General features: G+C 33.2%; 2 protein-coding genes across 2 annotated transcripts; both read left to right on the top strand.

Moving 5' to 3' along the window:
• Window positions 1–42,280: 42,280 nt before the first annotated feature.
• LOC131632973 (equilibrative nucleotide transporter 3-like) lies at window positions 42,281–44,774 on the top strand. The gene is made up of 9 exons (XM_058903681.1): window positions 42,281–42,591; window positions 42,678–42,782; window positions 42,906–43,061; window positions 43,142–43,285; window positions 43,376–43,481; window positions 43,593–43,753; window positions 43,858–44,018; window positions 44,165–44,423; window positions 44,515–44,774. Exons 1-9 carry the CDS (start codon window positions 42,559–42,561, stop codon window positions 44,620–44,622), a joined length of 1,233 nt encoding a protein of 410 aa, XP_058759664.1. The 5' UTR covers window positions 42,281–42,558; the 3' UTR covers window positions 44,623–44,774.
• A 19,075-nt stretch (window positions 44,775–63,849) lies between these two features.
• On the top strand, window positions 63,850–66,297 carry LOC131632966 (equilibrative nucleotide transporter 3-like). The gene is made up of 9 exons (XM_058903674.1): window positions 63,850–64,025; window positions 64,104–64,208; window positions 64,496–64,651; window positions 64,741–64,884; window positions 64,970–65,075; window positions 65,213–65,385; window positions 65,464–65,624; window positions 65,717–65,975; window positions 66,065–66,297. Exons 1-9 carry the CDS (start codon window positions 63,993–63,995, stop codon window positions 66,170–66,172), a joined length of 1,245 nt encoding a protein of 414 aa, XP_058759657.1. The 5' UTR covers window positions 63,850–63,992; the 3' UTR covers window positions 66,173–66,297.
• Window positions 66,298–72,089: the final 5,792 nt, after the last annotated feature.

Genomic DNA, 72,089 nt, shown 5'->3' with positions numbered 1-72,089 from the left:
CCTAAGCAATAAAGGCCAAAGCTAGGGTTTGGATTTTCTCAAGGTTAAATCAAATTCTAAGATCTCAAATGAACTCCATGGCCTCTCCTATGCCTCACAGGACCCTCATACCAAATTTCAAGCCTTGATTCACAGGATTGCTCATTCAATTACTCAAATGATGAACAATCGATTAGTTTGAACTAAAAGTCAACTATAGTCAGAACACGGTCAAAACTCCTGATTTTTGGGAAAAATCAACATGTTTATGTTACATTCATCATTTGATCAAAATTTCATAAAGATTCATCAGGAAAAAGGTCCAAAACCATCAAAAGAGGAAGTTACTAAATTAGGGTTTTAAGGTGAAAGTCAACTGAACTTTGACTGATCCTAACTCTCACATGGGTCATCAAAAATTGCCCAACCAAAGCCTATTCACAAGGAAATTTCATTATCTACAACTTTGATGTTGGGTTCAAAGTCAAGAAATGCACCAGTTGAAAGATACAGGCGAATACATTATAGGTCCTTTTGAAAGTCAACAAAACGACATTTTTTCTCAAAGGATGGTAAATGAACATGGTAAACTCATTGAAGGTGAAACCAAAAGGGTCTTTTAGAAGACTCTTTAAACTTTCTAAAATGTACAAAAACACCTCCATATGATAAAAAATGAGGGAGATATGATTGGTGCAAGTTGGTCGATTTTCAAGAAAAACATGAAAACCTAAATGGCAAAAATCAAACTTTTTAAGTAATGGGCCATGTGTTTTGGATTAGCCACATGATTTTGAGACCATTCAAGGCCCAAGGACCATTTGATAAGTATTTTTTGATTTTTATTACATTTATTTTGATTTTATTTATTTAAAATCAATGTAAATCAAATAAAATCAAAATAAATCAAAATAAATCAAAATCAAATCATATAAAAAGTTTCCATTCATAAAATCATGTCCAAATACACCCAACCAAGACAAATTACACGTTAAAAAAGTTGTGGAAAATAGATTTGGATCAAAATAAGAATGTTTTCATGTATAATTAAGGACAAATGTTTTCAAATCAATTGGCTTGCTTTCTCTCCAATTTTGTTTGACCTATTTCGTCCCATATATAAACATAAGAATGCAGCCTCACTCAAACATAAAACCCTAGCCTCAAATAGCTCTTACTCAATGTTCAAAAATCTCAAGAAAGCTTGAAAATTCGTATCCATAGTTGCAACCTCTTTCAAGATCAAAAAACCATCCAATCATCCTCCTAAGGTAAGTTAGAGTGAGTATGGGTTGATGCATGACCCCGTGATACGTATATAATCATATCTCATTCATCATATTTGTACATGTTTTTTTGTTCTTTTAGTTTACCACATATATTATTGTTTTACCATGATATAACGACTTGAATGAGATCCTGGCATAATTTAGAGATGATTCAAGCCCCTAAAACGAAGTTCTAACGCATGGAATGCAAGCCACCATGGTTAGGGCATGGAAGGTGATGTTGTTCGTTTCCATAGTTACAAGCATTTGTTGGCGAAACTAACGCCATAAATGAACTCAGGGCATGATTTTCTATAGGTATGGGCAGCCTTGGTTCTTGTTGGTTTTGATTTCGCAGGTTTTTAGATCGTCACCATGAAAGAAGAAGAAACGGCGGAAAAATCCGCAGGAAATTCCATGGCAGTTTCCGCAACAAAATCCGCAGGGCTGGAGGTAGGAGACGATGACATGGACGTTTGATTCGTTGACTGCACGCGTGTCGCCTTGTAATTCGTCGGTCAAATTCTTCTTCCTCATCCGCGCGTGTGTTAACCTCTGATTGGCTGGTCAAACCAGAATGTTCCATCTCTCTCCACGCGATTGGCTGCCCACGAGTTCGATGACTCACTCATTTATTGCGTGACTAATCCTATTTGTTTATTTGTAGTGAGTATATTAACAAAGAAAGCGCAGGGGATGATTGGCTGGAGGCTATGGATCCCGTGATCCTATAAACCAGGGTTCGATCCCTGGTGTTGTTTTTTTTAAATTTTTTTATTCTTTTCACTTTCTTCACACACTTCACCAAATTATGATTTATAATTAAACATTATTTAATTAATTAACCACTAATCACAAATTAACTCATTATTTTAGGATTAGTCAATTTTCTAACTTATATTTATTTTACATCTAAATTCATAACTTGATAAAAACACAAAAAAGATTTTTTAAGTTTAACTTAAATTCAACTTTAATTATTCATTTAATTTGGCAATAACCTTAATCGATTTATTTATTAGACCTGTATAATTAGTAAATCATTAACTTTTATTTTCTTCTAGTCATGATTAATTTAATTAGGTTTAGATTTATAATAAAAATTTAAAATTAATAATTAATTTAGATCTAGTGATATTTCACTCATTTTCTCACGATTTTCTCCTCCCATCTCAAATCCCTTGTATGACGCGTGTTTGTTCAATTTATCGATCTTATTTTGTTATTAGAATGTATATAGGTCAAATGTAAAATTATAGTGGACCTTTTTACGTTTCTGCACCTTTAAATTCCTGTATTTTTAATTATTATTTTGCTTAGATGTATGATAATTAAGGCGTGTATGGCAAGATAATTTAATCAAACGCTAGCTAACCTAAATACAAGATTAAATACCAGAATCCAACACACTTGCACGCACTCACCCTTAGGGTACGCCCCTCTTGGTTGCCTTCAATTATAAGGTCGTGTCCCTCGAAATGTAGAGGTACCCATTAGTAAAGGTCCCTCGATATAAAATCGTCACTAAGTCCCTTCGATGACCCTCGATTGTTGCCAACGAAAAGTGACGATCGTCCCTTCGAAATTGCTAAAGGTACCTCTACTTGTTGCCTTCAAACGAACTCGATGACCCTTCGATGATCCTCACGTCCAATATAAACAAGGATTTCTTACTTCTATATAGTATGGATAATCCTGGGAATTGTAAAAAATTACAGAAAAAGACCAATTAGTTAGGGTAGTGCTCTTAACCAGCCTAGCTCAATAAAGAATATCTTTTCAATACTATTTCGAAAAAAAACTAAGGCTACGCATTTACGCTAAAGTCCTTATGCCTCTTTTTAACTCAAACAAACATGAGCTAAGAAAGTTAAGAGCCCGTAGATAACTACGGATGAAAAGGGTGCTTGCACCTTCCCTTTTCATAATTTACCCCCCGAGCCCGTTTTCCTTTTTAAAAAAAGGTATTTTTCTGTACTTTTTACCTTTCCTAACGTTGGACAAAATAAAAGTCGGTGGTGACTCATGCTCACCGCAACATTGTTGCTTATTTCAACTAAAGTCAGTTCACCGAGTTACAGTATTGATAGACCCTTTCGCCCTGAAAGGCTAAAAGAACAAATTTCAAAACTTAGGGTAGTTGCTATTAATTGCTTGCTCTAAATTCAAAATCTTTTTCCACTCTTTTCAAAATCAAATTAAAAAGACTATGCTTATTTACAAGCTAAAGTTCTTCTTTGAAATCTTATTCAAAATCTTTTCAAACATTTTGAAAATAAGTGACCTAAGCAATTAAGAGCCCATAGATAACCATGGATACAAAGGGTGCCTTACACCTTCCCTTTGTATAACTTACCCCCCGAACTCAAAATCTCTTTCAAAGGTTCTTTCCTGTTCTTTTAGCCTTTCTAATTGAATAAAATAAAAGTCGATGGCGACTCTTGCTACCCGCAACATTTTCTTTAAAAGTCATTTCACCGTATTATAGAGATATTCATGGAAATTGGAAGATTATGGACCTTGATTGTAGCAGAAGCTACTGCTAGATTGTAACAGCAATAAGATGTGATTGAAGGCCCAAATCCAGTTGGGTATAGGTTATAAATAGAAGGGGTTGTAACCTAGATAATAAGCCAGCCCAAAAGAGAAAAGATGTAATCATTAGGGCTAGGTTAAGTGAACCTCTCAGGTTGTGGGAAGGTCACCGTAATCCTTGAAGCCTGTAGACAAGAGGAAGACGTATTGTTCTTGGAGGAAGATTTGAAATAACTCCAAGTTATTATTCATAGCCAAGACACTTGGCTAAGGATTGTCATGGAAGTGTGTCTTCCAAACTGTTTGTCTGTGTGATCGGAATGTTGGGTATTAAGTCGTTGTTGTAGCTCCTAGGACTGGAGCACTGTACAACATCACTGCGGTGTTAGGAAGTGGGATGGGGATATTCCATATCTAGAGAGGATCTAGGTAGAAGGGTCATTGAGTAGGGATTAATTGAAGGGTTGTAAACGGGGATAGTTTAGCTCTAAATTAATACTAATGATAGTGGACTTCATTCCTGGCTTGGTATGCCCCCATAGTAGGTGTGTTTGTCACCGAACTGGGTCAACAATTACTGATGTCATTTATCTTTCAGTTTGGTATAAATTTATGTATATACCTTGCTAATGTTTCTTAGAAAAACAAATGCCTCGACATCTTTCAAGACATCTGGGTCTATGATCGCGACTTTACGTGTCTATTAGTCGGGATAACTGCAAGTGCACAGTCGTGTCGTGTAGTTTTAAAAGATATTGAATCCACATAGACTATAAATCGATCTACCGTTATCTAAGGTTACTATGTAAAGCTAAGGCTAAGAATATTTTAGCTTGTTTCTAAAAGGGAAGATTAAAAATCTTAAATCTAGGTAATATAATAATAAGCGGATATCAGTATGTAGTTCGTCTAACTTAGGTGATCTGAAGTTCCATTGGCCAGATTCTAATTAAATAAAAAATCTTTACTAACTATGTTATTTAAAAGTCTTCCTTTCAAACTCTCGCTCTATTGATTCAGACTACGATCCTAACTCATAATGTATGCTCTTTCCATCCCACCTGATTTAGAAACGCTTTTTGAAAACATCATAATTAATAAAATGCTCGCTTCATGAAGACATTACCTACTTAAATCTCCCAGTCTCAAACTCTCGCTCTGTTGACTCGGATCACGCTAGTGTTCCCTAACGTACGCTTCGCTGTCCCGCGTCGGGTTTAAAAACACTTTTTGAAAATAAATAAATTCTAATTAGTTTTAATACGCTTTCGCCATCCTTAAAACTAATGTTCTATGTCTACTATCCAGTTAAAGATCTCAAACTCTCGCTCTGTTGATCTTAACCTTTATCTGTTCTAAAATCTCAAACTCTCGCTCTATTGATTTTAGAACTTTAGCAAATTAATTTAGACACAAAACCAGAAACGAGTGATTTTTAATAAAACATAATTAAGCCAATTTATTTCGGATCCCTACGGTTAAATTACTTTACATATTGACATCTAAATAAATTAGCCAGACATACTTATGAAATTAAACATGCATAAATAATAATAGTTCATATATTTAAGCATATTCATCAGCATATAATAATTAATCATGCAATCAAAAAATAAATACTATAAATAAGAAACCTGGATAATAATAAAGACTGAAATTAAACTCTGAATCTTCAAGTACTCGAACAATCATTCTTAAAAGGGAAAACAAAACAAGGAAATAAAATTCTCCGGTCTAACGTAAGATTAGACCGGTTAAAAGTAGACAACAATTTCCGGTGTAGAAATTGTTGTGTGAAAAATAAAGAAAGCTTAAAACTAATATACAAAAGTAGAAGAACAAAATAAATTGCAATTGTTCGGTAAAAATGCCAACCCTTTTCCATTCGTGTGTACGTTGTATTTATAGTGGTCATAATGCAGTTTCCACTTCCAATCTTCTCGGAAGTAGTGGTCATGAAGTTCCTAAAATGTAGCAAACGATTTGAAGAAGTCTTTTGAGACGTAGGTCTTTAATTTGATTAATTCTTAGGACGTGGCCATCAATGTAGGAGACGGGCGTCTCGTACGTGGGAGTGAGAATTTAGAGATTTGAGATGTGGGTCTCAATTGTAGTGGGCTGGCCCACTTTGTTTACAACATCCAAGGACGAGCGTCTCCACTCATTCTTTGTAATTGAACTTGCCTGTCGATCGTCACAAGGCCCAACAAGCTTCTTGCCGTTCGTCATGCATACTCCTCCTATATTCTCTACTTGCTGTCTGTCAAAGCTGGAGGTATGGTGCTTACCGGTCGTCAAGGGTCTTGGCTCTAATGGGCCACGTGCTCACTTCGTAGTGGGCTGGGCAGCTTCTATTTGGCTCTTTTCTTTTGGCCTTTTTGCTACTTTTATACCCCCATTTATTCATTTCCTCACAAAGTCTTCAAATAAATACATACTTGCAAAATGAACAAATACCAGCGTAATACCAATATAAAATAATTCAATTGAAATAAGAGAATAATTGATGTAAATCAAGCTAAAAATACGATACATTTAAGTGTTATCAAATTCCCCCATACTTGAACTTTGCTTGTCCTCAAGCAAATACTTAGTGCGAGAGGATCCACAATCCCGCCTTTAGATATTTTGAGATGATTCTATGCCACACCTTTTTTGGGAGGAGCTACTATGATCATCTTGTGACTGCTGAGGAGATTCTGTTTTTTTATTATACTAGTCAGTCACATCCCATCACGAGTGGGGTTTTTCAGATAAAGAGCCTCGATATGGCTGCAAGATCCACTGAGGGATATAGGCATGCAGGTGGGAATGTGACACGGATCGCATCCGCCATAGGTCTGGACAACCAGTTACTTCAGTTTACCCCATATTGTGGTAGTACTCGGATTGATATAGATTTTTGCTTGGACCGTGGACTTATGTGATGAGCTTCATTCCATCCATATCAATACAGACTTCTTATTGACGATCAGGATGTCTACTATTTTACTCTACCTGATCCACAGATGACTTGCGTCTCCAACCAAGCAAATTGGAATTATTCTTTGGAGGGTTGGGGCGAGACTTTGGTGGGCATAGCTGATTTGCCAGTACCTGAGTATACTCCGGAGGCAGAGGACCCCAGGTACAGAGGATCCAGTTACAAAAGACCCAGTACATGAGTACACCCTTGGACCTGAGGCTGAGCACACTACCGTTTATACTAATAATTTTGCCTTACAGGAACCGGATTTGCGAGCACAGATGGCAGTTATGCGAGCAGATATGGATACACTCTGTCAGGAGGTGACTGACCTCACTTTACAGGTTGAGTTAGATGGTGCCACTTATGCTGGTGAGATTGATGATTTGACTCACGAGGTTGCTGACCTTCGACGTCAGCTTGCTGATATACGAGGTCCCGAGCATCCACCCGGTTGGTGATTTGGCTTCCCATCGATCGAGACCTCCTCCGTTGTTACTACTATTTTGCTGTTGATTTATTTTCCAGACTCGTCTTTATTTTTCCGTCTATTATATATTTCTTTCAGACTTACCATATTCATTATCTCTTTCTTTTCTTTCTTTTTTCTAACCTTTTATTTTCTAATATTTTCTTTTTCCTTTTTGTGTATGCATTTATGTTTACCGAAAATATAATATATATATATATATATATATATATATATATATATATATATATATATATATATATATATATATATATATATATATATATATATAACAAAAACAAAAATCTACATGAAAAATACTAGGTACACACCCAAGTAACCCAAATGGGGACAAAAGCATCAAGACAACAATTTATTTTAAACTCTTTGTAAATGAATAATGTTTTGAAATTTTTGTTCATATTGATTTGTACGAGGATCAAGACGGTAATTTATTTTGAATTGTTCATTTGAACTTCTTGTTCATGATTTCAACTGCTTATTTCCTCCCCCTAATATTGGGAAAATTAATTTATCAAGTAATAATCAGCCCACTGGGCTGCAATCAAGTATTTGATTATTTTCTCAAATTATATCCTCAAAATTGAGATTCATATTAATTATATTTTTCCAATATTCTTTCATGACTCATCTTAATGTATTATATTGAAGCAATTGAAATATACACAACACATCCAAATGTTCACTTAGATGAGAAATATTAGAAAAAATTAGGGAGGACTAAGGTATAGTATCTTGTTGGCTTAATGCAAATAAATATCTTAATATTATACTTTGGGTGTTTCAAATATATAATTTAGAATTGATGATCTCATAAGTATCAACCATATAATTAACTTTAGACGTCTAAAGATTGGATCTTCGGGTCTATTTTCTTTTTATGAACATATATTACATGATATTCAATATCAATTTTAATAATATATGTGATACTTAAACAAGAATTTCTAAAAAAATCCAGAAAACAAGTTCTTAGTCAAATTAGTTAAGAAAATAATTTCACAAGCTTCTGGTTGTGAGTAGAGACATATGCATGATATTTTAGTCGATGCAACAGTTAATGTCATAAAACTGCAATTTCTCAAATTTTTATTTTCTTTTAGAAACACACAAAAATTTAATGGATGGAAGAAACTTATGGTTCTTCAATATAAATTATTTGCATCATATTATATCCGAGGTGACCCAATCGGTTTTACCAACGACACATTTAAGTGTAATTTCTAAACTACTGGTTTACAATGATATGTGCTTAAATTGTACTAATATAAGTGTAGTACAAGCCCGAGGGAGAAGCCGGTAGCTTTTCTATTAAAAATTTTATGTCCAAATTCATTTGTGTAATACAAAGATATTCAATACCTCCAGTATAATTCATGTGAATTATCTATGACGAAAATATTTGGCAAGACATACAGAGAACACACAAAAAGGAAATGCAAAGGATTAAAGTTCATTCGAATCTAGACTCTATCAAAATATGAGCTTACTTTCCTGTGCCTTTAAGATGTACTAACAAATGTCATCTATACACTATACTTGTAAAAAGAAAAGAATAATATAATTAAGATTTTATGAGAAATCTAAGCACAATTATAACAAATTTAAAATATGTAGAAACTTTAGACTATTGATATATTCTTTAATAGATTGCAATGTTTTAATTCTCTTGTTAAAATATCAATATTTAGAAATAATGTGAATAAAGAAATTGTATCCGCAAACATTGATCATCCGCGTCTCGGGAGCGTATCCTCACCGAGTGTGTCAACACCGAGTTCCAGGCAGGCAAGGTTCGCTTCCCGAAGTCGATGCTTGCTAGGACGAACATGGATAAGTCGAAATATTGTAGGTTCCACAAGGGCCACGGGCACAACACGGAAGATTGTATCCATTTGAAGGTTGCAATTGAAATACTGATCATGGAAGGGCATCTCAAGCAATATGCTAAAAAGCAAGAGACTTCCAAAGAGACGAAGGCAGTGGCCGAAGAAAAACCAGCCGAAGATACCTCTACTCTCCAGAGTGTGACCGACCAGAAGATTTCTAAATCCAGGACTGGGCCGGCGCCTCGACATTTTTCTCCTCGCATAACCCGTGGGAGCCATCCCCTTCTGCGATGGTGATATCCGGGGGAGGATTCAGCAAAATGACTGTGGGTTCCGTCAAACAAAAGTTTGAAGAGCTCATATCAGCTAGTTCGGGCAAGACAACCACGCTCGACCTATCTAGGGGAAGTTCCACGTTGATAGCATTCTACAAAGAAGAGCTCCCCGAGGGAACCCCTAACGCCACAATCTCGCTGCTCATTCGCGCCCGAATGGCCAACTTTGATGTCCGGCGCATCCTGATCGATCAAGGCAGCTCCATCGACGTCATGTACTCCTAGTTGTTCTCCACCCTGCAACTAGACGAAAGCCATCTTAACCCGTACATGGGATCAGACCTGCAGGGATTCAACGACACCGTTACAAAGCCGGGGGGCTTCGTGGAACTAATCGTGTCATTCAGAGCGGTCGAAACGGCCAGAGTCGTAAAGGTTCAATTACTCGTTATTGATTTCCCATCCATTTACCACTGTATCCTAGGACAACCAACTCTGGCTAAATTGATAGTTGTTCCCTCCACCGTCCATCTCAAAATGAAGTACCACACGACCAAAGATCAAGTAGCTACCCTACATGGGGATATAGAAGCTCCCCGGAGGTGTTTCTAAGTATCCACCAAAGGCCTCAACTCCATAAAGGTCGCTGCTTGTCTAGAGGCCAAGACGTCACTGCCCGTCAGTTTCGAAGCACCTAAACTACTTCCGCGCATCGACACCGTCGACCTGGATAGCTGCTTCTGCAGGGAATCCAAAGAGAAAGCGGAAGAGAAGAAGCCCCCAACAATCAAATCAGAGGACCCCTTGCGTCCCATCCCGGACGGAGACTTTGAGCTAGTATACCTCGGAGACGATTGGACCAAAGGAGTAAATATCGGAGTTGACCTGCATGAATTGGCCATGAAACAACTGAAGGCATGCATGCGGGAGAACTCCGACCTATTTTCTTGGAGCACCGCAGAGATGCACGGTCTCGAGCTGAAAATAGCATGTCACCATCTGACGATCAACCTGGCCTACAAAGCCATCTCCCAGAGGAGGAGAAAACAGTCCCCAGAGAAGACAGTCGCGACCGAGTTAGCTATTAGGGACCTCTTAGAGGAGAATTTTATTTCGGAGGCCAAGTATACTACTTGGCTGTCTAATGTTGAATTTTTCAGAAAGAATAATGGAAAATGGCGCATGTGTATTGACTACACCAATGTCAATAGGGTTTGTCCCAAAGATGCATATCCACATATGAACATAGACAAATTAGTAGATAATGCCGATTTTAAATTACTATCATTCATGGACACATATTTGGCATACCCAGTTCACCGACAAAAACTTCCAAAAATTCGTCACAAGGCTAGAAACAAAACAACACGTTGCGTCCGTCGAACACCCCCAAACAAACGGACAGGCGGAGGCCGTGAACAAAGTCATTCGGAGAGGCCTTGAAATAAGACTTGACGAGATCAAAAGAAGACGGGTCGAAGAACTCCACAACGTTCTATGGGCCTACCAAACCATTCCACATTCGACGACCGGGGAGACCCATTTTCGGCTAACATATGGAACCGAGGCCGTGATACCAATCGAAGTATAAGAGCCCACCATATGAACTGAAGAGCCTCTGAACGAGGAAATGAACGGCGAGACCCTTAGAGAGAAGCTCGACCTAGTCGAAGAAGTCCGGTTAGTCGCTGCTCTCCATGAGGCATCAATAAAAAAATAGCCCTAAGATATGACGTGAAATTCATCAAACGGGAGTTCGAGATAAGCAGTTTGGTACTCTGGAGAAATCACAAAGATTTTCGCGAGGGCAAGCTTGCCGCAAACTAGGAGGGCTCCTATCACATCCGGGCAAAAACCGGAAATGGGGCATATTACTTGGAAAACTTACAGGGAGAAGAACTTGCTCGACCATGGAACGTTGAAAAGCTTAAACAGTATTACAACTAAGAGCCGAACATACCCCAATTGGGAGCACTCGAAATCACAGGTGTGGCCTAGGTACAAGCCTAGCACCTTATGTTGAAACGAAACGACAAGGGCCTGCTCTTTTAATCGGGCAGACACTTGGTCCTTCGGGGGGCACATACACCGAGCATCCCTGTCGTAACAGTACCCCGATAGTAAAACGCCCTGCTCGTGAAGGGGCCGTTCATGCCGTGAGACTCGGACCCCAAAATAATGAGGCCTGAGATTCACCCCAGCTGGGCACTTGACCCCGGTATTTAGCCAAGTTCCCCACACTTGACGACCGCATAATTAACCGAGAAAAATCCCTACCCAGAGTGCACAAGAATCACATAAAAAACAAATAGCGGAAATAAATTTTTATTCATTTATCAAACGGAGTACAGAAAAGCACGAACACAAGAAAACTACATCAGACTTATTGGTTATAGCGTAGGAACTCCTCCGAATTGATGTACTGAAGATAATCTTCGTCCCACTCAGAGTCGGAGTCATGCTCCTGTGTAGCACCCTCTTTCTTCGAAGACTTCGACTAGGTCGTCATGGCATGGCACCCGTTTGATTGAGGAGCAGCTTCAAGAGGACCTCCCTTCTTCTTCGCTGGAGGAGGAGGCTGAGGCACCTTGGAAACTTCCTTGCCTTCATAACGATCCATTGCGGTAAGTGAAACGAGAGTGAGAAGCAAGAAACCCCTATGCCTTACTTTTATAGAAAAAAAGGAGAGGGAAACTAACATAGGAAGTATCGAAAGTACATTTAATGCCTAAAGAAACATGGGGAACAACATACACGCATCTCCATACATCGAACGGATAAAAATCACATAGGAAACAACACATGTTGTTAACTACTGTCTCAAACTAACTCAATACACCCTCCTCAGATAAATAGTGAAAAACCAAAATAAACGGACAAGCGCGTCTAACAAGCAAAATCTTAAAGCAAATTATCAACTGGACTCAAACATTCTTCAATCATTTGAAAGAATCTGTTTTAATCTCCATAAGACTAAAGAAGTCTTTCATACCCTATGGGATAATCCTTTCTGAACTAATCTCCAAGGCTAGTCTTGTTGAATTCTTTCAAAGAATCAAAGTTGGTCCAAACTCTGTCCTTTTTGATGAAAGTTGTGATACTTTAGAGGATCAGTTATTCTCTCAAATTTTCTTGTAATCTTCTTCTTTAATTTAATGAATATTTATTTGTATATTTTCTCTCTGATCTCTTTTACCTACTCAAAGTTAAAATAAATTAAATTTGTCTTAAACTTTTTGATTATGACAAAAAAGGGGAGAAATATTATTGATGTTATTTTGATGAAATCCCTATAATTGTGCTTGCATAAATAAAATGGATATAAAGATATAATTAAGAACTTCTAAAGTTTAGAAGGTTCAAGTAATCAAGCTTTGATAAAGGACTTCAAATTTTGTGAAAATTTCTGTTAATCAAACTCCGATAAAAGAAATCCTACAGATGAGAATGTTATGAGAGATCGAGGGTTGATAAAAAAACTTCAAGCATTGTGAAGGGTCTAATAGATCAAGCTATAATAATGAACCTATCTGATAAATAGAATTTTCTTAAGAAGAAATAATTTCTGATAAGCTAACTCTAATAAATCGCTTCCACTTGCTTAAATCAGAATTTCTAGTCTTTGGTAATCAAGCTAAGAAAACCCTATTTTTTTTGGTAAAATCTTAAGTTTTAGATTCAGGGGTAGATTGTTTAACTCAGGAGGAGTTTTCTAAATAATGCTCAGCTATTATTTCATTCTAAACTGTAAGTCTTTGAGTAAGGGGGAGCTTATGCTAAACAAGAGAAGTTTTCTACCCTATCTTTAAATTTGATTATAATATTACCTTGTAAAATTGTTACTTCAAAATACATGGTTTTTTCATCATCAAGATTCTTTTTTGCACTTTATTTCTAAGTTTTGGTTTTGGTTTTGCACTTTATCTCTAAGTTTTGATGATAACAACATGTATATTTTTTATGTAAACAATTTTGTTTCTAATGTTTTCTTGAGTGTGCATATCAGAAGCTCTAAGTGATTCATAACGGTTATCTATAGAATTATCAGATATGCTGTCGTCAGAAAGACTATTCACATCTATGTCAGAAGAAACATCAGTAGTTCTATGGAATGTTGAACATTAATCAGAATGAGATCTCATGTGTACTTCTCAACAAGCTGCTGCTTTAGAAGTCTCAAGTGTCTCCAAGAGAAATTGCTCTACAATAATTTGTTGCTTCGGGTCATAAAACAAAGTCTACATTAGATACAACATGTTGCTTCAAAGACCAGATGTCAAGATATGTTCGGCAGAAGAGCTGTTGCTCGTTACCTTGAAGACATGGTCAATATTAGTTGATACAGATCATAAATACGGATTAGTTGGTAGGACTCTTATTCAAATATCAGCACGTGTTTCTTAGATATGCTTGTAACGGTCGGAAATTATTACTTTTCCTTTTCTTTTCGGAAATGGCACGCACAACCCTTCACGCGAAATTTGGAAGGAGGAAGGAAGCCTTGGGGGGATGTTTCCTAGTTACACGAACTTTTAATTTATCCTAACAGAGAGGAAGGGGAGAAATATCTCAATCTACCCTAAGTGTCTAGGTGTGGGGATTTCACCTAATAGAGTTTTCTGGGATCCGGGAGGTTGGTTATACAGAGAGAAGGTATTAGCACCCTAAGTATTTGTAGTACTCTACGGGAATCTTCTACTATTGTGTTTGAATTTGTTTTGTTTATTGCTTGATTATTGGAGAAGTTTTTCCTTTATGTTAGGAGAGGGAATGAATTGAAGAATGAAAGGTGAACCGAATGTTTTTGATGTTTTGTTTGCTTGCAAAGATTCCTTGTGAATCTCATGCCTACATATTCCTAATGGAAGTCAGAGCTTTTGTAGTTCGGGAAACTAATAGGGAAATGGATTGAATTTGATGTGCCTTGTTCAAAGCTCAAGGTTGAAGCCGAATGATCTCTGTTTATAGAAAAGAGACAAGTCGTTATCTTTACAGAGAGATATCTCTACTATTCCACCACAAGCATTTGAAGTGACAGAAAAGGAGGTTCATTTCATAAGATATGAGACCTTACTTGGATGAAGCAAGTATGCCAGTCACAGTATCTTGAATGAAAGAACAATTTTCAACCAGTTTAAAGAGAGATGATAGTCTGGACGTGAAGTCAACAAAGCAATGCATCTTGTGTCAATCTAAGTGGGAAAATGTTTTGAAGGTTATTGATAATGTTTTTATGTTTGAATGTGGTAAAATAGGAGAAATGTCTCTTTTGTAGAGATGAATCATGTTTATCTTTTGTATAGGAGATCTTAATTTGATTGGCTTGTACAAGGCCCAAGCTTGAGGCTTAATTGACAGTTTGAAACTAACTTTGGGGGAGATGACTCCACTGGGAGAATGGTTTTGAATGAAGGTTTTATGTGTTTTGTACGAAGCCTAGAATTGAGGCTGACTCTATTAAGGTTTTATCTGTTGAGTTTTTAATTGAAGAGGTTTTGTAAGTATTCTGTACTAAGCCCATAATTAAGGATAACTCAAAGGGGAATTGATGAAAATCCATGATTGAGGAATGTATTTGAAAGATTGTATGATGATCTGTGTCTTGTACAAAGCCCAAGATTGAGGCAGGCCTTTTGAGGAGTTTTGAAAGACTGTAATTTTATATGACAGTTGTTTTGGTGTCTTGTACAAAGCCCAAGATTGAGGCTAATCCTATTGAGGGATATTGTTTTTCTGTTGGGGAGAAATCCAGGGGTTTGACTCCTTTCACTGTTTGAGGATAATATTTTTTGTGTCTTGTACAAAGCCCAAGATTGAGGCTAAACTCTGCTTGTTGAGACAGGTTTTCTGGAGACTATGAATGACTCTATTTGCTGCCTTGTACAAAGCCCAAGGTTGTGGCTGACTTAGTGAGGAAACAGATTTTTGGAGACTATTGATGAATCTATTTTCTGCTTGGTATAAAGCCCAAGGTTGTGGCTGAAATATTGGGGAAAGATTGAAAGGTTTTGAATCTGTTGATAGAGGAAAGGATGTTTATCTGCCGTGTACAAAGCCCAAGGTTGTGGATGACTCTTGCTGAGGATGACTCCAGGGTTTGACACAGCTGGGGAAACAAACTCATGGATTTAAATTCTCTTGACTCTTTTGAGGAAAAGATGGGTGACAGAGATAGTCCATGTCTCTCATTTCTAAAGGTTGAATGAACTAGGGATGACTGGGGTATTGAGGGTTAAGACTTTCCATGTCTTTTACTCTATAGAAGGAAGGATCTCAATACAGAGATTGAGTGAACACTTGAATGATTGTGATTGTGTATTTGAAGGATTTGGATTCTCATAGGAGTAAAGGTGACTAAAGACCTATCCTATGCTTTTAGGAAGAATGAGGGTCCTTGTGGACCTCCGTTTTTCGGGCCATACCTCTGAGCGGGAGAGATACGTGAACTGACTCTTTTTTATCGCTTATGCTTTCGCATTTTTGAAAATTCACAGAGTCGCCACCGACCTTTTATTTTATCCAATTAAGGAAAGGTTTATAAAAGAAACAGAAAAAAAGACCTTTAAGAAATTCTGGGTAAGGGGGTAGGTTATACAAAGGGAAGGTGTTAGCACCCTTTGTATCCATGGTTATCCATGGGCTCTTAAGTTTGCTTAGCTCACTTGTTTTTCGATCACTTTTCAATTGCTTTAGAATGCTCATATGTGGTTTCAAATACCTTTGTAAATTGAATTTGTAATGATCCTTGTGCGGATGTATACAAAATGTTTGTTTATCTTTCGAAAGATGTTTTGAAAGGAACGTTAACTTTGTAATGATCCGTGTTTGGATGTATACAAAATATTGTCTTTTTGGAAAGTTTTGTTTTGAAAAACAACAGTGTATGAGAATTTGTTTGTTTTAATTTGAGCAAGCAAACTAGGAGGTCTACCCTGAGTTGTAAGGTCTTTATCCTATTTCCTTTAAAAATCTATCCTTTCACCGGATACAAACAAAAGGTTCGATTTTGAACTCGAAACAGTAGAATTTTGACATTGATTTTGAAAAGAATGAGAAGGGATTACCTTAAGAGGTGCAAGTGTGATTGTGATTGGATTCAGATATTTTATCTTTGAAGTTAGTGATCTAACGGTTCAATTTTATCTTTGACATACACGCAGTTTATATTTGCTGGAAATTAAAATGCGGAAATGTAAAGTGCGGAAAGTAAATCTACGCTATTACATCGATTGTGCAGGAAATGTAAACTAGCCTATTTACATGAATTTGACATCCTATACATTTATCTAGGAATTTAAATTGCAAGAAAAATAAAAGGCATGTTTTTTAGATTTTTTATGATTGATTTTAATTATAATTAATGCATGATTAATTAAATTAAAATGAAGAAAAAAGATGAAAATAGATTTAAACCTAGAAACTAAGTTTAAAATATGTACAAAATATTTGTCAATTAATTTTAAAACAAAACTAATTTTTTTGGAATTTTTGAAATTGATTTGAAATTTACTTAAGTTAATTAATACATAATTATACAAATAATACAAATAATTAAAACTTAAAGGGAAAATTATTCAAAATATGTACAAAATTAGTTTATAATATATAAACAATATTTAATATAAAGAACAATTTTTTTTATGATTTTTTGATTGGTTAAAATAATTAAAAAGCAAATATATAAATATATACTAATTAATTATGCAAAATATTGAAATTATGAAGAAAAATAAAATATTTTTATATCATAAAATAAAATATTATTTTAGAAGTCTAAAAATATTTTTTGTGTATTTTTTGGATTTTTAAAACTATTTTTAATTAATTTTGCAAAGAAATTAAAATAGAAATAGAAAATATAAAAGGATACGATCAGGTGTGGAAATTAAGTGATGTCCATGGTGTGGATCACTTGTCTGGTGCGTTGGATTGAGGATTAGTGGAGATCAAGGGCTCATATTGCAAGACACATGGTGCACGTGGTTAGAGGAGTAGCATGAGATCATGCTGACTTTGAGAGTCCAGCGTGGGGTCCACATGCAGCTGACTGGCGAATGAGAGGGGAGGAAAGTGCCACGCGTGTGGTCAACTTTTCAACCTCACTATTCATCATCTACTTCCTTTTACCTGCGGAATTTCTTGCAGATTTACCTGCGGATTTTCCTGCGGATTTTGCTTTCAATTCTTTTACCTTTTGGATGACCTACAAAACGAAAATAAAAAAGAACAAGGGCCACCCAGATCACCTAAATGGACCCTTCTGAACATGATAGTGTCGTTAGTTTTTTCATTTGGAGCCTCTATCATGGAAAACGAAAGGTTTACATCTTTGAAGCTAAAAAATGGTAGAGCTTCAAAACCACGTTAGAACTTGCATGTAATCACTCAAATCTACTCTATGTCATGCCATGAGTCCGTTCAAATGATTAGTTCGTATTATAGTTAAGCATGCATATGAAAACGAAAGCTACATGGTTATGAACATGAAGATGATCGGGAGCATGTTTAAGGTTGTTTCAATCACATGTTATGAGTCAATCCTTACCTATGATGTTATACAAGAGTAATAGGATGATTATTTTGTATTGATAGTGGCTGGAAATATGAAAACGAAAATTACATATATTTGATATTTTTTTGAGAATTTTATGTAGATGATGGCTATGCTCTTGCTATAATTTCGTGTGTCTTGGCCCCCCTTTGTTGTGAAGTATGATAAGCTATTTATAGGCCAAGAGTGCTTAGAATGGAAGCTAAGAAGCCTTAATTGTCTTTGTTGAAAGTTTGATTTTCAAGCTTAAAATTTAAGCAACCCTTGCTTAATTTTTCCACACTCTTGCCATAGACTTTCCTTGCACCTTCCTTGCTGCATAATTGAAGATTCCTTGGTGGCTTAAGCTTAGAAAATAAGCTATGCTTTATCCTACCATTTTTCCTTTTTATTTAATCTTAAAATAAGATAAAATTAAGCCAAAAATGGATAAAAATGTTATGGGCTTGGTCTTGGTCGTGGGAGACCCATAATAACATGGCAAACATGTTTGAACCATGAAAACTTGGCCCCAGTTGGAAAAAATGCATTTTTGAGCAATGTTGGTTTTATGCATTTTCCAAAATTTAGCCAACTTCAACAAGGTGTAAATCCCTCAATTTTTGTCATATGAAGGAGTTCTTGCACTTTTTGGAAACCTCAAAGAGTCCTCTAACCAATGTCTTTGGTCTCATGTCAAAATGATTTTTGATGCTCCTTGTGTGTCCTTTTGAAAAAAGTGTCTTTTTGTTGACTTTGAAAATGACCTGTAATGTCTTTGGTCATATTTTTCAAATGGTGAATGCAATGACCATGGGATCAATTGCATTTGAAAGATAATTGAATTTCCTTCAAAATGAGCTTTGGTTTGAATTTTTTGGATGAAGAATGAGAGAGTTATGACCAGTCAAAGTTGAGTTGACTTTTCAGGCAAAAACCCTAATTTTGAATCTTAGGGTTTTGTTGATTTTTGATCTTTCCTTGATGAATTATGATCATCCAATGATCAAATGATGAATCCTTAGATAAAATATGGACTTTGACAAAAAATTTCATTTTTGACTGTCTGTTGACTTTTTGGTCAAACGGGTCGTCTGTTGACTGTTTGAGCTGCTGACGGTGCGTCCGAGTGAATTGAAGTTTGAAAATTTGTATGATGGTACTTTGAGATATATGGATGTGCATGAAATCCATTTGAGGTCTCAAAAACTTGTTTCTCCTGTAAAAACAAGAAAATCCTAGTCAGGGACTGTTTGTGTAGGAGACAGTTAAGCGTACCTGATTTTTGTGCAGTGTTGAGTCTCTCCTAATCGCGTGATATTCAGAAGACTTCTAGAACAAAAATCTTGGAAATTTGAATTGTAAAAGATTGATTTGATTGATGGTACAAAACACTGAGAATTGTACTGCCAGCAGTTTGGCTGTCAACTGACTGTTCAGGTATTGACGTAGCAGTTAGAGTGAAAAATAAACAGTCAAAGTTAATTTTCTTTTTTGTTGTTTTTGTTTTTGTTTTATGTAAAAAATGAAAGTTTATTTACATGACTTGTTAAAAAACACAGACATAATAAATAACTAATATTTACTGTATGCGGGCAAAATTACCGATAATAACCCTGTTACCAGTACAGTCTGAGTTTCCTGATTCTGCGCCTGCAAAAGATTTAACTCTGTACCAATTGTGTCAGTACTATTTATCTGTAAATAAATAAATAAATAGCATGTGTGAAATAATGAACAGTACTTGGCGTTTGTGTAAGAATAAATTCAACTGCAAGCCAAAATACTGTATAAGAAAAATTCTAAAAACTAAGTATTTCACATGTCAGGATATTTATTGAAATAAAAATCCATGATTATATGAGACTCTTAATTTTTAGATTGGAGTTTTCTTGAAAAAAGATGCGGGCAAATTTTGGGGTATAACAGTTGCCCCTATTCAATCTTCTTAAACCTGAAGAGATTGTCTGAAATCTGAAGGTAGAAGATGATTGAATATTTAGATGCCCTGAAAATTTGCACTTACCTTGATCAGGAGAGATGTTGGAAGTTGCATTTGAATGTCGTCTGCGAAATGTTGTTGGCAGATTGAAACATTACCTGAGATGGGCTTTCAGATGCCACCTGGAAAATGTGTTGAGGGTTTGTTCGTCAGAATGAATCCATTGATTATATCTTGATGAAGGATTTGAAAGTCTTTGTGTTGACTGTTTCGGAACCGTCCAAGGTTACCGCTTTAAGTCTAGGAGGATGATTGCTACGGAACTTGTCCAAAGTTTTTTCTTCTTTAGATTCTGAAAGTTGATCATTATGGAATCGTCTGAGGTATCAGCTTTAGATCTTCAATGTTAGATCTTTCTTGAACCGTCTGAGGTATCGACTTTAGATCTTCAATGTTAGATCGTTCTGGAACCGTCTGAGGTATCAACTTTAGATCTGCAATGTTAGATCGTTCTGGAACCGTCTGAGGTATCAACTTTAGATCTTCGATGTTAGATCGTTCTTGAACCATCTGAGGTATCGACTTTAGATCTTCAATGTTAGATCGTTCTGGAACCGTCTGAGGTATCAACTTAGATCTGTGATGTTAGATCGTTCTGGAACCGTCTGAGGTATCAACTTTAGATCTTCGATGCTTGTTTTTGAGTTGATAAGTGATCAGAATGAATCTTTGGCTTGATTATATCTGAGAGAACCGTTCATGGAATTCAGGTGAACACTGCATGTGATTGAGAATATCTTTGTTAAAGATATCCGTCTGCCTGAAAAATCAAGTTAGTGATATGCAATGTTTATGATGCATGTAATGTGAGCTACAGGAGAAATAGGCATGTTATGTTGTGTATGAATATGCGTATGAATATGCGCATGATGCATGATGTATGATGTATGATGTGTGATGTATGATGTATGAATATAAATGTGTGATATATGAATATATGAATGTGTGATGTATGAATATGAATGTGTGATGTCAAGCTTCTATTTGGGAAAATAAATTTCCATCAGTCATCTGGATATGACTATTTTGTGATTATTGATGATCTTTTGTCTTGTTTGAGTACCCTCGACTGGGGAAATTCTTTGAGAACCATGGTACTCTGTTGAAGGATCTTTGACTATCACTTGGGAATGGAAGGTAGCTGGAAGTTCTGATGCCCTTTCAAATGGGAATGAGGAAGATGCATAATCCTCCGATGCACTATCTGACCAAGTCCGGGTGCGGGGATCACATCTTTTGAAGATAGTAATCTGGAACAACCCTGCTGGGGGATAAGACTTCTTTTGAAGAGAAAATCTTTTTGAGGAATTTGCTGAGGAATGTGTTTCTCTTGGGGATTTTCTTCTGATGGAATGATGTCTAGATAATTGGGACATTACCTGAATGCTATTCCTGTTTTTCCTGGTAAACATCAATCATATTCAAATGCACATGTTCATTCAGAATTATCATTGGGACGTTTACGTATTTAAAACAGAAAAAGTGAAAATAGTGATTTTTGAGCCTAAGCTGTATTGATTTTTGAAAAAGAGCCATGATAGGCTGATTAGCACAGGGAGACAATAATCCTAGAAGTAGGAAATTGTCATAAAGTTTTGGAAAATATTTATAAAGATAAATAGCTATGTGAAAACAATCCAGTCAAGTTTCAACTCTGCTATTGCCAATCTGTCTTCGAGCATCTCATCCCTCACTTGTTGGAAGAAAGTGATTGGACTGATCGGTGTTTTTGAGGTATTGAATCTTGATGGTGAGTAGGCAGCTGAACGGAACATAGTTGTATGCTTCATTCCCTAACTTTTGCCTAGGCTGCCCTTTCAGGTTTTCAGCCTACCGGGATAGTATTTGTTTAGTCTCTAATTTTTGCCTGGACCGCCCTTTCGGGTTTTCAATCCACCGAGACGCTCATTTTTTTGCCTAAGTTACCCTTTCAGGTTTTCAACTTAGCGAGCTGTTTTTTTTCTTTTTAAGCGAAGTATTTTTTGACTACGTCAGCATTCACAGGGTGTGGGAAATCCTCACCATCCATGGTGGTAAGCAACATGGCGCCGCCGGAGAATATTTTCTTGATTATGAATGGTCCCTCGTAGGTGGGAGTCCATTTGCCTCTGGGATCACCTTGTGGTAAGATGATGCGTTTGACAACCAAGCCACCAGTTTGGTATGCTTGACTTTTGACTTTTTTGTTGAAGGCTTTGATCATACGCTTTTGGTATAGCTGACCATGACAAATAGCGGCGAGCCTTTTCTCATCAATCAAGTTTATCTGGTCCAACCGTGTTTGAATCCAATCGTCTTCGTCTAGATTGGCTTCTTTCATAATCCTTAGGGAAGGAATCTGAATTTCAATTGGAAGAACTGCCTCCATACCATAGACTAAGGAGAATGGAGTTGCCCCTGTTGAAGTACGCGCAGATGTGCGATAACCATGAAGAGCAAAAGGCAACATCTCATGCCAGTCTTTGTAGGTTACTGTCATTTTTTGTATGATTTTCTTGATGTTCTTGTTGGCAGCTTCCACCGCGCCGTTCATCTTTGGTCGATATGGAGAAGAATTATGATGTTTGATCTTGAACTGTGTGCAAAGTTCAGTAATCATTCTGTTGTTTAGATTTGTGCCATTGTCCGTGATAATCCGTTCAGGGATACCGTACCGACAAATGAGATTGTATTTGATGAACCGGGCCACCACATTCTTGGTGACAGAAGCAAATGAAGCTGCTTCTACCCACTTTGTGAAGTAGTCAATAGCGACCAGGATAAAGCGATGTCCGTTGGAGGCAGTAGGTTTGATTTCTCCAATCATATTAATACCCCACATTGCAAAAGGCCAAGGAGCCGTCAGGACGCTTAATGGAACTGGAGGTACATGTACTTTGTCAGCGTATATCTGGCATTTGTGACATGTTCGGGAGTGATGATGGCAGTCTGTTTCCATGGTAGACCAGTAATAACCTGCTCGAGGGTCATCGAAGGTCATCGAGGGTCCTTGTTATAGGATAAGAGAAAGCTATGTTGGCTTGCCTAATTTGGATCTAAGAAAAAGGGGTAAAAGGTTTCACCGAGAATAATTCCTCTCGAGTGGATATGCCCTATTGTTGATCTAAGGGTTTTTCAAGATGTTTCACCGGGAATAATTCATCTTGTGGAAAGAATCTATGTTATTCTATTCAAGAGAGGCTTTACCGGGAAGTAATCCTCAATCCTAAGTCATATTCCTATAATATATATACATGTTTATCTGTCCTAAGGTTTTTCTCTGACGAAGATTTAAACAATATATATTTATAGTTTTATATTTGACAGGTATTTAAAGCAGTAAATGAAAGCTATAAACACTTACCAGGGTGAAGAAGAGGCCCAGGATGTATGTACAATTCCTTATTGAACAATTGAATTTCTTATTGAAAGGAAAAGAAATGGTGTTGGGTCTTATAACTCAAGGAGAAAGCCCATTGAAATATTTTCTATATGAACAAAAAGTGTTAGGTCTTATACTATAATATAGGCCCATTGAAAGGTGTATGAAGAAAAATGTGTTGGGTCTTATACTAATAGAAGCCCATGAATATGAGATGAGAAAAAGCGTTGGGGCTTATACTCAAGGAGAAACCCATTTGAATTGATTTGAAAACAGATGAAAAGTTGATTTGAAAACAGTTGAAAGATTTAACTGAAAATAGATTGAAAGATTGAATTGAAAGTAGATTGAAAGATTGAAATGAAAGTAGATCGAAAGATTGAATTGAAAGTAGATCGAAAGATTGAATTGAAAATGGATGAGAAGTTTGATTGAAAAGACTGTTTGAAGTTTGATTGAAAACAATTTAAGAGTTTGAAAAGAAAAGAATTGAAGTTTGGGGGTTTATACCTCATAAGAGGGGCCTAAAGGTCTAAGAGCAGGTTCACCGGGAATAATTCCCCTCTTAGTACCAGAGTTTTGTTTTGAAAAACGGATGAAAATAGAAGAAGAGAAGGCTTAGATATTATACCTCAAAAGAGGGGCCCAAATGGTCTAGGAGCAGTTTCACCGGGAATAATGCCCCTCCTAGTACTAGAGATTTAAAATAGATGAGAGAGTTTTGTACAGAAGACAATGTTTTAAAACAGGCAAGTATGTACAAAAACAAAAAGGGTTATATGAATATTTTATTGTTTCTAAAAAATAGTCGAAAGAATGATAATTTTTGAAATTGTAAGGTTTTGTTGAATTGAACTGAAGTTGAACTGAACTGAAGGAAGAAATGAAGAAAGGGGGTTGGGACTTACACTCTATTAGAGGCCCATGTGAATATTTGAAAATGAACTGTATGTCTTTGAAAATTGAAAATGAAAAGGGTTGGGTCTTACACTCTATTAGAGGCCCAAAAATATGAAAAGATTGATCTTTGATTTGAAGGATGTAAGGTTTTGTTGATTGAAAACCCTAATTGTCTGTTTAATCCGGATTTGAAGAAAACAGTTTTTTTTAATGGTAAAACAAACAAGTTAAGGTAAAATGTCTACACTTAATTAAAGCCTAAAATATTAGGGTTTGTTTCACAAAAAAATATTTTCAAAAAGATTAGTTTTTTGAAAATCAAAGGAAAAACATATTTTAAAGCATTTGAAAATACTTAAACCTAATGAAAATATATCAAATAAATATTATTTTTGTGATTTTTTTGGACATTCATAAAATAGGTATGTTAAATGAATAGTGTGTGAAAAATCAAGTGAAAATGATTAAATTTGATAGGTGAATTAATTTAGTAAATTTGTGAAGAAAAAGGGTGAAAAATAGTGGCAAAAAATAAGGTTAGGTTTCATAAGGGCTTAAACCCACGCCCTTTTGGTTAACAATGCAAAAGATAGCCAATTGAGCCACGCGCGTGGCTTATTAACCAAACACTTCCAATTGATTATATTTTAAAATTCCCCAGGAAATTCAAATTGCACGCCACCATCTTCATCTTCAACCTTAAGCTCATAAATTTTTGAATTTCTAATTCTCTTATTTCTCAACCAAATTGAATGATCCAAACATGGTTTTAACTTAGTTTTTAAAAAGGAGCGGGATGGTACCCTCAGAATTAAAAATAAACAGGATGAACACTGAGAACCGTAATTCTTAAAAATAAAATTAAATGATGATGTTGATGAATAAATGAATGATGATTGAGTGCTTTTGATCCTCTAAAGATGCAGAACAAACTGGTATCGAGCTTTGATGAAATATGTACAAGAATAAGAGAGTTAGAGTTTGAAAACCTACCTCTGAAACTGAAGGTCGATGGCTATGGTGGATGACTTCCAACAATGATTTGATGATTGCAAAAGCTTCCTGGTACCTTAGTGATGCTAAAGGGGTCTTTAATTCACCTTGAATCACCCTGAATTGATCTGCTCGACTCCACTTACTCAAGATTCAAGTGAAAACGGAAGATGTTGATTTTGATGCTACAGATGTGTTGCACGCATTTGGATAGCTTCTTTACAACTCGACTCCCTCTGAATGTTTCAACTCGACTCCACTTGTTTAAGCTTCAAGTTGAAAGTGACCATGGTGCTCCAGCTGCTACAGAGCTCCAATGAAGGCCTGGATTAATTCCACTCAGCCTCCTTGAGATGTTAGAATACTCACTTTCAATGATTAAGCTCTGGTTTGAAGAATTTCCTTCTTCACTCCATGAACTTTTGAAAAACGAGTAAAAGAGAGAGATTTTGGAGAAAGCAAGTAATGAAGTTGCTTTGGTTTGATTTGAACTGAAAATGAGGCTTCTATTTATAGGCAAGGGATATGAGTTCTTGAAGGAGTGAGGTGAGCTTGATGAGGTCACTTGGAGAGTAGCTTAGGCATGAAGAAAATGAGAAATATCCAAAATGCAATGATGGAATTTTTTATTCCATTTATCAAGCCCCTAGCCATTGATATCTTATGATCTTAGGGAACATTTCTCATGCATAGAAGCCTTCCAATTGGTCTTGAGAAGATTCCTTTGGTGAATCACCACTTGGCCATAAATTCTCATTTGTAATCATTGCATAATCACATGTTTTTTATTTTTTGAATATTCTCCAATCTTGATGCAATGATGAATTGATTCCATATCATCTCTTCTAATATAATTGGAGTTTATATGCACCAATTAGTATAGGCACTTTCACAAAAATGACCCAATCGAAAGTTGGTCATGCCTTGAAATCCATCTTTAGATGCCTTACCTTGATCATGCATAACTTCTTGCTCAAATTGAATTAAGAGATGATGCAAGACTTTTTGGAAAGCTTAGATGATGTAATTCAATCCATTTGTTTTGTGTTTCCTTAAAATGATTTGGAAAGTAAGTGAAAATTGGCCATGAAGTTTGAGAAAAATAAGGTTTTAACACTTTAAGTGTTTTGCAGGAACTTTGGGACCCTATATCTCTCAAATGATTGACCTTTTGAAGAAATTTTATTTGTGACAAAGTTATTTATTGGATCAAAATCTACAACTTTCGCGTTTAAAGTTTTCTTCAGTTTGTACTTGAAATTTGAAGTTTGGACAAAAACACTTAAAAGTATTTAAAATTTCCAACTTTGAATTTTTGATTCTTGATTGATTATCTTGAATTTCTTTGATCAAATTACTCCAATAATCAAACGTTGATGATTTTGATTCTTAAAAATCCATAGTTAACCAAAATTCTTAAAAGTCAAAGGTAACCTCCAACAATTGAATTTTTCCAAATGAACTGTGCTCTTAGAGATTTCAAATGAATCAAGCTCTCCTCCTCAAATGAATGCTATGAGTGGATTAAATTGTTGTATTTTATACCCTTGAATCATGTTTTGAGCCATGGAGCCATGTCCTGGTCAAAAGTCAACCTTCTAGGTGAATTAGGTCAAAAACCCTAACTGTGGACAAGATGAAATCAGTTGTTAAACTGGAATTGAAGTGTATCTTCCCTTGGATATTTATGTAGGAATCATTTGAAGATGTTTGAGCTCTTTGGATCATATTTTGAAACTTTATGAGTCTTCCCAAATGAAAACCCTGATTTCAGTCCCTAATAGGCTCAAAACCCTAAACTGGAGACTTTGATGAACTTGAAGCTTGATGCCTTGATATTTGAATATCATAGTTGAATGAATGAAACATCTTGAGCCATATGATTGTGTTGAGGATCATTTTCATCTTTGGTTGACCCATTTCCTGAATCTCCTGACTTTGAAACCCTGATTTGAGTACTTGATGAACAAGTGGCTGTTCTAGGTATCTATTTTGAGTTTGATGAAATAGTTGAGATGTGACATCTCAGGGGGGTAAAAAATTAGGGTATGACAATGCTCTTGCACTATTATTTGAATACATTGTTTTATTTTGAAAGACTCTAATATTATTGCTTGTATTGTTCGTGTTGTCCCATTCTTAAATAAGTTATCTTTTTAGATTAAAATTTGATATAGGAAGTCATGCGTTGTACTTTAGAAAGGCTACTGTCATTATTTCTAAAAGACAAAGTTCTGTTCCAATTAGTTATGATGTTCTCATGCTATCATAACAAGGTAGTTCCCGAACTACTCATCAGATATATCATCAGAAGAACAACGAAAAGAAAGTGATCTCTTCCAAGCTTACTACTTTAAAATCAAAAGTACATCATTTGAAGATAATATCGAGAAAATTTCTTAAGGAAATTCAATACAACAGTCTACTCAATGACTCACACTTATCAAGACATTCGTACTATTAAAAAGCTATCTTCAACTCCATCATGTCAAAGTTGCAAGCCACAGGATAAGGAAGTAACTTCTTCTATTGTCCAACATCTACACTTCTATCCATTGGAAAGTAACTATTGGCTTTAAAAAAAATACTCTTCTATCCTTGCAAAATCTCTTTCTTTGAAGACTATAAAAGAAGATTAAGACTTCTGAAGAAAATCAGTTGGAAGGTGAACAACCAAAGCTGCTGAATGCCAACAGCCAAGGCCGCTGATTTCCACTGTAATAGCAAAAGCCAAAGCTGCTGCTAGTTGCAAATACAAAAGCCAAAGATGTTGTTTGTCGCAAATGCTAAAGCTGCAAAGCTACTACAAATGCGAAGAAGCCAAAGCTCATACAATTAAAGCAAAGCAAAAGCTATTGCAACAATATGAAGCTGAAGCTAAAGAGGACAAAGCAAGAAGAGAAAGAAGATTACTACAAGATGCAACTCAACAAAAAATTAAATACATCTTTGTAGAATATTTTATAAGCAAGGAGTTATTGCTTATATCTTTCTCAACACTTTTGTGTTGTATTTGCACTTAAATATTTGTGTAATTTTCTTTTAAAAGCAATCTTGTAAACATAAATGTTAATCAATTTCTATTAATTGTTCCTTGAGTGACTAGTCTTAGTATGTATATTCAAGAAGATGGTGGCAATTTGTCATCATGGGAAATCTTCTTTAAGGGGCCAGTTGGATCAAAATTATTAAAGGAGTTGTTAATCGTTATATCTCTTAGTTGTTAATCGTTATATCTCTTAGGGGACCAGTTGGGTTAGAATTCTTAAGGGATCACTAACAGAATCGATCAATGTTTGGCCCATGCAATTGTAATGATTTATATGATTAGTGGATTAAGCCATTTTCTAAGGAAAAATCACCTTGGCGGGTGGATAGGACTAACCTTTTCTAAGGGGAACCTGGATAACTTAATGTGTCATGGAAAAGTTTGAAAACCCAATTCAACCCCCCCTCTTTCTTGTGTCTTTCTCTACCTTCAACAACAAGTATGCTTGGAACATCATCTACTGCTATATTTTTGCATTCTAAGATGCTTTTGATGTGAAAATTTAAAAGTTATAAGATAAAGCTTCAACATTAAAATGGGTTTTTGATAAAATTTTTCTTGATGTGATGCAGTACCAAAGAGGTACAACATCATGATAAATAATTTCACTTGAAATTTTAAATATGTGCTACTTAACTTGAGAATATACTTTCAACTTGAAAAAGTGTGCAAAATAGAAATATTCATTGAGTACTTATAGACGAAAAGATGAAAATGAAAAAAAATAACGCCTTCGATGGTGCTTTATAATACATACATTGTACCATCATCATCATAACTATTTAAAAGTCAATCAAGACCTAAACAAATGAAGTGAAATAAAAGCTGTATTAATCACCTTGTACTATTCCACCTCCAAAACCGCATACTAAGCAAACATACTTTACAATTTTTTTGATAAGAAAATGATTCTCTATTTCAATCCTCCAAACTCAAATTCAGAGTTTCTCTTTGACATTCCAACAATGACGTTCCGTCTTCAAACATATTACTAATGGGCGGACTATTTCTTGAGCAACCAACATGGGTCTCGAATTCATTCATATTGAAATTAGCTTGACAACAATGACAAATAATACCATAAAAAACTACACTCCCAATTTTGACAATATTGTAACTACCACGACATAACAAAATAGTCTTTGAAACAAAAATTTGACTATTTACCACCCATGAAACAAATTTGCATCGGTCTCTCATCTTTAATGCCTCTTATCTTTTTCCAAAGAATTTTGAATTATCCTCCAATCATTTTAATCACAACCCTCTAAATTTTTATCTATTATACTCATATTTGATACCTTTTGTTTTTTGTAAGGACACAATGAATTAGTAACTTCTAATTTCGAAGTACTCACATGTTTCTCAGTTTCTTTTGATGTTGAAATTGTTGTAACATTACAATTTTTTAGAGAAAACAAATTAAAGCATTCATAATTTTCAATAAAAGTTGATTGATCAATTTCTCCAAAATCTCTCGGTCGTTTTTTCAAATTTGCTGGAGACGAAGAAATTGTCACTGATTGTGGTTGCATTGTTGTTGAAGAGTGTATGATAGAACAACCTCGTCTTCATTAATGTTTTTGAAGAGAAATCGAACTAAAAGCTTCAGAATCATCATTGAAAGTTGATTGAACAATTTCTCCAAAATCTCTCGATCCTATTTTCAAATGTAGTAGAGACGAAGAAGTTGCAGTTGATGGTACTTGCAAGACTTTTGAAGAGTGTATGGTGGAACAAACCCCGTCTTTAGAAATTGTAGTAATATTACATTTTTGAAGAGAAGTCAAACTAAAGGCTTCAGAATCATCATTGAAAGTTGATTGATCGGTTTCTCCAAAATCTTATGGTCTCTTTGGAGACAAAGAAATTATTGTTGATGGTACTTGTATGATTGTTGATGAGTGTAGGGTGGAACAACCCCATCTTCAATACAACTCTCAAAGCCAAATCCTTTCTATTGAGACTTTCTTTGCTTGAAAGAAAACATAATTTTATTATTATTAGAATTTCAAATACTCTAAAATTTCTACTATAATCCAACAAAGAACTATATACTAACATTCCTTAAAAAATTAAAATTCGACAACAATTGAAATCAAGTGATTAACCTAAAAACTTATATCAACATCACAACGTAAGATATGAGCGCATCATAAAATATTCAATAATATTCTTATTTTCTTATACCTAAAATATATAATTGTTATATCATTTTATTCACTCAGAAACTTTAAACAAAAACATTATAAGATAATTGAGTTCGCACATGATAAGTAACACCTAAAACATCACACTATTTTCTATAAAAAAAATTCCACCAACTATTTTCTATAAAAAAAATTCCACCAAATAACTCGATTACAATCATTTTCATCATTCTTCTCATAACTGAAATTATTTAAAATTGAAAAATATACATCAACATCACAAAACAAAATATGAACATAGAATACTCAATAATTTTTATAAATATTTTTACTCTTTTAAAGTTTGATTACAAAAATTATAAACAATTAACTTAACACCTAATATATGGGTAATATGGGAATGTACAGGCTTTTCAAGTTGAGAGAACAAAATACCTAATATGGGGACTGTAGAAGCTTTCCAGACTGGTAAGGACACAGCAGAGGCATGTTTTGGTTTTTAATTCCACAAGGGAAAAACAACTTTCCTATTTTTTTAAGGTTACTATTATAAATTAGAAATTTATAATAATTTTGAATTTGGATGAATTTGAAATAAAAATACAATTTTGCTAATTTTAAGGATTTTCTATAACACTTTCAGTTTAAATTAAAATAATTTATTATATAGAAAAAACATATTAAATGAAAATTTACATCAAAGAAAGTTAAATTACTTATTTTTAAAAAATAATAAGAGAATATTGACATGTTAGTTATATCTTATACATATTAAAGAAATCAAAATATAATATTTGAATTAAGACCTTTTATATTTTTAATAAAAAGAGTTTCACATAAAGATATTAACTTTTTTTTATGAAACTTTAATTAAATATTGTTATAAAAAAAGGAACAGAGTAAATTTAATATAATTTACCATTAATTTTATTTAAAAAAAAGAGAAAAGTTGATTTTATTTTTATAATTTAAAAAAATATATATTTTTGGATGGAGGATAATTTACTAAGATTTTGATAGATTCTAAAGTTAGAAGTGTATATTTTGTAAAAACCAAAAACATATTTAATTATTATTTTTATATTGATTTAGTTTTAAGACATATTTTAATTATCAATAAAACTTAATTTTTAAAACATCTTTTTTATGAAACTTTAGTTGATTATTGGCATAAAAAAGGGAAGAGAGTGAATTTAACATACAATTTAATTTAATTTTTTGAAAAAAAAAATATAAAAGTTGATTTTATTTTTATAATTTGGGGAAAAAAATATATTTTTGGAGGGAGGATAATTTACTAAGATTTTCATAGATTCTAATGTTTGAAGGGGCCTATTTTATTAAAACCAAAAACATATTTAATTATTATTTTATATTGATTTAGTTTTAAGACATGTTTTAATTATAAATAAAAAACAATAGTATATTTTTAACAAGATTATATATATACATACATATATATATATATATATATATATATATATATATATATATATATATATATATATATATATAAATCTTGATTTTGTTTAGATTATAAATTTATTATTTTATCATAATGGGTGCTACTACTCACTAAAGTTTTGGTATCAAAATGCATAACTCTTACTCATTAAAAAAATTATTTTACAAATTTTTAAATCATATTATTTTAAAAATTAAGTTATGGGCTTAGGCCCTCCATCTTATAAAAAAAAATTAAGTTTTACTAATTTTCTCAAATAAAATATTATTTAAAATTTTCAAGGTATTTATAAATACTTTAAACTTATAAATACAGTCATTAATAACAATTTACTTATAAATACAGTCATTAATAACTATTTTAGGAATTTCTAGTCAAAGTAGTAATTACTTTTAAAATTTCAAATCAAAATAATAACTACTCTGAGAGTTTAGTGTGATGGTTAATTTGTTTGAATTAAATGAATAGTTTAAAATTTCAAATCAAAATAATAACTACTTTGAAAAAATAGTAATTTAAATATTTTATATTGAGTACATATTTTATAAAATATATCATTAATCTAATAGTTTGAATTAAATGAAAAATATAATATATAAGATAATTGTCTTAATGGTAAAAAACAAAAACGAATGATTTACCTAACACAAATTTTAATATTATTTATTCTAAATATATTATACATTTCTTCTTCTACTTATATTATTATTTCAACTTATTTATTTATTGTTATTATTAAGTTTTTTTTCAACTTTCTATTTTTATGACGGATAATAAATGGGCAACCAAAATCCTATCGCATTCAAACATGGATATCTAACAAGTTATTTGTTAATATTAATATATATATTAAATTATTTTTGAAATAATTATATAAAAACTCTTATAGAATTATTAAAACTAAGAGAACATTTTGTAAAAGAAACTAAATGTGGTTTCACGACAAGATGGATGAAAGAAAAGAAACTCAGTGCAATTAGATTTATAAAAAACAACTTGCAACTACATCTTCATGCATTATATGAAATATGCATTTGTTACTAAAAGATTTGGATTATCAACCAACAATGACTATATTTTTATGTGTTACATGCAATATGATCATGTAGTATATGAAAATATAGATGAAGAAAAATAATCATTAAATGACTAAATCTTTATTTGTTACATGAATTTTCATATTACATAAGATTTAGATTACCAACAAACAAAAACTACACTTTAGGTGAATGCTCATGTATTACATGAAGGGGTAGAAGAACCGGATGAAGGTGAATGCTCATTGTATTTATTATGTTATTTATAAATGAGATAGTAAGTTTTTTTTTTTTAAATAATAAATTTTTTAGGGATATGATAAATGTGACCTTATTAAACATACAAATATTATTTTTAAAATATTGTTAGTCAAACTTTGCTGGCAGATAGACAACAATAATCCATAAAGATTATTATGTGAGTAAACTGATGACTATTTTAAACAATTTATAAACTCTTTTTTAACATTAAAAATTGGCCCTTAATAAAAAATCTAAAATATTTAAATAAAAGGGTTAATAGTTGTTTATCCCTTTGTTATATAAGTGAGTTTTGATTTATCCCTTTAAATTTTTTTTTTTAAATTACTCCTATAATTTTTGGGCACCCCCTAAGCGTGTACAAATCAGAGGGATAAATCAAAAAAATATATTTTACACGGGGTAATTTTTCCTCTTAGAGGGCAAAAGACTTAGAATTTTAAAATTATAGAGGATAATCCAATTTTTTATTAAAGGGGGGTAAATCAAAACTCGTCTATATAGTAAGAGAGTAAATGGTTATTAACCCTAAATAAAATTATTCTCTATTTAAATTGTAAATATTATTTCTTCATGATTTGTTTGTAAAAACTTGTACATAACGTACACTTCTTCATTATTTGTTTGTGAAAAAATGCCGTAGATGCAATGTCTTTAAAATACTGATACAAGAACATGACACTAGACATTAATAATTATTTTATAAAATAAAAGTAACTGGTTGTAACCACCGATGTTAGTGTCATGTTGTTGTAAGATACTCGACACATTTTTTTTGTTCGATGTGTTTGTGCTAAATAGTGCAATGCAATAACTTGAGATGAAAATTTAAATTATATTGTTAGTTTTTTTCTTCCATATTTCATTGATTATTTCTTGTTTCAAGAGAAAAGGGTTCAAGCTTCTCGGAATCAAAGTATTGATTTCTACAAAGGAATTTTCCCAACAGCATTATCATGGCCTGAAAGAGAGATCTTCCTTCAATGGATTATGTGACTTTCTGAACTCTGACCTTATTAGCAATTGTTAGAAATGATATAACCACTATCCATGTGAATCAACCAAACAAGCATGTGTTTATATTTCTAATATGTGTTTTTTGTTATCCAAAAAATGATGTCAAAGGTAATGGAGGGACAAAGAGTTATTACCTACGACATGCTTATATTTCTAATACGTGTTTTTTGTTATCCATAAAATGATGTCAAAGGTAATGGAAGGACAAAGAGTTATTACCTACGACTGTAAACTATTTGGAGCCACATATCCACAAAAATTAGAATATGGAACCAGAGAAATACTTAGATGGACACAATCATACCACCTGTACTTACACACAACCAATCATATTTTTTTTATTAATTAAAAATTAAAAATTAAATTGTCTCTCTCTTCTTTTATCTCAACCACCCCCCATGATGCCAATTAAAAACGAGATTAATATTAAATAAATTTATATTCTCTCTTTTTTCATTGGTTGTGCCTAAAAAATTAGATTTAGGTTCGTGTCCATGCAAGTATTTCTCTATGGAACCATTATGGATGATCTCGTTGTTGTTGTTGTTGGAAGGTAAATACTACTCCCTCGATATTAGATTTTTTCTTTACCCACCTCCCTATGGGGTCACCCCCAGCGAAAACCCCATTTTACCCGCTTCGGAAATGCATTTTCGAAAATTTTTTTTTCTAAATTTTCCCAGACTTCGGAAGTGCATTTCCGAAAAAATCCCAAAAATTGGAATTTTGACTAATTCGGAGATGCATCTCCGAAACAACGAAAAAAAATCTAAAAAAATCCCAAAAATTAATTTTAGGATATTAATTAATTCAATTATCATAAATTTGATATAATTTATGAGTAATGAATAATAATAATTATATATTTTGATATAATTTATGAGTTATGAATAATAATTATTATATATTTCTATTTTGATTCATATTTTAAAATTTAAAATAATTTTAATTAAAAAAATTAAAATAATTTCACTTACAAAATGAGTTATAATTTTTTATTTATATATTTATATATTTATAATAATTATTATATATTTATATATTTACAAAAATAATTAAAAAAATGAGTGTTTTAATTTATATATTTATATATTTATATAATAATTATAATAATTATTATATATTTATAAAAATTATTATACATTTATATAATAATTATAAAAATTAAAATAATGAGTGTTTTAATTTATAATATATATTATATTTATATTTATATATTATATTTAATTTTAAATAATTCAAAATTTACTTATGAAATAAAGATGTTTTTTATTTATATAAGTTAGTAAAATAATTTTTAACTTTAAAATTGTTTAGGAAATTTTATACCTATTAATTGTATTGATTCACCTTGATTTTATAACTATTAATTGTATTGATTCACCTTAATTTTAATTTTTTAATAATTATTTAATTCTTTCGGAAGTGTATATCCGAAACATTCCAAGACCTTTGGTCTTGGAATATTTCGGAAGTGTATATCCGAAGACACCCCCTCCCAAAAAAAATTCGGAAGTGTATATCCGAAGCCACCCCCTCCCAAAAAATGGGGTGTTTTCGAAAATGCATCTCCGAAAACACTTTTTTTTTGTATTTTCGGAAGTGCATTTCCGAAATAAGACAAATTTTGAAAAAAAAAATAAGCGTTTCGGAAATGCATTTCTGAAGTGAGGGTATTTTGGGTTTTTCACCAGAGGTGGCCAAGAAAAGAGGGAGGTGGGTAAAAAAATTATCCCATATTATATTAAAAACCAGTGTTTTAAAAACCGGACCGGTCATCGAACCGGTGTGGGTACTGGGTCACTGGTTTATTGGTCGAACCACTGGGTCACTGGTCGAACCGCACGACAAAACCGAATTAAACCGGATTAAACCGAATAACTCGGTTGAATAGACCTGTCATTATATAGGTATAAAACCGGATGATTCAGTCTCTAAAATAATATAACTAGCATTTAAATTTTTTAAAAATATCATATCATAAATTCACAATTTCATAACTTAAATTCAAATTTTAAACAAAGGTATCACACATAACAAAATAGTAAAAAATTACAAAGTCTAATTGCAAACAAAGTATAATTACAACATAATCTAATTGAATAGTTTATAACAAAATAACTCCAATGTGTACCAAATTTAATTCAAAATAGGATCTTCCTAAAAAGAAAATCAAATAAAATTCAATATTTTTATGCTATTTAAGAAAATTTATCAGCAAAGATAACAAATAGTAGACAATAAAGTTTTTAATTTGTCACTAAGGAAAAAAACTATGTGAGAATGCTATTTAAGTAATACACTACTAAATATATTAAAAAAAATTTTTAAAAGAAATGTTAAAAAAAAGTTAAAAAATAAATTTAAAAAAAAGTTTAAAAAAAGTTTTTAAAAAAAAACAATTAAACCACCGGTTTTCCGGTTCTCCCGGTTTTCCCGGTTTTCACCGGTTTTCATCGATTCCCACCGGTTTGATGGCATACCCGATCTGACTATTGAACCAGACCGGTTCCCAGTTCGACCGGTCCGACCGGCCGGTCCGGTCCGGTTTTTAAAACACTGTTAAAAACATAACTCGTATTTTATGAATAAACATGTTAGGCAGAAGTAGAACCAAATAAGACATGCTAGTTTTTTTATTTCTCGATTTGATCATCATATAATGTTTATTTTGCTGAAATATCATCCACAAAAGTGGTTAGTTTCACAAGCAACTAAGAGAAGTGGGAGTTTTAGCTTGTTGGAACACCACACAATTTTGAACATATGACTTTATATCTTGGCGCATCTTTTGCAAAAAAAAAAATTGAGATGCAAAGCGAACTATTGTATGTGTAATTCCAGAATGATGTCCAATTGGGGAAGAATGAAATTCCTCTAATATGTATTTAATTAAGCATCTGGGGCAGGAATAACAAAATAATTCTTCAAATATAACAAACCTTTTCTAACATAATAGTTTGGATCTAAAATAGTGTGATTCAAGCACTTTTGTATTACAACAGTGAGATTATAATCTTGTTATAAAGCACTACGAAGATCCACTAAAAATAGGTTCATAAAAACTCGAATTAGAGAAACTTCTTGGATCAAAATCAGAGTTTAAAAATATCGATCAATCACCGATGACTCAAACCCTTTTTCGATTCCATTCTCTTTCTATGACGTGAATCTCCGTTCATCCTCTTCTTCTCTCTGATTCGAAGCTTTCTCCGATTTCGTGGAGATGATTGTTGTTGTGATGTTGAAAATTTGTGGTTGTTGCGTTTTTGTCCGTTGATACGATGTTGAACGATGTTGTTCGTTGTATTGTCGTGGTTCATTAGTGATGACGATTCTGTTGTTGTTGTTGAAGGCTTATTGTTCTGATTCGGTGATGGTGACAAAGATCACATATCGGTTTTGGCGATGGTGACGCGATTCTAGAAGCAGATGATGATGATTTTACGGTGAGATCTTTCTGGTTTTTTGTTCGTTGAGTCTCTCTTCTTCCTTCTCAACAATTTCTGAAGGGTTTATGATTTGGGAAAATGATGAGGATTATTAAGGTCTTTGTTAGAAACATAAGAAACTAGAATTTATCACTGTTATTATATTTTATTATTGAGTAATTGATTTTTTGTACACCTTTGATCCCATTTTCTTTTTCAAGGCAACAATTTTTGTGTACGAAACATAGAAGATATGAAGCAATGGGTTTACCCCGAAGTTTAACCAACTTTTATGTTGGTTTAGTATGAATTGACCAGCAGATGTATTTTTAAAGTAATTTATTTTACCAAGATCTTAATGTCTGTCTTTACAATATTCTTTAACTCAGGATTCTGGCATGGATTGGATCATCCATCTAGATACTGGTGAACTGATACATCCAGCAGGAACTCAGGAATACACAATGAGACAGTTGCTATCTGATGTGCCTGGGGATGTTGATATGGTTGTTTTTTCAAATTATGTGAGTTCAAGAGTTTTGTTTAGATCCGGAAGTCACTATCATTCAATATATTTAGTTGATCTATTGTGATATTATAACCTCTTTGAGATTCATTGATAGTTATAACTTAATGTTGGAATGTTATTTGCTTCAGGAAAGCAGTATTGAGCAAGACGATATCAAGGAGCCTTTCAGTGAGGTATTTGCATAAATAGCTTTTCTAATTTTTTAAACTTGTTTGATTGAAGATAATTATTAATTTAATTTCTATTTGTGATTTCTTTTCTTTCCTTTGTTTTTCCATATATTTTCCTTAGTATTTATGCTTCATTACAAGAGCCTTTTTGATAATGTATATGGGAGAGAGATGAATTGGAAGTTAGCTTGTTAGAATTATGTGATTCAGCCATTCAGGAACAAACAAGTAATTGGATATTTCAAAAAGAAAAAAAGTCATTGGAATGTGCTAATAAAAAGTATATACACAAACTAATCCGCTTCACACACATTTTAATATGAATTGTTGGCATTTGTTTGGATACAGCTATATTGTTGACAACCTTGTAATGTGGCTGTTGTAGTTTCCAAGTTTTTTTTAATCATTATTTAAACCATAATTTGGAAGTGTCTATTTTGGTAAAAGCCAATGGTACGAATCCAATTCTTAGCGTGTTTCATTTTCTCTTATAGACAAAACCTGTTCTTTAATTTCTTGTTTCATTCTCTTATAGACAAAGCCGGAAATGGATCACAATGAGTTGATGTGGATGATCGTGATCATGGGATTTTATGACCATTGTAAAGTTCATTTTAATGGTCTACTGTCGAAGGTTTACAAACGAAATTGTCAAAGCCTATGCACAAGATCATTGTTTTGATGTTATTACTAATTCAGTTGGATTAGCTGCTGCTGTGTTGGCTGTCAAGTTCTATTAGTGGATTGATCCATCAGGAGCTATTATTGTGAGTTCATTTTATCCATTATTTGGATTATAATTTTACAGTTAGTAATCTTTATTTAGTTTTGCATATTCCATCAATCTCAGGTTTCATCTGTTAGAGATCATGTAGGAAGTTAAGATACAATTGCAAAATCTGCAAATTTGATGATTATGAAGGTGGATTGGTAAGATTTCACTTGCTACTTAGAATATTAATAAATGGGTTATGATAAGTTTGTCTTTGAAATCCATATCTCATTACACTATTACAAGCTTAATTTATTTGATTAGATGTTACTAAAGTTTATAGAAGTGATTATTTTTTCAAATTGTTACTTGTTATATAGAACATGAGAAAATTGGTCGTGATAAGTCTGTCATTGAAATCCATATCTCATTACACTATTACAAATTTACTTGATTTAATTTGATGTTACACCTCAGCTTTTTATGCAGAGTTCCAATTTACTGACTTATCCAATTTTTTGAATTTGCACAGAGCATGTAAGGTGTGAACGCAGAAGATGAACAATTAGATTGAAGGAATTTGAAAGTTGAATATGAGCAGCAACCTGAAGCTGAATAATTAGAGTTTCTAAAGTTTTGCAAATTTATAATAAAGCATAGCATATAGATGAAGACTGGGAATCTAACATCATAAAAATATTATATTATATATTTAACAACAGGGAGAAAAGTACATGGAATTTGTAACTAGTATTGTTTCAATAAAGGAATTTTCATTCATGTTCAACACAATATTCACAAGTAAAGAAAAATAATAAAATTTTGAGTATTCTTTTTTTTTTACATATTTACAATATATAACGGAGGTAAAAAACCCCCACAAAATGGCTAAAAAACCCCGCAAATCAGCCACATTTTTTGTAGTGAAAGTAGGCCTAAGAAAGCGCTTTTTTAGAAAAAGCGTTGCTATAGGGGGTGGTACGAGAGCGCTTTTCTAGAAAAAGCTCTGCTATAGAGGAGGCTACGAAAGCGCTTTTTTGAAAAAAGCGCTGCTATAGGCGAGGCTACGAGAGCGCTTTTGGCGTACCATAAAGCGCTGTCTTTACCTATAGCAGCGCTGGCTATGGCAGCGCTTTTAAGCGCTCTAATAGCCCAAAAAAAGCACTGTAAAAGCATTTGTTTGGCATAGTGGTTATTAATGGAATATCAATTCAATTAATAACAAAATTAGTTATTTACTTAAAAATGTGCAAATTCAAATGTAATTAAGAATGTGAAAATAAGTCAAATGATACGTTTCGCTAAAAGATCATATTTTAGATATTTAAATACAAATTTGCAGATGAAAAGTCAACTTATTTTTTAGATGCAAATGACGTAGATGAACTATGCTAAAATGGCTATTTTCTAGGGATTAAGCATATGAAACTCAAAATAGCTTAACTTAAGGACAAAAATGCACGGAGGGAAAAAATTAAGGACAAAAAAGTCAGGTAAGATTTTTGTTGCATAGCTAGATGCAAGAGTTTCCACTGGATTGAGTGGAACTAATCTGACCACTTGCGAAGCTAGAATTGGATTTGGATGTAAAGAAACTACTTCTCAAGGATCTGTGATATTTAGTTGCGAAGGAAGAGGCAGTTCAATACTTGCTGCTAAGGTAGTAGCAGAAGCTTCCCATGCAGTGGTGGATTTGGTAACCTTGGATCCATCCATATTTGTTGAAGATAAAAATGGGCGATCCGTAAATCTTGAAGAAATGAAACTGAACTCGTGCTAAGTCAAATTAGAACACGATATATCTTTGCTTTAGACGGACGGAACCACAGTTCCGTCCTAGAAATAAAAATGATATGCTTGAACGGAGGTGATGGTGGAGCGCAACCTCCAATGAGGTAGTAACACTTAAGTTATTATATGAAGAAAAAAGTGAAATAAAAATTGTGTATCCAAATCTTGTTACCACAATTTGGTGCCTACTCTCTTTCTCTCTCAATATATATATATATATATATATATATATATATATATATATATATATATATATATATATATATATATATATATTTATATGAAAATTAAACGAACTAGCTATTTGTTTGCCGCTCTTCGTGGATGGCGGTTGGATGTGTTTTACGGTTGAACTCTCTCGAGACCCTAAGGCGATGTTTGGGATTTTGGAGGGGAAGGGATGAGAGGGCTTTGAAAAATAAGAAGAATTTGGTGAAAAGGATAAAAAGATTTTGGGTAGGAGGGTTTTGGAGGGTTTGAGTTTATTCATAACACCAAAAACCCCATAAAATGGGGGAACTCAAAAATTGTATTGAATGAGGGTTTTGCAGGGTTTTGAAGGGCTTGCATAAATTTTCCAAATATCTTTTAGGTTGTTATAGTATTCTAAAAATTAAAAATTTAGTAATGATAATGACTCTTTTATCATTCTAAACAAAATCATTTTTTCAAAAAATGTCAAATATTTTTCTTTATTTTTTTTAAATTTCATTTTCGGAAGTCTTCCCCTCCCCTCCCTCCAAACTCCCAAACATAGCCTAAGAATAACTTTATTCAGTGCCTGGGAAGATTCTTGAAGGTGTGGGACCTGTATTAGACTCGGGATAAACTAGTAGATTTTCTGAAATTCATTTATTTGGATAGAGTATTAAGATAAATCATTGTTAAATTTTCTAGGTTATTTTTATAAATTTTAATTTTTTAGGGCCAAATTTTAAATTTTAAAAATTGAGACTAATTTACAATTTATAAAATTTAAAAGGATCAATTCATGAAATTTGAAAATTATCAAGACTGTTTTGTAATTTTTTGAAATCTTGAGGATCAATTTTAAAATTTTAGAAAATAAAGGAACAAACTTGTAAATTTTGAAATAATAACACTAACTAATTTGACATTCAAATTCTATACCTGGGAGAGAAATCTAAAATTCTTTAATTTTAAATGATAAAAATCATAAAATTTTACTTAACAAAATACTTCGTAAAGTTCTCTCATTTTAACAAAGATAAGTTATTTAGTAAATAAATATAAATTTGATTAAAAAAATTATAACCAAATTATCCTATATAATATCGGATAACTATGACGTATTATATTCACGGACAAAAAGGACAATAGAAATATTTTACCAATTGTAGTAGTATGGAATAAGTATAATAGTATAAGATAAATATTTTCCATTTTGGTTAAGAACATTACTATACAATCATAATAAAAAATTAAATACATAGGATGTATCCATAAATAAATAACTGCATGGGCGGAAAACAAGTCTGAAAACGGAGAGACCGGTTCTTACCCTTTTTCCCATCCACTGAATGTCAAAACGATGTAACAAGAATTCAGAAATTTGTGTAGCCAATCATTTTCACTAGTCTTTCCAGAGTCTTTTTCCCAGACTCTCTCATAAACAAACTGAATACATAGTTACATACATACATATATCTTTGACATTTTACACCACGATTTGAAAATTTTTCACATCACATCAAATATATTCCGATTCCTCTTAAATATCGTCCTAGAATCTCTCTCCCTCAACTGAATCTCTTTATCTTGTTTTCTAAGATTCATTACCACTGAATCCGAGGTAGCCATGGTTAACGGTGAACCTCCACCACGTCTTCAGGTGATATATAATTATATTTAATTATTTGCTTGATAGTTAAAACATATATGCATTATTTATTTATTTTAATTCTTTGGTATTGACAGGGAAAATTTACTGCAATAGTGGTTTGTTGGCTTCTTGGCAATGGAGTTCTTTTCTGTTGGAACAGTATGCTCACAATTCAAGATTACTATGTTTCCTTGTTTCCGGTAATTTATCTACTTTCTGTTGCATTTTTTTATTTGATATATCATGTATCTGAATTATTCTGGTTTAGCATAATCCAATTAGGTCTAATTTTAATTTCATTTTTTTTTAATTTACTTGTGCAGAATTACCATCCCGCTAGAGTTCTTAGTCTTGTATATCAACCATTTGCATTTGGAACACTAGCAATACTAGCTTATAACGAGGCGAAAATCAATACAAGACAGCGGAATCTATTCGGATTCGCGCTGTTTTTCTTTGGCGTTTTGGCTGTGTTAATTGTAAATCCTGTCCTTTTGATTGTAAATTTATGATTCCTGAAAATATATAGGTTTTGATTTTTGTTATATATTTGCCTTAGTTGGACTTAGCAACATCTGGTAAAGGAGGGATTGGAACTTACATTGGCATATGTATAGTTAGTGGTGTGTTTGGAATAGCAGATGCTAATGCACAAGGTGGAATGATTGGAGATTTGTCCTACATGCATCCGGAACTTCTTCAGGTCATAATCACAGTAGAATTTACGATGATAATGAAAAAATTCATTCAATATATACAAATTTTTAATCTTTTTTTTTTGTTGATGTTGCAGTCTTTCCTTGCTGGTGAAGCAGCATCGGGCGCGCTAACATCTGCTCTGAGGTTAATTACCAAAGCTGCATTTGATAATTCTCAGGACGGTCTTCGCAAAGGAGCAAGTAAGTTCAACATTCTAACAACTTTGCATCTTTGATTAAGATTATTGTACTGACTTGCATATTACTCTATCAACATACTTATAATTTTTAATGATACCGCTTCTTCTGCAGTTCTGTTCTTTTCTATATCAACATTCTTTGTGCTTCTTTGTCTTGTTCTCTATGGATTTGTATTTCCTAAACTACCAATTGTGAAGTACTACCGATCAAAAGCAGCGTCTGAAGGGTCAAAAACTGTTTCTTCCGACCTTGCTGCAGCTGGCATTCATTCTGTACTGCTTCTTTTGTTTTGTTTCTGCTCATTTTAGTTTTCTTTGACATGCAAATTCCTAACTGTTGGGATTTTATTTACTAGACTAATTTGTGTTTTTTTCAGGAAACCGGAGAATCAAGACAATTTGAGCGCAAAGAAAATAAAGAATTGTTAATGGAAAACATTGATTATGCACTTAATTTGTTTATGATATATTTGTTGACATTGTCGATATTCCCTGGATTCTTAACAGAAGATACCGGAAAACACAGTTTAGGCACATGGTAAGTTCATTCACAACATTGTCTATCTATTTGGATTTTTTCATCCTTTGAGTATATCATCATTTTGAATCTCTAAATGTGCGAGTTTATAGTCTGTTTGTAATTTTTTAACCAAGTTGATATTTAATTTCCATTTTTTGTTATAGGTATGCTCTTGTTTTAATTACAATGTACAATGTGTGGGATCTTATCGGAAGATACATTCCGCTGATTAAAATCCTGGATTTGGAGTCGAGAAAGTTGATCACTACCGCGTGCATTTCTCGATTCTTACTTATTCCTGCATTTTATTTCACTGCAAAATATGGTACTCAGGGTTGGATGATATTGTTGACATCTTTCTTGGGATTATCTAATGGTTACCTTACTGTTTGTGTTCTCACTGCTGCACCCAAAGGTTACAAGGTAAAGGATTCTTTAAGCAACTATAACTTTATAGAGATTTAGAGTTTATTTAGACATTGATTTGTTAATACTTGTTTTTTTACTTTTGAAGGGACCTGAACAAAATGCCTTGGGAAATCTGTTGGTATTGTTTCTTCTTGGAGGTATTTTTGCTGGGGTGACACTTGACTGGTTGTGGTTAATAGGCAAAGGATGGTGAGATGAGAAGTGAGATCTTGATCAAGATAATTCCAGTTTTGGTCAATTTTTTCACAATTCTTTGAGGTTCTTGCTAACTCATGCCACTTATTGTAACCAATTATAATTGATTAACAATCTTATGTTACATTCTAATCTTTGGTGCTCAACATACTCTATTATACACCACAAATGCTGAATGACAAGAAAACACATACACTTACCATTCCACAAATATTTTGTATACGATAAACAAAGGTTTTAAAAAACGTGGTCGCTTAAAGGTTTTGGCGATTTCGGTGGATGGAGATGTCGTGATACTCATCACGATCGCCGCAGTATGAATTAACCATAATTTATTCTTTAATATAAAACCGATGAATAACGTTCGGTGCTAATAGCGTTTTATTGCGGATGTTGTCACAGTCTACGAAGTTTTTTAAAACCTTGTGTTAAACATCTCGCTCCCACTAGTACCTGTAAAATTGCAAATATGTAATTCTTAAACAGTTGTATCAGTCCCTGTGAGCATAGCTCAATGGTGGAGCTTGAATGGTTAATTTGGGTGGCTATTTTGGATTTACTATGAATATATAAAGAGTTTCATTAATTATAATGTAGAATGTTGTAGTGCAATATGGAAGAAATTATAAAAAAAATAATGTTTTTTTTGTTGGTCACATGTTCAAGTTCCATTAGTGATTCTTTGAGAATTAAACCCATGATTCTAGCTCAGAAAAAGACTCCTTGTTGTTGATCTACTTTGAAATATGTTAAGTGTTGTGGTGTAATGGAAAATAATCATCAAAAATAATGTTTTTTTTTTCATTTTAAGTGGTGAGAGTATCTATTATGATGGTGAGGGTCTTTGGTAAATGGAGAAGGAGCATGATTAGGAGGGTACTAATAAAATTAGCATTTTAACATTTAAATTAGTGGAGCAGAGAGATGTAATTTGTATTACAAGTGTATAATGATACGTACTTTAATGTGATGTATAAATGATTATTAGAGTCATCTTTGGTGAATGTGACACTTAATATCGAGTACCGTTAATTGGACTCTAACAATAAAGAAGAGTGTGGTGCGCGGTTCGAGTGCGAGACTCTTTAATGAAAGTATACTTGTGCGTGTCGCTACCGCGAAAAATAACAGAGTCGCCACTAACATATTTATTTTCTGAAAGGATAGGAACGTCAGCAAACCTAAAATGAATAAGGATGAAGGTCTCGCGATTAGAGAAAGGGTACGGAAGTTGGTTACGCAAGGGAAAGGTATTAGCACCCCTCGCGCCTGTGGTACTCTACAAGATCCACTTAACTTTGTTTCTAATCAATGGGTGTGTTAACTAGTGTGTTTACTTGCTAAAGGGGAAATGAATGCAAAATATAGGGAAAAGAAAGAACTGTACTCACACGGGCCATACCCCGCTGCCTACATATTCTTTTTGAGGAATCAGAGTTATCGTAGCTCGGCTCAAATGTTTCTGTTTGTTTTGGTGTTTTTTTAGTTGGGCGGTGTTAACGTTCACACTCTTGCATAAGGGACGGCCTACAATACGATCGAGCGGAAATAACATGCCCTTAGATGCCTATGAGGCAAAAGGAAAAGAAAGGATTTGGTTTGTATCTTTTAGTGGGAAAGTCCCTTTTTATGAGTTTCGATCATTGTTAGATGTTTTAGATGCATTATTGGTGTTTTTTAAGGGAAAGAGTTTAAGTATTTATTAGGTGTTTTAAAGTTGATTAAGGAAAAGAAAAAGGAATCTACCTAATTGTCATGTTAATGTCTACCTAGTTGTTTAAGGATTTTGATTTTATCCTAAGGGAGCATACAAAAGGGATTACACTAAGTCTAACATTCCTACGGGTAAAACGTCACACAAATGCAATAGTACACAAAGCAACAGCACACACTCGAGCTCCACTCATAAAGCACACAAACTACCGAAGTAGTGACCTGGAGACAGGGGAATTGCTCTAGCTAACGGGAAAAGCCACCCAAAGCCACTGTCAACGGAGAAAGCCGCCCGAGACAAGCACACAACAAGCGCTAGCTAACGAGGAAAGCCACTATCAACGGGCTTTTAACCCATTAACCTTGTATTGTTAAATCTTGGTCCCTTTTTATTTTAAAATTGTTAAGTATTGTTAAAGCTTAACCCTTTTAAACTTGTTAAGGATTTTAAAGCTTAACCTTCTTTTAAAAACTTGTGAGTATTTTAAAGCTCACACCCAAAAATATTTTGGACACTTTGGCCTTTTTTTTTTTCCTTTTTAAGAGGAACTACAAAAGCTCTGAATTCCCTTTTCTTTAAAAGGGGTATGTAGGCCTAAGATGATATGTATTATCGAGCTCACTTTTAAAAAACTTCTTTTCCCATCCCCACACTCTTTTTAAACAAGTTCACATATGCATGTACACAAAAACAATAATATTTTCAAAGAGGTTCTCATGGAGTACCATGGATATGAGGGGTGCTTAAAACCTTCCCCTGTATAACAAATCCCTTACCCAAATCTCTGATAAGTTTATTAGTTTTGATTTTAAAAACTTATGTGTGTTTTATGCGCTCTTTCTCCCATTCCTTTTGGAAACAGTAAAGCACGGTGGCGACTATGTTTAAAACAAATGAGCTAAGTCTTTCCCATGACTTTAGTCTCACCAATTTCACTGCTACAACTTGTAAAAAACTAAGTATCAGAATATAATATATCAGAGCATTACGTCAGTGTTTGGTGCAAGAAGCCTTTTCCTTATCAGAGCTTTATCTGAACATCTGCTTCTAAGAAATCACAGTCAAAACCTGAGCAATCGACAGCCTTACTACTTCGATCTTGGAGAGCTTGTTGTAGTGACTTTCAGAACATGATCTTCTTAGAACAGAGATCAAGTGGAAAATACTTCTTGTTCTTGTAGACTTCCTTCAAAGTCATCAGAACTTCTTGTTCTTATAACCTTCCTTCAGAGATTAGATCTTCATATTCTTGTAAACTTCTCTCTTGATGAAGCCTCCTGACTCTGAGAGACTAAAGTTCAAACTTTCTTCCTCTTATAAGCTTCCCTCAATGCATCCTTCAGCTTCGTTTTCTGCTTCAGAACTTCAGAAACACAAATAACCGATTAAGGAGCATATATGTTCTTATTAGAAATATGTGTTTGTTATCATCAAAAATATTTCAAAGATGTAGAACCAAACTTTGTTCCAACACACTTTTCCCACAATCGTCAACAGTATTACAACATACAGGGACAACATAACATTATAACAACTATATCATCATGAATAATTATTCACCGACAAATTCAATGATTTTGTTTGTATCAATTATGCAGACAACTCATAAATGTTTATAACATAACAACAGACAATCAACCCAACTACAACGTGGCAACACACAAATTCATAATTAATCATAATACAATAACAGACAAAACAACAATTTTACACAGCCCAATTCCTACATACTGTTCATCATAATTTCCATTATAGAGTCAAAACCCCACCCTTACCTTGGATTGGAGACTTCTCTATTCCACTGGTTGAACCTAGGTTTTGCCCTAGCTTCCAACCTTTTCTCTTCTAAATCAGAATCAAAAGCTGAAAATTCCCCAAATATGCAGAACAGTGCGATGATGATATCTCACAACTGAGACATTATTTTGAAGATCCCAACGGTTAAAAGTTAGATATAGGTGTTGCAAACCTACCCTCAAAATATGAGCATGATCCAACGGTTAACAAATCGGGGATTGTCGATTTAGTGAGACTGCTGCAAGAAAAACGGGAATGAATTTCTCTTCTCTTTTCTCTCTTCTCTGCAACTTTCATGACTAATTCCCCAAGACTTTTTCACTTCTAATCAACCTAATCCTTATATAATGAACTTAAACTAATTTCATTAAACCTATTGGGCCTAATATTCACATCCCCACGTATACTACACACAACCATAGATATAAGCCCAACAAAATCTTATATTATTCTAATATATTACTACTACAAATCAACTTAGATAATCAACTCAATAATTCCCCTAATTAATCAACTTAGTAACTCATCACAATATTTCACAACTTTAGCAATTAATCAAAAAATAATTTAATTAAATAATTAATTAAATTATCGGGCGTTACACCTCTAGACCCTAAACCCTAACTATAAAGTCTAAATAATGACTCATAATTAGGTACACACTATCTTAAATCCTAAACTCACACTTATGGTCATCCTTGACTTGATTATCGAAATGTTTGTAGGTACACACCCTCCACTAGTAGTCGTATATGAGAATTCTGACCAAGCACCACCATCAAATTATTACTCATTAGTCTACGGTCCTCGTTGTGAATCTAAGTACTAGATCAAAACATTTATGTCGTCTATGAAAACGAATAAACGATCAACATTTCTCTTTTTTCAGTTCACAATGTATGTGGATCGGATATAAAAAGTTATCACTTCAGACCCATTATGTTCAGCTCTTGAATGAACAAAATAAATTTTCTCAGTCATCCTAATATTGGTAGCCTCATTCAGCTTATGCTGTACAAAATTCGATGAACTCATTTAAAAAAAAACGAAACTACAAATTCTAGAAGACATTGTTCAACAAAAACAACATCACCATTTTCACACCAAAAAAAAAAGCTTTTGAATGAGATCTCAACCCTAAATTTAAAAACTTCCTTTCCTATGGAGCTCCAAACTCTTATGTGTTTAAGCATTTTAGAAAAACACATGTAACATGTTCGAAAAAATTCCAAAACAAAAACCACAATAGTTCATCAAATTCAGCTAATCCTTTCATGTTTGATCAATGAAACAGTGTTATAAATCTCATGTCGTTAAATTTGCTTCAGCCTATATTTCAGACAATAAGTGAGGCCATTTTAATTCAACAAGGAATGCTTAAACATTTTCTATGCATTGTATCAATCCCCTTTATGAACCTCATATGGAACAAGATAAGGATGATGATGATGAAACTTATTGTCAAAGAAGACATTTGTCCATGAAAAGTCAATCAATCAATTGTTCATATATCCAATGTGAATTCAACATTAAGAATGTCTAGTCGAAGATTATTGTAAAGGCGAAAAGGTTCTTATAAGGTGGAACGACATACCACAAACTTAACCTAAAGTGTGAGATACTTTCTATTTCATTTTGTCCATAATTATAATCTTTAAATGTTGATTAAAATTGATTTTCTTCATCAAATCACTTGGTAAATACCAAATATGGATATTTATTTCAATCAAATATTCTTATAATTTGAGTATGCTTGGAATAAGGAGAATCATAGTCCTATTAACCATATACATTTGTATCAAAGAGGACTGAATCCTCATAAAGGAGACAATATTTTCCAAACAAACATAGCCAGTAAAGCCAACTTTGGGTCCTTATAGAAATGATGTCGGTCTTCAACAAAGCCAAGTCCTACTTGGCCCTTTAGCTAGAAAGAAAAGACCTAAATTCCTTATGAATATGATATTGGTCATTCAACGAAGTTAGGCTCGTTTTTCCCTTTAATAAGAATTAGAGAACTTTGGTCCTTAATGCATATACAAGCCCCCCCACCTGACTCTTCACCCAAGAAGAAAAGATCCCCTTATAAAAAGGATGTTGACCCCTTATAAAGATGATGTTATGGCCCTTCATTAAAATAAATATTTAACCGCTAACATAAGTGACAACTACTTCAATTTTATCTAATTAGTATCCTATGATTTCCATTATTCATTGCATAGTCAATTCTACAAGCTCTCACACTTAGTTGAGTGAAAACTTCGGGCCTCAACCTCCGCGAGCTAGATTCCCCTTTCAAACTATGTTACCCCAAGTAATTTGAGAAATTTATAATATTTCAAAAAATATGTAAATATTGTGATTAATTTCATTTCATTTTATTTACCATATTTTATTTAATTTCAACACAAAATCTTTAAAAAATGTTTTATTTCATTTTTAATTCTTTGATAAAAAAAACTTTAAAATTTAAATTAAAAAAAATTACAGATAAAATTATAAATACTTTTGTTACCATTTTAAAAATAAATAAAAAAAAGATTTACAAAATCAGTTTACAATATGGATATTAGCTTTATTTTTTCCCAATTTAATACAAAATCTCAAGTAATCAATTTGAAAGGTATATTTATTTTACCCATTAGTTGAACTCAAATTTCCAAAAATAAGTGGCAATAATTTTTAGTTTAATTGCTTTCCACGTTCTTATTAATTTTCTCTTAAAATCTAAAAACATAAAATATTTTTATTTTAATTAAGAATCTTTCATTTTTAAAAATATAAACTATTAAAACAAAACAAATTTGTGTTAATAAGTTAATATTCTGATTGTCAACTTTATTTATTTATTTGTAATTTTAAAATGATAAAATCAAAAAGAAAACTAGTAATTTAATCTTCTCAGTTCTCCGGTCTCGTTGGCTAATGTGTTTGGACTACTCGATATACATAGATTTCATGATCATACACATTTATAGAGAAATCAATTTTTGTGCGGACTCTTTGGCTAGCATTGGTTTAATTTGCAAAGATGTTTATTGGTTTAATTATGTTCATAAGGATATCATTACAGATTACTTGCTAGACAAGAAAGGTACCCCTAGGTCTAGGCTTTGTAATTAAGGAATCTTGGCTTGATCCCCCTGTGTATCTAGTTCTCTTTTTGTTTCCATGATATTTCCTTTTGGTTAAAATATTTTTTTATTTTGTTTGTTTATTTCAAAATTCGAATTGATAAAAGAAAAACAAAACAAACCTAAGAAAATCCAAAAATATTCTTTTATTTTATGTTATATTTTAATAATTTTAATTTAAGTTGAAAAAGGCCATTAATTTTATTTTATTTTTGCAACCAAAATAATTTCATTGAGTTAAGTGGACCTCATATCTATAATGGATTGGTCTTGAATATAAATGGGTGTTATCTCAATCCAACGGTACATCTCCAGAACGGGTTGAAGATGATCATGTTTCGTAGGTACAACTCCGGAACATGTCTGTGCTGTTTTTTTACAATATTTTTATAATTTTATGTTATTTTTGTTATTGTTTACAAATAGGTATGGTGGACCCTGATAACATCTCAAAAGAATTAGTTTCTACGTACGATGTTTCTCTGAATGTTCAAGGGATTTTCGTAAATGCGGTAGATGTCGTCAGTGACTTTAATAACAAGTAAAAGTTTGATGATCGTGATAGCATGCTCACATGGATTCATAGGACTGCAACTAGATTTGGTTTTGATGTGGTAATAGGAAGATGAGATAATGGTTCGGAAAGAAGAAATGATTTTGTAACAATGTTGTGCGAAAGAAGGGGAGAATACCAGACTCCTCTACGAAAGTTTAAAAGAGACGAAACAGGTACTAGAAAATGTGAGTGTCCTTTTAAAATTTGTGGTTATTTGTTGGCTAGCAAGAAGTGGAAATTTAGTGTTATTTGTGGTTTGCATTGTAACACCTTTTTAGCCCACAAGAATATTCGCAATATAATGCGAATTAAATCAATTTAAAACATACACACGAGGATGTCACCTTCATATAAACTTCCCAATAATAAGTCTTGCTCTGTAACACGCATTCTCAAAAATTATATAAAGCATTAACTTCTTTAACACAACAATAATACCATCAATTATCTCCCAGCAAAAATCATAATTCAAAATCATCTTTATAAAACTTCATAAAATTCATCATACTTCATAGTTCATGGTTTATAAACCGAAATACCATAATGCCATAAAAGTTTCATCATGTTAAAAAAAATTCAAAATGAACAAATAAGTCCAAAACACACAATCCCAACCCCGACGTTACGTATCAGAGCAAGACTCCCTTTGTTCTAAATGAGCGATAAAAAGGACTCCACGAAGCTATCCTCTAACATCTGCGGGCTACTCCTGATTACCTGCGCGTTACCCACACACATTAAAACAGAAAGGGTGAGTATTTTATTATTATTATATAAGACATAAGGAATAAATATAGTAGTGGTACACAATTAATCAACAACCACACATATATCTATACAATGTATCCTCATGCTTCACATAGTTACTCACACTTGCACATCATCATCTCTTTGCAACATCATCATATAATACAAGCACAATCATCACTTGAATCATTCATATCACAACTAATCAAACATCTTTTCAATCATGCAATGTGACAAAAAATGCAATGCAACACCAATTGACTCATGCATGTGGTGCCAACACTTCACTGATGACTTAGTCATCGTTCTCCAAAGATCCCCACCAATAGGATCGATTCCCGCTTGGAACCGGAGCACATCATAATATTGCACTCAATTCGCACAATGGCACTGAGACCATCACTAGACCATATGTCTTGCAAACATCACTGGACTATCGTCCTACAAATATGCTATAAATGCAAGATGCACAATTTCATAATAATCTACGACCACGACTAGTCAAAATAGCATCATCATTCATTTATTCATTAAATCATATAATCATCTCGATATACAAGCATCATAATCATCTCGATCAACACAATGCATACTTTACAATCATCATTCATCATTCATCACACCAACATCTAATTGCAACAAGTACAAACATACATGTAATCACATAATCACATTCCATACTAAAAGCCCTAAAAACACATCCAAACGCATTTATTAAATTCTGGAAAATTACCCAAAAATTATTATAAATCATAAGCTTCTATAATATGAAATCATTTTTCAAAAATGTCAATTTTTCTCCCAGTATACCGTGCTTAGCGGCCCATAGCCCGCGCTAAGAACGTTCCTCACTAACTTGACCTTTCTCTTTTTCTCAAAAGCACACTAAGCGGGCTTCACCTTATATTATTAGCTAGCTCGATCCTCTTCTCGAATCATACGGTTGGTTCTTATCTTCCTCTTCTTTCCCTAGCTCTCTTCTCTTTCACGTTTCTCCAAAATTCTACGATGAATGAATATTCTCTTCTTCTTTTCCTTTTTTTACTCAGTTAACCTTAGGACCCTTATTATGAACTTCCTAATTTACCCTCACTAACTCCACCTCATATTCTCGTCTTATTTTATTTTATTTAAATAATAAGGCTAATTAGAACTATATTATTTTAATATTTAATTATTCTAACAAAGACCTTAATCTCACTACCCCACACACATGTCAACATAAGCATCACACGTCACATAATCTCATAGATAATTCACATTGACTCATATAATCACATCAAAACATCAAATAACAGATTAAATAACTAATTCTAATTATCAGGGTGTTACAACTCTCCCCCACTTAAAGAATTTTTGCCCTCGAAAATTACCTGACGAAAACAAGAACGAATAAGACTCTCTCACCTGGTCGTCTCGCTCCCACATCAGACTTTCACCAACTGGTCCACCCTACAACACCTTTACTAAGGCAATCTCTTTAACTCGCAACTGATTCACTTCCCATCCTTCTATTCCCAATGGTGACGCTTCAATAGTCACGTTATCCATCACCTGTATATCATCCATTTGAATCACGTGCGAAGGATCCGGAACATATCTCCTCAACTTAGATACATGAAATATGTCATGAAGATTCACGAGTGATGGCGTCAACACATTATGATAAGCCATCTCAGCTATCCTCTCTAAAATCTGATACGGACCAATAAATATGGTGTAAGCTTTCGCAACTTCAAAGCTCTACCGACACCGGTTATCAGAGTAACTCTAAAAAAACATGATCACCTACTTGGAACTCAAGTGTTTTCCTCCTCTTATCATGATAACTCTTTTAACGAATCTGAGAATCTTTCATCCTCTTACGGATCATCCTTATCTTTTCAGTTGTCTCTTGCACAATATCAGGCCCGAGCATATCACTCTCGCCTGATTCATACACAATGGAGTTTTACACCTCTTACCATACAACGCTTCATATAGTGCCATACTGATACTCGCATGAAAAATTATTTTTGTAAGTAAACTCAATCAATGAAAAATGGCTATCCCAAGCTCCTCCTTAGTCTAAAACACAAGCCCTCAACAACTCCTCTAATGATTGAATAGTCAACTCGGTCTAACCATCTGTGCGCGGATGATACGCCGAACTCAATCTCAAAGTAGTACGCAAGGTATCTTGTAAACTCTTCCAAAATCTCGATGTAAGCCTCAGATCTCTATCCGACACAATACTCGACGGCATGTCGTGCAATCTCACAATCTCCTCAATATACATCTCAGCCAACTTAGAAATAGGATGGTTAATCTTCATCAGTAGGAAATGAGCCGACTTAGTTAACCTATCCACAATCACCCAAATAGAATCATTGCCCTTAGTAGTCTTTGGTAAACGCATCGAAAAATCCATGGAAATGCTATCCGACTTCCACTCTGGAACGTTCAATAGTTGCATTAACCCAGAAGGCTTATGATGTTTAACCTTCGGCTTATGATAAGTTAAGCAAACATAAACAAACTTAGTGAACTCTTTCTTTATACAAGGCCACCGAAATAATTTCTTTAAGTCTTGATACATTTTCGTAGCATTCGAATGAATACTTAAACCACTTATATGTCCTTCTTCAAGGATACTCTTCTTAAGTTCCGAAACATCTGAAATACACACTCTACTCCCAAATCTCATCACACCATTCTCATCAATTTGGAATTCACCTCCTTTACCTTGGTTACTCAATGTCAATTGCTCAACCAATTTCATGTCAGATTTCTGTCCTTCTCGAATTTCTTTAAGAATACTATTCGTCAATTTCAACATTCCCAATTTCACACAATTAGGAGTTGATTCAAACACCAAACTCGTGTCTTTGAATTGTTTAACTAATTCCAACTCATGCACCATCATCATTGACATATGTAGAGACATCCTACCCAATGCGTCAACCACTACATTTGCTTTACCAGAATGGTAACTCAAATCAAAATCATAGTCTTTCAACAATTCAAGCCATCTTTTCCGCCTCATTTTTAACTCCTTCTGATCAAACAAGTACTTCAAACTTTTGCGATTACTAAACACTTTAAATTTAGATCAAAAAAGATATGAGATTTTCAAGTACATCAATGGTACTAGTGACTATGGTATGTTATAATCTGATGGTTTAGGTTCCATGTTGATAGGGTATTTTGATACAAATTGGGCTAGTAGTGCTAATGATAAAAAGAGAACTTCTGGTGGATATTCATTTTTTTTGTAAATAATCTAATTCCTGGTTTAGTTAGAAACAAAATTGTGTTTCTTTGTCTATTGCTGAAGCTGAGTATATTGTAGCTAAAAGTAGCTATTCTCAATTGATGTGAATGAAAAAAATGTTGAAGGAATATAATGTCCAGCAAGATGTCATGACACTATACTATGACAATCTGAGTGCTATTAATATTTCAAAAAATCTTATTCAATACAGCAGGACCAAGCATATTGACATTCGTCATCATTTTATCAGAGATCTTGTTAAAGATAAGATGATTACTTTGGAGCATATCAACACTGAGAAAGAACTTGCTGATATTTTCACCAAAGATTTGGATGGAAATTATTTTGAAAAGCTTAGAGGTGAGCTGGGTATCTGCATTATTGAGGAGTTATAGCAATTATAGGTATAGAAGAATGCAATTGTTGCATCTTTCCTCTATTCTCTGAGGCTTGAGAAGGAATATAACAAAAGATCTCTACAAGACAATAACAAGGAGGGGAGAAGGATCTTTGACAGGGGAAAAAGGTGGAAGACCACCTGAGGATTATTTGAGTTTGTTTGCTTCCATCTAAGATTTTGTGCTTTCATCTGTGTTCATTACCTATGTGCAATGTGTGAGCTTCCAGTTGTTTACATTTACTATATTTTTTTGTCAATTTTTGGCTAAAAAGGGAGAGTAAAGTGTTAGTATGATTTGTTTGTCCTGATGTTATGACACTTGTTCTAACATGTTGATTAACATACTCATAGGATTGTGCTAATGCTAAAGGGAGAGTAGTTATTGTGGTTGCTTGTTGGATGCAACTATCTAGGGGGAACATGATAGTCTGTCATGCTTGTTAATGTAGTGTTGTATTGTTGCTACTACTGCTACTAGAGACAGGAAGAGTTGTGTACATGATTTCTTACCTGATGTTCTGACATCTTGCCTGTCATGTGAGGCTTTTATCATCTTTTGTTGCACGTGCCTCTGATGCGTGAACTTAGGTAGTTCATATTTGGTGATTGGTCTTTTCTTTGAGGGGGAGAATTGGTTTTGTATGACAGGGGGTACATGACCTATCTGATTGTACAAGCTATTGATTTATGTTAATGTGATGTCAAACCATATATCTAAACATCTGACTTCTGGAGAGCTTTGAAGAAGAGGTCTCTCTATAACTGCAGTGTATCACTGATATATTCTTATGTTTGCAATTTGTACAAATTTTACATGCTTTCATGTAGCTTTCATTTGTGGTTTTATTCCTATCTCCAGGACTTAATTGTGTTTTGGTTGTTTTAGCCAAAATTTGCCAAATGTGGAGTGTAACGACCCCATTTTTATCGTATTTATTTTATAATTTAGATAAGTGATGTGATATGATGTGAATTTTAGGGTAGAATACCTTAGAATAAGGTAGTCGTGACGTGGAATTGAGAATAAAAATGAGTATATAAATATTATAGTGTTATTAGAATTATTAGTATTGTGGTTATTTTAATAGTAATAATAATATGGCTAGTAAATAAATTATATTTAATTAAATAATAAAAATAAGGAAGGGTAAATTGGGATTATCATATTAGAGGTTTAAGGGTTATTAGTGAGAAAACAAGAAAGAGAGAACATAAATTGGAGAAAGAGAGAAGAGGAGGCTAGGGCTCAGGAGAGGAAGAACTTCCATTGCTAAGGTAAAGATTTTGCAAGAACACTAAGGTAAGGGTAGGGTGTGATTGTTGAAGCTGTGATGTGTATGGATGTTAATGCATGAAGTATGAATATTATAATTATGTGTTCCATACTTTATCGGCTCATTATCATATCTTCGTTTATATTGTTATGATATCTCACCCCTTCTGTTTGAATGTTACCTCTACGTGGATAACGCGCAAGTGGCAAGGATTAGAGTTGCTTGAGGTATAAAGTGGCGCCTGTAACATCCCGTTTTTTTTATTTTATTTATTTTATAGCTATTTTATTATTAGTATAATTATTTAATTATTATTTGGTGTGATAATTATTTAATTGTGTGTTATTATGCTAATTAGGTTATTATAATTATTGATAGAATAATGAGATAATAGCTATTTGGCCTAAATAATTGAAATAGAAGTAATAAGAGAATGTGTAATTAAGCCCATTAGACTAAAGAAGAATAGTAAGAGGGATTGGGTTTAGTCTCTCATAACATTCAGTTTTGAGAGAAGAGAAGAGAGATGGCTCAAGAGAGGAAGAAAGAGGAGAAAGAGGGAAAGTGAAGGAAACCTAGAAGAAGAAGGATTAACCTAAGGTAAGGGGGAGAATCCTCATTATTGTGGGTATATATGTATGCAATGGGCAATTGTATGATTAGGATTCTTCATCTCTCTATTTCATAATTTTTAAAATGTTAGGGTTGTGTAGAAATCCATGAAATCGGTGTGAGTTATATGTTAAATAATATGTATTATGTTGCTATAGACTGTTGTTGGTGTTTGATTGAGATCCCATAGTCTGAACAGGGTTTCTGGACGTGATTTGGGGAAATTTTCGTAACATGAGTCGACACATGTTGGTTTGCATCGACACATACTGTATTGTTTTATAAAAACAGAAGTTTGAAAGTTGTATGTGTTGATACAAAAGCTTATGCGTCGATACATGTTTGGAAAAATTATGTTATGAGTCGATACGAAAGCTTATGCATTGATACATGTTTGGAACAATTCTATTATGAGTCGATACGAAAGCTTATGCGTCGATACATGTTGTTTTGAAAATTCAGAATTTTGAACTATTAGTCGACACATGAGGTTTCGCGTCGATACATACCGTTACGAAACTGATATTTTTATAAGAAATTGCTTTGGACATATCTTCGCGACCGTAACTCAGATTTAACTGTTGTTCGAAGCATCGGAAAGCTAATGAGATGAAATATACATTGGTAGAATAAAATTAATCATAGGGTATAGTCTCTAGATATTGGAATTAAGATGAAATTATGAACTATGTAGAGATAACATAGGAAATATGTTCTTTGTTATGAGTTGGTGTAACTATGTTGTGTTATACTTGATGAGTGATTTACTTACGATGAGACAGTGAAACCATGTGGTAATATATCAATAAGTAATTATTTTCTATTTTGAATTGACTTAACTATGTTTTGTCGTGACTTAACGTATGTGCTATAATGAATTGATGTTGGATGTGAACAACATATGTTGGTATTGTTTAGTATATGTTATGATGAAGCGTTTAATTGGTGAATACTATGAGTATGATCCGTACGCGAGTGAAGACATGTTTCTTGAATTGTATTTATGTAATATATGAATTGATGTTAGGTGATAATAACATTGTTGAGCTATGATGTTATATGTTATTTGTGATGTGTGTAAATGTTTAATGCTATTTGGATGCATTGTTGATGATGTTTACATGATGGATGTATGTTGTACAATTGGTGGATAATTCAATGTGTTGAATTATTGTGGTATGCGGTGTGTTAAGATTAATGGATGATCTTAATTGCATATGTTTTGTGGTAATTGTACATGCATTCATGGTGGCCTTGATCCTTTGAGGGGAAACATAGGTGACAAACTATATGTTCTTTGGTAGTGTGCTCATGTGGGGTGTGAGCTACGATGAAGGCCTTGATCCTTGAAGGGAAATAGAGGTGTTTCTTTGATCCTTGAATGGAAACATAAGTGTGGCTTTGTTCCTAGGTGGATCGGAAGAGGTGAACTAAATGTTCATATTTTGAGGGCTTTGATCTTGTTCGAATCTAAAACGTGGCTCTGGTTTTTAATCAGGAGCGGTGAGCTTGATACTCACATGGTACTACATGCATGAGTCACATTAATTGCATTTCAAGTTACATTGTTGTTATGTGATTGTTGAATTGATGTGTTTGCTTGTGTGATAATTGTATTAGTATGATGTGCAATATTTGTGAAACTTGTTCAAACTATGAAGTGTAATGAATGATTATATTATGGTATGCTATATTCATTGTGAATATATTATGTATTCATTATGATGTGAATTCTCACCCTTATGTTTGAATGATGTTCATGGTGACATCGTGCAGGTTCCGACGAGTAGCGTGCTTGAACGAAGATTTAGCCGAGGAGTCTTTCGGTTTTATCGTTTTGATTAGGTAGTGAGTCAAATGCTCTGATCATGTAACGCTGGGGGTTTGGAACTCATGTTTTTTGTATGATTGGATATTGTTATCCCTATGGTGTTTAACTTGACATTTTGGATATGGTGTTTATTTGAGATTTATTTTTCCGCGTGCGATATGCATATTGTATGAGAACATGAAGTTTCAAATTGTGTTATAAGGTGATCAGTGCATGTTTGTATGATTTGATTTGGATTTTCATTGTTATGGAAACAACATGTGATGCCCTTTTGTTTATGCATTTTATTTACTCTATGAATATATATATATATATATATATATATATATATATATATATATATATATATATATATATATATATATATATATATATATATATATATATATATATATTGAATGTTTTGGAGTTAGGAAAGGGGTGTTACATCTCCTAGTATTGTGTAGATTGAGTCGGGTCATGCTCTGATACGTAACACTAGGGATGAACGCTTGTGTTGCTATTAAGTTATGAGTTGTTTTTGAAAGATTGTGAGAGCTTTATAAACTCTCTTTTCTTTGTTGCGATGAGGGTTTTTAAGTTGTTTGAGATGATGACAAGTGTATGATAATTTAGTTTACGTTGCATTAATAAAGTGAAGTTGAACACCATGATGATTGCGATGTCGCTTCATCCGAATAAGTGTGATGTATCATTTTGTTAAATGTTGAGCAAATTTCATGACATGATGACGTGACATCCTATTTGACGTTGAATGAGAATTTTAATTACTCTAATTTTTATTAAATTACCGATGGAGAAAATAGGATGTTACATGGAAATTGTTAGTTCCATGGTTTTGTGATTGTCATGACTAGTTCTATTGTCATGTGTTTCGACAGATGTTCTGGAAAAACACATGAGATTCTGGAAGATTCCTTAAATATTTAATTAATTCCTTAAATATTTGATTGAAAAATATGAGATTCTAGAAGATTCAAGCACTCATACAGGCCCATCCAATCAAGTATTTTTTAGGGAAAGTGTAGATTTGATTTGGTTTTCATAAAAAGGATTTTGGAGACTTTTCAGGAAACTTTAATTTGATTTGATTTGTTCCTAATTTTTGTGAAGATCTTGCAGCTGAATGAAAAAAAAAAGGAGAAGATTGAATTTGATTCAAGTCCAAGCTCATAGTGCAAGATTTTATAAATAAGGACTTGCTAAACCTATAATAGCAAGCATTCACAACAACAAACCGTGGGTGCAAATACGTGTTTAGGGTTTTGAGAGTAGTTCATGTCTTTGTGTTTTTGTTTGTATGGCGCTCATGTATCTTTTGATACATTGAGGTGGACTAATTGTTACTTAACTGTTTGTCAAGTTATTGTTTTCACTCATTAGCTTTTAAGCAAAGAGTTTAGTAATGTTCTTAGTTGAAGCTTTTAAGTAAAACTAAGTATTGTTTATCAGAAGTGTAATAATTTATTTGTTCCTTGGTACATTCACTAGGATTGTGGTTGGTTTTATCACTGAGGTGATTGTGGAAAGTTAGAGGGAGTTCACATATCTAGGAGGTTCCTAGGTAGAAATTGCATAGAATTAGTGATTAGGTGATAAGTTGTAAACTGAGATTGTTTAGGCTTTGAACTAATACTATTATAATGGATTTCCTTTCATGGCTTGGTAGCCTCTAGAGTAGGTGAGTTGTACCAAACCAGGTTAACAACTAATTATGTTCTTTTACCTTCTGCATTTTAATTTTGCATAATTTGTATTTTGGTAAAAGTATTTTCTGTCAGCAGATGATGTCATAACATTTGTCTTACTAGTGCTAGAATTTTAAATTGGAACCTAATCAAGCTTTATTGGTGATTAAATTTTGTGTAACTAGTGTTATTAGAATCTGATCACAATTGAAATAATGTATATGATATTTCTTGTGTAATATACAATAGTTTGATTACTCATTGTTAAAACATTTGTAAGCTTTGTGAATTCTGCTTCTGTCAAAGTGATAAAATGCCAATAAAAGTATAATTCACATATTTTTCATTTCAAGTCTTCCATCCATAACTTTGTAAGACCTATGATATTCTATTTATGGAATATCAGTCGAATTTTGTTTTTAATCTATACACCCCCTCTAAATTATTTTCCTACTCCACATTTTTACCCAATAGTTATTAGGAAGCTAACTATTTCCACCTTACCGAAAAACTAATCAATTCAGGTTATCACGTTAGGGGGAACCCTAAAGTGAGAGATATGATTATATTAGATATGGCCCATATAATTCGTCATATATGGGTAGCACGTAACTATATTTGTTTCAACAATGCTAAAACCAATACACATACTAAATTTAGCAACACATCAGCCATTACCAATCTCAATTCTTCGTTGTTGAAAGGAAGATTCTAGTCAATCTTTAAATAGATAGATGATACGGAAATGAGAAAAAAAATTCTTTGGTGGTTTGGAGAAATCCAAAGGTAGTGTGGGCGAAAATAAACACAGTCTTGTCAAAATATGAAAGCACTAGGAATAGCAATAGCATGTGACCAACAGAATAGCATGAGAAGATTAATGTGAAATGTTGACATAATGTATTGATCCAGAGTGATTCTCAAACAGTCACTCATATTCATCACAAGAGAATTAATCTTTTGGGAGATATAGATTTTGAAAATTTTTTATAAATGAATTTGATTTACTCGCATATCTTTAGAGAATGGAACCATTGCGCAAACTAGCTAGCAAATTTGTCCATAATATAGTGAATTTTTTATGGTGAGAAAACCTTTCATTCTTCATTAGAAAGAAGTACTTTAAAGACATTGAAACACTTTTGATTTGTCTAATCTCATATTTGTTTAGCTTCTTGAACCCTGTTCTCCATTTTTGTTGTTTTTGACTATTCTATTTTTTCTTTTTAATATTTTATTTTTATTTTTCCTTTTGTCTTTTCTCTTTGACGAGGGACTAACCCAATTTTATAATTATATTTTTCATCTTTCTAATAAATTAAAAATTACGTTTATTTCTCTTTGAAATTAAAATATTCCCCACTTTAACTAAATAATAGTTATTATATGTGATATTTATTTCCTTTTTTTACAATCGATCTCACACATATTAGAAAGGTGGATTCTTATCTACCCAATTCAAAAAGTTGGGTAAAGTTACATTCAATGTAAAATGTCTTGGAAACAAAAAAAAAATTTATTTAATAATTAATTAAATAAGATAAAACTAAATGATGCAATGTAATTGGTGGAAGGTACACTACCCAACTTTTTGAGATGGGTAGAGAAGTTGTCCCATAATAAAATAAAAAAAAGAATAGCTATGCAAAAGTTAGTATCTTTCCATATTTTTCATCATCCACCTAATAAAGTTGGTCCTAATTAGATAAAACAATTACTTTAGAGATGCTTTAATTTGATTAAAAATAAATAATCAACAAAAAATAATTTGCTTTTTTTATATATATTTTACCTAAATTTTATTTAAATAAATTATTTTAACTTTAAAAATACTCAAGTAACCTCGTCCGCGTCCAAATCTTATCTTACACTTTCCTTTCTACTATCAATTCCCCATATTTCCATCTGAAAATTGACCCATACCCCGCCCACACTATGTTCTAGCTACACTATTAAAACAACCTCTCCTTGTCATCAATCAAGTCACAACAAACGTATCCATCTCCAAAGTACAGTCTCATTTTGTTTGTTTCCATATAAATATCATTACTTAGAAGAAGTTAGTCTTTTTGTGCTGTCATAATATCACTTGATAAGGTATACGTGCAGATTCTATACACATTGCTTCTACTTAGCGTGATGTTTCAGCCATTATGAATATCATAAAGACAAACTCATCGCTTAACTATCATCTCAATGAATTGCATAAAATATAGTTTATTTAAATTTAGTATTCATTTCAAAAGGTTAAAATAAATAACTTTGCATCTCATTTGTTAGCCATATATTTGTACAAAATCCTAACTTTGCATGCACTCCAGTGCTTTGATTGATTGAAGAAAATTCAGCATCTAAGGTAGCCATGGTCGACACTGAGCCTCCACCGCGTCTTGAGGTGATTTATATTGCTAATTTTATTATCATTTTAGTTAAGCATTCATTATTTGTTCTTTAAATTCTTTGGGATTTGTAGGGTAAATATGCTGCAATAGTGATTTGCTGGTTTCTTGGTATTGGAGGTCTTTTTGCTTGGAACAGTATGCTGACTATAGTAGATTACTATATTTACTTGTTTCCGGTAATTTCTTTGCTTTCTGAATTGTTCTTGCTGATAATTTATTTGGTGTAGCAGCATTGTTTACTTGCTAGTATCCTGAATGATGGTAGTTTGTTTTCTGAGATGCATTTGCATGTTGCATTTTATGATTCTCAGACTTAGTGTCGACACCTCTGCAAAAAAGTGTTGAAAAAAGGTTTCCATGACTGTGTCTGTGTCAATGTGTGTCTGTGCATCCGAAACCACCCTTTATATCACATGATTGTCTTTAAATATAACTTTTTAAATTTTCTTTATTCCTTGTGCAGAAATACCACCCTTCTAGGGTGCTAACTATTGTATATCAGCCATTTGCATTTGGAACACTAGCAATTCTGGCTTACAATGAGGCGAAAATCAATACAAGACTACGGAACTTGTTTGGATATACCGTCTTTTTCTTTGGCATTTTGGCATTGTTAATTGTAAGTCCTGTACATTTGTTTGAAAAACTCTGATTCCTCTAGAATATGGATTTTTGTTTTATTTTACTTTTCCTATTTACATGCCATAGTTGGATTTAGCAACATCTGGTAAAGGAGGGATTGGAACTTTCATTGGCATATGCATAGTTAGTGGTGTATTTGGAATATCAGATGCTCATGTACAAGGCGGAATGGTTGGAGACTTGTCCTACATGCTTCCAGAATTCATTCAGGTCAACATCACCAATGAAAATACTACTATGTGGTTCAAACAATATCTTCAACATGTGAATTCTTTTAATGGTTTTATTTTTGCAGTCTTTCCTCGCTGGTTCTGCAGCGTCCGGGGCCATAATATCGGTTTTGAGGTTAATTACAAAAGCAGTATTTGAGAATTCTCCAAACGGTCTTCGCAAAGGAGCTAGTAAGTTTAACTTAATTATCAATGCTTAGCTTGAAAGCATTTCATGATTCAAAGTTTTGCTAGATTAATAATTTTAAGCTTTTAGTGGTTTGTCATTATACTATTACACTGATCATTAGTAATTATAATGGTTGCAGTTCTGTTCTTTGCCCTATCCGCATTTTTTGAGTTTCTGTGTGTTGTTCTCTATGCATCTGTCTTTCCTAAACTAGCAATCGTGAAGTATTACCGTTCAAAAACAGCATCCGAAGGATCCAAAACGGTTACAGCTGACCTTGCTGCCGCAGGCATACAGACCTCACCGGGCGAAGTACAGATTCTTTTCTTGAACATTCCTATTTTTGTTGTGTTGAGATTCATTTTTCCAGACTAATGTCCTTTTTTTCAGGCAACTGAAGATTCAAAACAGCAGGAGCGCAAAGGAATGAAACAGTTGTTTGTAGAAAACATTGATTATGCACTTGATTTGTTCCTGATTTATGTGCTAACACTGTCTATTTTCCCCGGCTTCTTATCAGAAGATACTGGATCACATAGTTTAGGCACATGGTACGCTCATCAGAGCATTGCTTTTTTTCTTACTTCACATGTTCTATATATGTGCTGATTTAAGAGCTGATTGATATTTCCATCTGTTCCAGGTATGCTCTTGTTTTAATTGCCATGTTTAATATATGTGATCTTCTCGGAAGATACATTCCACTTGTGAAAATATTAAACTTGGAGTCAAGAAAGTTGATCATGATAGCAGTTATTTCTCGTTTTTTACTTATACCGGCATTTTATTTCACTGCAAAGTATGGTACTCAGGGCTGGATGATATTGTTGACATCTTTCTTGGGGTTAACCAATGGTTACCTCACTATCTGCGTTTTCACTTCTGCACCTAAAGGTTACAAGGTGGGTGTGTTTTCAGTTTTCACTATCTGATATTTAGAATTGTTGAAATATATGAATTTCGTTAAGACTTGATGTTTTTGATATTTTAGGGACCTGAACAAAATGCTTTGGGGAATATGTTGGTGTTGTGTCTTCTTGGAGGTCTTTTTGCAGGGGTAACACTTGACTGGTTGTGGTTAATAGGTAAAGGATGGTGAGATTTTAACCAGCTAAATTAGAGAAATAGTAAAGTCATTGTTCTCAAACAAATGGTGGAAATGTGTATCTTTTAGCAGTTATATACTTCTCTTGAATTGTGAATATTTAATAAGGCCTTGGTCAATAGATTTTTGCCCTGTTATAAAATCCATCAACATAAAATCCGCAACCATAGAAACACGTTGGAAACAACACTCTAAAGATAACATTAATTTCTAGATTCTAGAGTTCTAGTTTCTCTCGATCACTTAAATTGTCTTGTGGTGGTGTTTAGAATTTATAAGAACATTAATATCTTGATCCGGATAGAATTTTATAGTTTCAAGAAACTTCTCTCTCGTTAATTTTAAGATTGATTTTGTTTACGGAAGAAACTTAACAAAATTTGTTGTCTTTTTTTTTTTTTTACTTAATTTCCATAGTTCAAGTTAGGGGTGTGCATGGATCAATAATCAAACTAAATTGAACCATATATATGGTTTGGTTTGGATTTTAAAACTATTTTATAAAAACTGGTTTATTTTTTTAAAACCGGTTTACATATGATTTGGTTTGTTCAAAACCGGTTTTTCACAAAAACCAGTTTTACAAAAAAAAAAACGGTTTTAAACCGATTGTCTCAAAACCAGTTTTTATTTTCTTTTAAAAAACCAGTTTTAAAACCAGTTTTATAAAAAAACCAGTTTAAAACCAGTTTTTAAAAATAATCCATTTAAAAACCAGTTTTTAAAAATAAAAAGTTTAAAAACCAATTTTATATCATTTTCAAATAGCATTAAAACAAAACATAAAAAGACCATAATAAGAGCAAATACTTGCGACTTATAAGAGCAAATTCTGTTTAACATGTAAAGAGACATAAGTTCTACAAAATTAAGATTAAAACTAGCATTATTGTAATCCTAATATGGTCCACAAAAAATCTAGCAGTTACATTAAGTTTAATTAAACTGACACACCAAATATCATATAGCAACAAAAAAAAACACTCCAAAATGGACATTTTAAGTCCTCCTCTTTGTTGGTTTAAGCCTTGGTCTCAAGAAGCTTGTCGATCATGAGCACTTTCTTCTTCCACGCTAATGCCAAATTCTTCCTCAAGTCCCATCACAATCTCAACCTGCACAAAATTTGAAATGCCAGTCTAAATATGGTCAGCGAGATAGAAATCAGTGTTGTCAACTAGGGAAATATGGTCAGCAAAATAGAGATTAAGAAATAAAGTTTTAGAATGCTTGAAAGTTAAAGATGAAGGACTGTGCAAATGGAATACAGTTTTAGAATGCATAGATCTGAATGTTTTAAGATGACCACTTCACACAAGAAAAATAATGTTACCAATATTTATAGCAACAAGAGTATTTCTTCCAAACAAATACTCAGCAGGTTTACAATTTGCTAAAAATTACCATAGGTCTTACACTTGCCAGAAGGTAAGTTTTAATCTTCATTTGGTTTTACTAGTATTTTAGGACAAACAGTCAAACAATTAAATTAATGTCTGCTCTTCCAATTTTAAACAGTGTAAAGCATGTTTATGGCTATGAAGTAGTTCCTCAAGCTATTGCAGATGCCCAACTTATTGCAAAGTTAAATGACATACAAAATGCAACATTTGTTCGGGGGATCTCAATAAAATTTATGAGATTTCTTGGTATATATATATATATATGTGTCATATGAAGATAAGATCTTGCATTATTAAATAATAGTTTTTGTTTTTTTTAAGAGGCATGAATATTGTCTTTGTGACTGCTCGTTTGAAAAGCATTTCATTTTATGGTCAAATATTGTTGGCTAGCTTTGCATTTAGTTTTATTGTCAAATATATATTGTTGCTCGGCTAGCTTGCAAATTGCAATCAACTCATAATGAGCAGCAGCTACATGGTGGAGAATAAAACATACAGAAAAGCAAAAACAATGTGTATAACCAGTAGCATATACAAACATAATTCAGTTAGAGTGGATATTTAGTATAAAAGCTTTACTGAATGCAGTACAGTAATTAAACGGATAAGTCCTCTTCGAGTGCAATAGAGGTTGAAGATGTTGAACCGCTAGCACCATCTTCCGTATAAAGTAATTCTACAAAACATATAAATACATTTCATTATGCCTCAAGTATAATAAATAATAATACATTAGCGAATATACTTAGTTATCATACCTTGCTCATATCTCTCAAGATCAAAATCTTCATTTGTAATCAAGGATGAAGATGTTCCTTTGAGCCAATCCTGAGTGCATATCAGTGCTTCGACTATTTTAGGTGTTAATGGGCTAAGATATGGATCAAGCACCCTTTTTCCTGTACTGAATGCAGATTCAGACGCCATTGTGCTTATTGGTATAACTAGCACATCTCTTGCAATGTTTGCAAGGATGGGATAGCGACCAGAGTTTACTCTCCACCATTCTAGAACATTTATCTCCATGTTATGCTCTAACTTCTCTCCAAGATAAGCAATTAATTCATTATCTGCATTGTCACACCCTTCTGAAAGATAGAATTCAGCAATTCCATAAGGATGACTAACACTACCAAAAACTTGCGGCTCATTTGAATTACCTTGAGGGGACATAATTCCAACACAATATTCCTCATAAATAGATTTCAAGCAAGACTCTAAGGTTCCTTTCAAGGCATCAGCATCAACCTTATTATAATATCGTCATACCATCCAATCAACCAATCTAACCTTGCCTCTAGGGTCGAAAACTAGAGCAATCAACAACAACATGTTAAGCTTATCATGGGATCCCCAATTGTTATACCCCAAAATTTGCCCGCATCTTTTTTCAAGAAAACTCCAATCTAAAAATTAAGAGTCTCATATAATCATGGATTTTTATTTCAATAAATATCCTGACATGTGAAATACTTAGTTTTTAGAATTTTTCTTATACAGTATTTTGGCTTGCAGTTGAATTTATTCTTACGCAAACGCCAAATACTGTTTATTACTTCACACATGCTATTTATTTATTTACAGATAAGTAGTACTGACACAATTGGTACAGAGTCAAATCTTTTGCAGGCGCAGAATCAGGAAACTCAGACTGTACTGGTAACAAGTAGATTATTATTATCTTTTGTTTCCCATTAATTTTTGTACTATATTCCATTATTTTCAAAATCTTTTCAAAATCTCTTTTTCAAAAAAATCAAATCTTAACTTTATTCTATACATCTCTCTTTTTCCCAACACTATCATACACTTTCTTTCAAATCTTACTTCCACTCAAATTTTCCTTTTGTACGGAATCACTTCATTCCCCAACGTCTCTATCCTTCTTTCCATTCTATAAATACCTCTCATTTTTCCATAAAAATCTCACATCAAATTCTAAATCATCTCTCAAATTTCTACTTCATATCCATTCTTTCTTCTTCCCCGACAAATGGCGAAGCGGTGGGAAACATGTTTTCTTATGGTCATCACCGTTGTGGTGGTAATCATGTCTTTCTTCTGTCTGCATAGTCCTGAAAAATGTGGACCTGCGATGGTTACACTCCCGATCATCTATTTTCTGTTGGTCATAGCATGGGTTATTAATCGTCATTCTTAAAGTTTGCCGTATCTCCTATTTTCTTAAATGTACCGTTTATTAGTCGTACTGTTCATTATAGTATGTAATGTTTGTACTGTCAGTATTAAATGTTGTACTATTTGTCATATTGTTGCTTAATTATTCAGATAATATTTTGTGTGTTTTCTGCCAGTCAAATATTTATTTTTCTGTGCATTAAATGATTTTCAGGGTTATTATCGGTAATTTTGCTCGCGTACAGTAAATATTAGTTATTTATTATGTCTGTGTTTTTTAACAAGTCATGTAAATAAACTTTAATTTTTCACATAAAACAAAAAAAAACAACAAAAAGAAAATTAACTTTGACTGTTGATTTTTCACTCTAACTGCTACATTAATACCTGAACAGTCAGTTGACAGTCAAACTGTCGGCAGTACAATTCTCAGTGTTTTGTACCATCAATCAAATCAATCTTTTACAATTCAAAATTCCAAGATTTTTGTCCTAGAAGTCTTCTGAATATCACATGATTAGCAGAGACTCAACACTGCACAAAAATCAGGTACGCTTAACTGTCTCCTACACAAACAGTCCCTGACTAGGGTTTTCTTGTTTTTACAGGAGAAACAAGTTTTTGAGACCTCAAATGGATTTCATGGACATCCATATATCTCAAAGTACCATCACACAAATTTTCAGACTTCAATTCACTCAGACGCACCGTCAGCAGCTCAAACAGTCAACAGACGACCCGTTTGACCAAAAAAGTCAACAGACAGTCAAAAATGAAATTTTTTGTCAACATCCATATTTTGTCAAAATATTCATCATTTGATCATTGGATGATCATAATTCATCAAGGAAAGATCAAAAATCAACAAAACCCTAAGATTCAAAATTAGGGTTTTCTCCTAAAAAGTCAACTGAACTTTGACTGGCCATAACTCTCTCATCCTTCATCCAAAAAATTCAAACCAAAGCTCATTTTGAAGGAAATTCAATTATCTTTCAAATGCAATTGATCCCATGGTAATTACATTCACCATTTGAAAAATATGAACAAAGACATTACAGGTCATTTTCAAAGTCAACAAAAAGACACTTTTTTCAAAAGGACACACAAGGAGCATCAAAAATCATTTTGACATGAGACCAAAGACATTGGTTAGAGGACTCTTTGAGGTTTCCAAAAAGTGCAAGATCTCCTTAATATGAAAAAAATTGAGGGATTTACACCTTGTTGAATTTGGCTAAATTTTGGGAAAATGCATAAAACCAACATTGCTCAAAAATGTATTTTTTCCAAATGGGGCCAAGTTTTCATGGTTCAAACATGTTTGCCATGATATTATGGGCCTCCCACGACCAATACAAAGCCCACACCATTTTTATCCATTTTTGGCTTAATTTTATCTTATTTTAAGATTAAATGAAAAGAGAAAATGGAAGGATAATGGATAGCTTAGTTTCTAAGCATGAGTCATCCAAGAATCTTCAATTTTCTGCAGAAGATTGAGGTACAAGGCAAGAGCATTGAAGAGAAGCAAGACTTGGTCAACAATTCAAAGGTTTTAATATAAAAAAATCAAGAATTCAACAAAGGCAACTAAAGGCTTCTTGGATTCAATTCTAAGCATAACATAGCCTATATAAAGGCTATAACACTTCACAAACAAAAGAGCACGAAATCAGAGCCAAAGTCTTGCTTGTAACACACTTGTAACATCTTGAAATATTCAAAGAAATTTAAAATTCGAATTTTAAGTTCAAGCTAGTTTCAATACAAATTAAACACTCAAACACGTTCCTTGAACTTCACTGAACCTATCCAGATCAGTTGCAAGTATTGAAACCTCAAGAACACGAGCCTAGAACTCACGGTTTTTTCAAATCAAAACTCACCAAAATCTCATAACACATGCATATTTAACAAGATGTAGACTCATATTTAAGTTTGGTTTGAGGTCCTAATCATTTCTGGAAACTTAATTGAGGTTTGGACACCTATACGAGGGACCACCATTTTAGGGTTCTCACTTTCAAATTTAGGGCTTTACAGTTAGTGCAAAATCACGAGCTCTAAATAATATCATTAAACTCGCATGAACAAGACGAACTAAATGGTGGCATCGCGCCAAATTTATGTTGTTGTTTGCTTGTATTCGCTATTTCCAACAGGTGTAAAAAGTCAGAGTTTCTACACCACCTGCAAAAGAAAGGTGTAAAAACTCTATCCTGAGGAAGAAGATGATGCGTGGCGTCCTCTGATTGGCTGGAGGGCGCGCGCGTGTTTTTTAAATTCACTTTGGATTCAGTGTTTTGCAGGTACGTCACGTGTCATGGTCCCTCATGATGGTAACCATCAGATCTGTCCACTCA

This window comes from Vicia villosa, unplaced genomic scaffold (genome assembly GCF_029867415.1).
Source record: "Vicia villosa cultivar HV-30 ecotype Madison, WI unplaced genomic scaffold, Vvil1.0 ctg.001057F_1_1, whole genome shotgun sequence".
Classification (NCBI taxonomy): domain Eukaryota; kingdom Viridiplantae; phylum Streptophyta; class Magnoliopsida; order Fabales; family Fabaceae; genus Vicia; species Vicia villosa.
Note: the sequence above shows the minus strand (reverse complement) of the source record. Positions and strands in the feature narration are given on the sequence as shown.

Excerpts from the sequence above, each read along its gene's own strand:
- LOC131632966 (XM_058903674.1), top strand. The coding sequence starts at position 63,993 with ATGGTCGACACTGAGCCTCCACCGCGTCTTGAG. Across the intron at positions 64,026-64,103 it reads AGCCTCCACCGCGTCTTGAG|GGTAAATATGCTGCAATAGT; the intron begins GTGATTTATATT and ends TGGGATTTGTAG. Across the intron at positions 65,076-65,212 it reads CGGTCTTCGCAAAGGAGCTA|TTCTGTTCTTTGCCCTATCC; the intron begins GTAAGTTTAACT and ends TAATGGTTGCAG.
- LOC131632973 (XM_058903681.1), top strand. The coding sequence starts at position 42,559 with ATGGTTAACGGTGAACCTCCACCACGTCTTCAG. Across the intron at positions 42,592-42,677 it reads AACCTCCACCACGTCTTCAG|GGAAAATTTACTGCAATAGT; the intron begins GTGATATATAAT and ends TGGTATTGACAG. Across the intron at positions 43,754-43,857 it reads CTGCAGCTGGCATTCATTCT|GAAACCGGAGAATCAAGACA; the intron begins GTACTGCTTCTT and ends TGTTTTTTTCAG.